Source organism: Urtica dioica, chromosome 11 (genome assembly GCF_054948205.1).
Source record: "Urtica dioica subsp. dioica isolate 48M chromosome 11, U.dioica_male_clone48M_v1_H2, whole genome shotgun sequence".
Classification (NCBI taxonomy): Eukaryota; Viridiplantae; Streptophyta; class Magnoliopsida; order Rosales; family Urticaceae; genus Urtica; species Urtica dioica.
This window is the reverse complement of record NC_142766.1, coordinates 695,810-767,898: the sequence shown is the minus strand read 5'-3', so window position 1 is coordinate 767,898 and position 72,089 is coordinate 695,810. Positions and strand designations below refer to the sequence as shown.

The window sequence follows — 72,089 nt, the reverse complement described above, 5'->3', positions numbered from 1 at the left end:
AAGCTCGGGGGGCTGCGCCCGACTCCGACCCAAACGCCATTGTTTGGGTTCACTGGGGAAAAGGTTATGACCGAGGGCATCATCGACCTGCCGGTCACCTTTGGGACCCCTGCAGGAATTGAGGCCGTTCACATGGTCTCATTTCTAGTGGTCGATCAGGAGTCGCCCTATAACTTAATCATCGGGCGACCCACTTTGAACCGGCTAAGGGCAATCACTTCCACGTACCACCTACTGGTGAAATTCTCCACCGAAGAGGGAATTGGCATTATGGCCGGAGACCAATCCCAAGCCAGATTATGCTACGTGCAAGGAGTTGATGGTAAATCCGCGGGAAAAACAGTCAACACAATCTTCCAGCTGGAAGACGATTACCCATGCGACCCAAGGGACGCAAGGAAGTTCGGAGAACTTGACCCCCGGGATGAAGTCGAAATACTCAACGTGGAAACCTCCGATGATCTTGTGCCAATTGTCCTTGACGAATCTAAGCCTGATCAGGTTGTAAAGGTCGGCACCCGGCTTCCACTCGCCATCAAAACTCAGCTTACTGCCTTCCTCAGGAAGTTCAAGGATGTTTTTGCATTGACTCAAGCGGACATGCCCGGAATTGATCCCGAGGTAATAGTGCACAGATTGAACGATGACCCAAAGGTCGCCGAAAAAGTGCAGGCTAGACGAACGTTCAACCCAGAACGATACCTGGCCATAAATGAAGAGGTCGAGAAACTCCTCACCGCAAACTTCATTCTAGAGGCTAAGTACCCCAAATGGGTCGCCAACGTGGTAATGGTGAAAAAGCCTAACGGGAAGTGGCGAATTTGTATAGACTACAAAGATCTTAACAAAGCCTGCCCTAAGGACTGCTTCCCACTCCCGCGTATCGAACAACTAGTGGACGCCACGGCTGGCCATGAGCTTCTCAGCTTCATGGCGCCTATTCGGGCTATAACCAAATTCGAATGCACGAGCCCGATCAAATTAAGACAACCTTTGTCACAGATCGAGGTCTCTATTGTTATAAGGTCATGCCTTTCGGCCTTAAGAACGCGGGAGCGACATACCAGCGCTTGGTGAATCGGATCTTCGCCGATCAAATCGGCAAGACAATGGAAGTGTACGTGGACGACATGCTCGTTAAAAGCCTACTGGCAACCAATCACCTTGGTTTGGCAGATTTACAAAGGCAATGAAGGATCAGCAATACACACAAGCCCACAGTGATCATACCATGTTCTACAAACACTCTCTAAATGGTAAACTCGCCATATTGATTGTTTATGTGGATGACATTGTGATGACAGGTGATGATGAGGCTGAACTCAGCAAGTTGACAAGGTTCCTAGCTCAGCAATTTGAGGTGAAAGATCTAGGAAGCCTTAAATACTTCCTAGGTATGGAAGTTGCCAGATCATCAAAGGGGATAGCAATCTCACAAAGAAAGTATGTGCTTGATCTACTCAAGGAGACAGGTCTACTCGGCTGCAAACCTGCCTCTACTCCAATCGATCCAAACCATAAACTCTCAAAGTCAGATGGTGAGGATCCGGCAGAGAAAGCAAGGTACCAAAGGTTGGTTGGAAAGCTCATTTACTTAGCTCACACTCGGCCTGACATTGCCTACTCAGTGAGTCTTGTAAGTCAGCATATGCACAGCCCCTCCAATGATCATCTAGAGGCAGTGTATCGCATTCTTCACTACCTCAAAGGAAGCCCGGGAAAAGGAGTTCTCTTCAAAAAGAGTGAGGGGAGGCAGATTGAAGTATTCACAGATGCTGATTATGCCGGGTGCTTAGATGACCGGCGATCAACCTCAACATATTGTACCTTTGTGTGGGGTAATCTTGTAACATGGAGAAGTAAGAAACAGGCTGTTGTGTCTTGGAGTAGTGCAGAGGCTGAGTTCCGAGCTATGGCCCAAGGTATTTGTGAAATCCTCTGGATCAGAGGCATCTTGAATGAGCTACAAATCAAGTTCACAACTCCTATGAAGCTATTCTGTGATAATAAGTCTGCCATCAGCATTGCCAACAATTCGGTTCAACACGATAGGACCAAGCATGTGGAGATAGATCGTCACTTCATCAAAGAGAAGCTAGAAAGGGGAGAAATCTGCATGCCATTCGTCCCAACATCAGAACAACTAGCAGATGTTCTCACCAAAGGGCTCTACAAGCTGAAGTTTGAAGACTTTATAAGCAAGTTGGGCATGATAGATATCTTTGCACCAACTTGAGGGGGAGTGTTAAATCATGTAATGTACATTGTTTGATTGTGTAATTTCGTTCCTCTCTTGCTTATTAACGTGTATTATCATTAAATAGCCCAATAGGCTGATTGTTAGATGGGCTTTATTGTTCCCTGGTTAGTTAGAGTCTGATTAGGTTTTCCTGATTGTATGTGTATAAATACCCCTTTATTTGTTAATGAGAATTATTCATTCCGCATATTCTAAGATCATATCTATGACATTCTTCCCATCAATCTCAGATCCTAGGATGTCCATTTTATTCAGATAACTAATGATCAGTATCATAAAGTTTCCAATAGGAGTCCTAGCCTTCATGTGACAGTTCATAAACCGTCGGACTGCTTGTTGCCTTGCTTGACGCCTTTGCCCTTCAAACATCTCAGGGAGATTATAGAGCATGTTGGCGGCAGTCTCGATGTCACGATGTTGCCTTTTCAGCATATTGTTCATAGATGCTAAGATATAGCACCTCACAATCTCATCGGATCGAAGCCAGGCCGCTAAGGCGTCTTTGTCCTCTTGAGTCGAATCATTATTCGTTTGAGGAGGACACGGGGTGGTGAGTACTCATTTGTGCTTGTTAATGGTAACTATTATGTCGAGGTTATGTTTCGAATCTACGTAGTTTTTGTTTGAGTTCGTTCGAGGAAAGGATGAACGAGAGAAGGTTGAGAGACATATTGCCTATATAAGTTGAAACAAATTTATGATTAGTCTTTGGTTTAGGATTTAAGTTTTATTTAAGACTTTGATAAAATCCAAAGGTGTTATAAACCAAATGATAATTTACTCCCTCAAGAGAAGGCCGCAAAAAATCTCCATTTATAAGTAAATGACACATCATTAATGCTTAGCCAAGATGTCAATACATCAATTTTGACTAGCCACCTTTTAAAATAGTTTGATCACTCACATCCTTTCGCAGAGCCTCAAGGGAGGATTACTAGGGATTGAGCCTAAGTGTGCAACCAAGCACTTAGTAAACAAGGTCAACTTTGAAAAACAATCCCCTAAGGGGAGGCCTTGCCATCATCGTCTCACTCTCGGACGTAGCTCATTGAGCAATGATCGAAGCAAAAACGCCTTCGAGTACTCCCATTTAAGAGAGGGTCGCAAGAGCGGCTCTTAGTCCCACGTTAATTTCTTCTTTCATTAGTGTTAGGGATCGTGGGTTACAAACAACAATTATAACCCTCCCACTTAGTTTTTGGAGTTGGTTCATCGACTCTTATAAGTTCGGAAACGGTTTTCCTAGTTATAGAGCGGACAACTAGAAGAGAATCCTAGATATTCATGTTCAGAGCAGTATTAGTGCATAAAGGCACAAGGTACATACTCGATCTTTTCCTATTTTCTATTTCGGGAAAGTGCATGAGGAAAGTGCGAACTTCAACTCACTCGAACACATGAAAGTTTGAGATTACACATCTTTTTATTTTTCGGCTTGTCTACAAAGAGACCTCCCACTCAAAATTTCAAGAGCATATAGATTTTGAACATATGTGATATAGATATAGTTTTGAAAACATTTTGAAAACATATTTTCTATTTCGGGAAAGTGCATGAGGGAAGTGCGAACTTCAACTCACTCGAACACATGAAAGTTTGAGATTACACATCTTTTTATTTTCCGGCTTGTCTACAAAGAGACCTCCCACTCAAAATTTCAAGAGCATATAGATTTTGAACATATGTGATATATATATAGTTTTGAAAACATTTTGAAAACTTATTTGATTTGGATGACAAAATATTTTCAAGTTTGAAAACGAAAACGGTTTTTCAAAATTCAAACTAGTTTTGTAAAAATTCAATTTCAATTAAACTTTCAGAATCAAAACATTTTAATCTTACACATCATGTTTATAATCTTATAAAAAAAAACATTTTTGCTCAAGAAATTTTTCTCATTAGAGTTCTATAACTCATGGTAGTGGGGCTGAAAATCCGGAATTCTAAAAAACTGGAGTTTCGGAACAGCCGCGCACCTCGGAGAGTAAAATCGCCATAACTGGCGGCTCCGATGTCCTTTTGACCTGAAACTGGTGGCATTGGACAGTGGACAGAGGACAGACAAAGATTTAATTTGATTCAAGAATCATTAAATTTAGATTTCTGAGCAGAGAGTTATGCCACTCTTACTCGGGTTTTACTCCAGCTCGAAGAAAAAGAAATAATTAAAGCTTGGTCCTTTTTAGGTGCGAAAAAGAATCGAGTGTAACGGGACGTTTTAGGATGTTGTTAAAGATTTTATTTGTGTTTTATTAGCAAGTTAATAACATGATATAAAAGAAATAACAACAAGCATAAAACGATTCAAGTAAAAATAAGAAACTAGTAAGACAAGAAAACTAGTCACAAAGTTTTACTCGAAATTTCTCAAACCTTTAAAACACGTTTTTCAATATAAAAAATTAAAAACTTTTAGAACTGATTCTAATGTGTTTTAAAAACATCCCAAACTCATAGAAAAACAACACGATTTTTAATTTAAAGGCAAGAGCAATAAATTAAAAAAAAGTCTAAGAAAAAAATTCTAACTTGTCACAAAATTAGTAAACTTTCGAAAACGATTTTCAAGCTCATATTTTTATATACATGTACATGCTAATCTTTTACCATAGCTCTGATACCATTTGTTGGAATTGATCTAGGGTTTAAGAAAAAGTTTAACGCTTCGCAAAGCGGCGGAATTTTAAAAATTTTCTTTTCAAGTAAAAACAGTTTTTACTAACCTAGACAAAGAGCAAGTACATATAAATAAAACTAATATGAGCTAGAAGTTTACTAACCTTTCTTGAAGCTTGAACTTTGAGAAGCTTTTGGAAATTTGCAACGCTCGTCTCCCTCGCAGCACGTCTCTCTTTCTTTCCTCGGCGACTCGAGCAACCACGAAATTTTCTATCACTAAATGACTCGAAATAAAAGGAATCAGTGAGTGGGCACTTTTAAACACTACGACTTAAGAACGAGTCTTGAAGTCGCAGAGCTAAACTCTAGGTCAAATGAGGACCTAGGTGCCAAAACAATAAAACGAAATTGAGGAGAGAGGGAGAGAGAGGATCGGCCACGTCTAGAGAGAGAAGCTCTCAATCTCTAAATTTTAGAATGAGAAAACAATGAGAATGAGGGCCCTATTTATAGGAGAAGGGTTAGCCTTAGAAATGGGAGTTTCCTCTTTTTTCCAAGCATTCATGAGCAATCTCTTATTGCCCTTTTCTCCATATGCGCCCAACATCTCATTCCCTTAAGGGATTTGTTTCCTAATTTGTCCCTTCTCTAGGCTGGCCGAAATTTCCCTTTCCATGTAGGGGAAATTTGTTTCCTCTTTTTCTTTTGGCAAGTATCTTGATACATTTATGCACAAAATATTCTCTCCTATTTTTCTATAGGGTAGACGCCCAAATGGTCTCTAGAAGGAGCTTCTAGAAGCTTCTTCATTTGTTCATGACAACATGAGAGATGCCCATTAAGAATTTTCAATAAAATTCTTATGAAATGAAATTAATCCACAAAACCCAATGTTCAAGTCATGGCCGAGTATTATCAAGTCATCAAATGACCTTGTCAAAAAATTTATTGACATTAATTTATGCTATGTCTCAAAAGACAAAAATACCCTTTTGACAATTTTCGTTCTTGTTTTGACTTAGCTTCCACTTTAACTATTCCTAATCGATGTGATTCGTGATAGTGACCTCATGTATCCAAATGAACAAAGCTTGAGCTAAAATACTTGGACTCAAAAGTTCACAAACCTTTTCCAACTTTAGCTTAATGTCAACTGACTCCACTAAAGAGTTTAGCTTCATGAATATCATCAGCTAGTCGGGATTTACAAAATTACCATTTTACCCTTCTAACTGTTATTTCCTCAACTCCTTTGTCGCTTGTGAATAAGTTAGAAACAATGTATTGACGATGAGCTAACAAGTCACATTGTTTCATCCAAAAGAGTCAAGACTCAATTTGGACACTGGCCAGTTCATTTATTCACACTCCAAGGAACAAAGCATGAGGTGATATACATTGCATTTCAGCAATCTTGTACATAAATTCCATATCTATGAGAACTTCACAAAGTTACTCATGACATTCTCACAACTTAGTACTTCACCAATAGGCCTTGTTCGGAATCACATAGTGAGTCCGAACTCTGACTTTCTCAAATGAGAATACTAAGGTGTGAAATGACATGTCTCATTTCAGGATTAAGGTAAGCACGATGCAATTCATACGTAGTGACTTCGAGACATAAGAGGTTAAATGGTTTGTTCTTATCTTATCTCTAGAAGTGCACTGGTCAATTCAGTACCTTCGGAAGATACCTATAAGAACTATAGAGTCTCCAATTCTCAATGGCCCATAACCAGACATCATAGATTCTCCTAACAATCGTACTGAGGTCAATAGCCCTTTGACCCTTAGATTGCGAATATATCGTTTTAAGCAAACTACGAAGAGTTTGTTCATGCAAATCTACATTTGTCTCTTCGTAAGTTGTTAAGTTTGTTTATGGACTAAAAGACTAAGGTTTTATCATAAAGCTTCAGACAAGGAAGATTGAATGAACGTTTCAACTTTTATTAAAAAATAAGCAGTTACAAGCAAGAGTCTTCGTAAGACTATATGACATCAAATGTTCATAAATACACACTGCAACTCTTCTTGTGGGCACCATTGACAACATGGGTCATCTGTGCGGACGAGGAACGAGGCGAACTCTTCGAACAAGCGACCGTCGTCGTCGGTCTCTCTCAGCTCGCCCTTCTGTCAGAAGAGCGCTCACACATTGGTGGCAAAAGACGGCATGGACTCGATGCTTCTAGCAGAAGCGACGAAGCTGAGGGGTCAGTGTTCCCAATGAATCCGCGAAGCCCCTTTGAGGGACTTCAAGGGTCTCCTAACGACGAGCGATATCGAATACTTCCAGAAAAGGATCAGCGACGCTCGGAAGGTATGATTCGTTATTTGATTTGTGTATAGTCGTCATACTTATCATGATTACGCATGTGCCACCCATTCTTGCAGATGCTTGCACGTCAAGAGCGAGGCGACCGCATTCTTCTGGACTTGTTGCGGCGGATGTAGATCATGAAGACAGACATGGAGAGCGCGGGGGCCGACCATGCCGCCGCCCTGGCGGGGGGGTCCGCACTGCCAAGGAGTTTCAAGCACTTGAGGAGGTGTCGAAGCGGGCCCGCGAGGAGGTGTCTCGTCTAGGCGCGGAGCTGGCCGCCGAGAGGTCATTGCGGGTGGCCGAGCAGGCATCTCGGGAGAAGGCGGAATAGTCGGCTGACACCTTCCTGGGGGAGACGAGGAAACTCTAAGTGCTACTCTCAGGCTGAGATTAGCAGCTAAAGATCATCCACGCTCGACTGTCGGCGAGCGAGATCTCTCGTGTCAAGGAGGAGAGGGAGCGGGACTCCCTGCTGGTGGAGATGCAAGCCATCATTGAAGAGAAGGACGACGCCGTGCGGGCCAAGGCGGACTTGGAGGATGACTGGGACATTGCTTTAGAGGAGGCTCGTTACACGGCGGCCGTGCGAGTTCACGACGCAACTACGAAGGAGAACGTATCTGGTAGAACCACCTTCTCTTTCTTCGACGGCATGTTTCCCCCCTTGGACGACGTAGCACAGGCAGACGACCCTTGTCCCCAGGTTCCTGCGGAGGCTACTCAGCCTACTAACTGCCCGCCTGACGAAGAAGCCACTGACGGGTCGGGCGCCCTTCCACCCGAGATTGATGAGGAGCAGGTCGATTTTGGTTTCGAGTAGTTGGTCTTGTTTTGGTTTCCCGCGCACTTGTTTAGCGCTTGTCTTTGTTGCTTTCCTTTAGGATATTTGTTGCATTCTTTTTCCTTTTGTTGGGTTGTTTCCGCAACATTGATCATTTTTATTAAAGCTCTTCTAGTTTAATATGCGTCTTATTTTCTCGATTTACTATGCTTAGCATAATCGATTCACGCAATCCGGCTAGTGCGTGTCTCACGACCCTCGGTTTACTATGTCTAGCATAACCGATCTGCACGGCTTAGTGCCATACTTAGTGGCGAGGTTTCCCGTGGACGCTGGCTAGAACAGTTTCGTCCGGCGGGTGCGAGCCTTTGACATCCAATAGTGACTCGCTGCCTCTTGGCGCACGAGCTGGATGGCTAGCGTGCATCTTTCCTGGCGTGTATGATACCTATCGGCGTGCGTGTTATGCGCCAGGACAGGCTTGAAGTGCGTGTTATGCGTTTTGGGTTTTGACTGCTGCCTTAGGGTCAGCGGTCCGGTGCGCGGATACGACCCGTTGATGTCACGCTACCTTTCGGCGTGCGAGGCGTTGAATCGTGCGAGAGCGTCGCACGAAAGACGTATACCTGTTAGCCCCCCGAGTTTCTTGTGTACTCGTAGAGGAGACTAGAAATTATAACAATGCATAGCAAAGCTTTTAAGGTGAAATATAATCCCATTATCGTGTCAAATAAATTAAAATTACACACCTTGGCCATTGGCCTTATTCGAACTCAAAATTGTCACTTAACAAAATTGAAAATAAAACGAAAAAGCATAAAGAGTCGAGAGCGGGCTTTTATTGGTAGTATTGCCTCAGATGCTCGGCGTTCCATGGGTAAGTGAAGACGAGCCCTTCCAGGTTCTCGAGCTCGTACGTGCCACTGTGTACGGCTCGGGGCACACGATACGGGCCTTCCCAGGTGGGTCCTAAGACTCCCGGCCTTTGCACCTTGGTGTTTTGGAACACCCTTCTGAGGACGAGGCTTCCGTCGGCGAACTTCCGAAGGTTGACCTTGGAGTAGTAATACTTCTCGACCTTCCTCTTTTGTGGGGCGAGGTGGGTAAGCGCGTTTGCCCTCTTCTCGTCTATGAGGTCCAGCTCGAGCCTCATTGCTTCGTTATTGGCGGTTTCTTCGAATTCTTCGATGCGGAAAGTTGGTAGTTTGGTCTCGACGGGTACCACGGCCTCGATGCCGAATGCGAGTACGAACGGGGTTTCACCGGTTGCGTTCCGCGCGGTCGTCCGGTACGCCCACAAGACCATGGGGAGCTCCTCGGCCCATGCCCCTTTTCTTTCTTCTAGCTTCTTCTTTAGGTTCTCCTTGATTGTTTTGTTGACCGCTTCGACTTGGCCGTTGGCCTGAGGATGACGGGGGGAGGAGAAGGTCTTGCTGATGCCCAACTGCTCGCATATGTCGCGGACACGCGCATTGTCGAATTGCTTTCCATTGTCAGTCACGATCGATGCGGGGATCCCGAAGCGGCAGACGATGTTCTTCCAGATGAAACTAGTCGTGTTCGCCTCCGTGATCTTTGCCAATGGTTCTGCCTCCACCCATTTCGTGAAATAATTGATAGCTACGATTGCGTGCTTGTATTGTCGCGGGGCCGTAGGCAGCTCACCTATGAGGTCGATTCCCCACTTCGCAAAGGGTCGAGGTACAACGATTGGGCATAGTGGCGCCGATGCCTGGCGCGAGACGTGGGCGAATATTTGGCATTTGTCACACCTTTAGGCCCACTCGTGGGAGTCCTTTTTCAAGGTTGGCAAAAAGTATCCAAGCCTTAGCAGTTTAAGAGCCAAAGACTGTCCGGCGGCATGGTTCCTACACAGCCCCTCATGTACCTCGCGGAGTGCATTCTTTGCTTCGACCTCTCTTAAGCATCGGAGGAGGTGCATCGAGTACCCTCTCTTGAATAGGTTATCCCCCCTCAACGTGTATTTCGACGCCCAGCTTTTCAGCTTTCTTGCTTCCTCCTTGCTTTCGAGGACGACTCATCGCTTGAGGTACTCCACGATCGACGTCATCCATGAGGTCGACACTTCTATTGGGACATTACCTTCTCCTTCTTCGTCTATCTCTGTGGTGTCAATGGTGCCCACAAGAAGAGTTGTAGTCTTTATTTTGTACATTTGATGTAATAAAGTCTCATGAAGACTTTTGCTTGTAATTGCTTATTCATTAATAAAAAGTTGAAACGTTCATTCATTCCTCCTTGTCTGTTTGAAGCTTTATGATAAAACATTAATCTTTAGTCCATAAACAAATTAAACAACTTACGAAAAGACAAATGTAGATTTGCATGAACAAATTCTTCGTAGTTTGCTTAAAACGATATATTCGCAATCTAAGGGTCAAAGGACTATTGACCTCAGTACGATTGTTAGGAGAATCTATGATGTCTGGTTATGGGGAATTGAGAGTTAGAGACTCTATAGTTCTTCTAGGTATCTTCCGAAGGTACTGAATTGACCAGTGCACTTCTAGAGACAAAATAAGAACAAACCATTTAACATCTTATGTCTCGAAGTCACTATGTATGAATTGCATCATGCTTACCTTAATCCTGAAATGAGACATGCCATTTCACAACTTACGTATTCTCATTTGAGAAAGTCACAGTTCGGACTCACTATGTGATTCCCAACAGGGCCTATTGGTGAAGTACTAAGTTGTGAGAATGTCGTGAGTAACTTTGTGAAGTTCTCATAGATATGGAATTCATGTACAAGATTGTTGAAATGCAATGTATATCACCTCATGCTTTGTTCCTTCGAGTGTGAATAAATGAACTGGCCAGTGTCCAAATTGAGTCTTGACTCTTTTGGATGAAACAATGTGACTTGTTAGCTCCTCGTCAATACATTGTTTCTAACTTATTCACAAGCGACAAAGGAGTTGAGGAAATAACAGCTAGAAGGGTAAAATGGTAATTTCGTAAATCCCGACTAGCTGATGATATTCATGAAGGGTAAACACTGATAATATTCTGTGGATCCACTCATTACAATTAGGTTGAATTCTTGAGTAGAAAATAAATTCATTTGAACCGAGAGATTTTCAGTGTCAACTCTTTAGTGGAGTCAATTGACATTAAGCTAAACTTGGAAAAGGTTTGTAAACTTTTGAGTCCAAGTGTTTAGCTCAAGCTTTGTTCATTTGGATCCATGAGGTCACAGTCACGAATCACATCGAATAGGAATAGTTAAACTACAAGCTAAGTCAAAACAAGAACGAGACAAGTTTTACGAAAATTGTCAAAAGGGTATTTTTTTTTCTTTTGAGACATAGGATGAAATGAATGTCAATAAATTTTTTGACATGGTCATTTGATGACATGCATCACTCGGCCAACATTAGATTTATTGGGCCTTGTGGATTAATTTCATTTCATAAGAATTTTATTGAAAATTCATAATGGGCCTTTTTCATGTTGTCATGAATAAATGGAAAAGCTTCTAGAAACCTTTTCTAGATGGTTTAGGCGCCCACTACCCAAGAGAAAGAGAGAATATTTTGTGCATAAATGTATCAAGATACTTGCCAAAAGAAAAAGAGGAAACAAATTTCCTATGCATGGCATAAGGGAAATTCGGCCAAGACAAGTCAAAGGAGAAGAAAACATAAAAGGAAACAAATCCAAGGGCTTTCTAGAAGCTCCTTGGCCGTGTGACTCTATGGGCTAATTGGCAAATTTGGCTCATGAATATGTGATATTCTATAGAAGAGGAAACTACCTTATTGAAGGTAATCCCTCCCCTATAAATAGAGGCCTTATTCTTCTCATTTCATTCATCCAAGTTTTAGAGATTTGAGAGCTTCTCTCTCTAGCTTGGCCGACTCCTCACTCTCTCTCTCTCTATTCAATTACGTTTTTGGTTTTGGCACCTAGGTCCTCATTTGACCTAGTGTTATAGCTCTTCGAGTCTAAGACTTGTTCTTGAGTCGTCGTGTTTAAAAGTGCCCACACACTAATTCCTTTTTCTCTCGAGTGATTTAGTGATAGAAACTTTCGTGGTTGCTCGAGTTGGCGAGGAAAGAAAGAGAGACGTGCTGCGAAGGGGGAGACGAACGTTGCAACTTTCCAAAAGCTTCTCAACGTTCAAGCTTCTGAAAAGGTTAGTAATCTTTTATGCTCATAATAGTTTTTATTTACATGTGCTTGCTCTTTGTCTAGGTTAGTAAAAACGTTTTACTTGAAGTTTTTATTTACAGTTCTAAAAGTTTTTAATTTTTTTTTTTATTAAAAATCGTGTTTTAAAAGTTTGAGAAAATTTCGAGTAATTTTGTGACTAGTTATATTGTCTTGCTAGTTTCTTTTATTTACTTGAATCGTTTTATGTTTGTTGTTATTTCTTTTATACTATGTTGTTACCTTGCTAATAAAACACAAATAAAAGCTTTAACAACTTCCTAAAACGTTCCGTTACACTCGATTCTTTTTCGCACCTAAAAAGATCGAACTTTAATTATTTCTTTTTCTTTGAGCTGGAGTAAAACCCGCAGTAAAAGTGGCATAACTCTCTACTCAGAAATCCAAATTTAACGATTCCTAAATCAAATTAAAGGTCTATCTGTCCTCTTTCCAATGCCACCGGTTTTGGGTCAAAATGACATTGGAGCCGCCAGTTATGGCGATTTTACTCCGAGGTGCGCGGCTGTTCTGAAAGTCCAGTTTTTTAGAAATCCGGATTTTCAGCCCCACTACCATGAGTTATAGAACTCTAATAAGAAAATTTTCTTGAGCAGAATTATTTTTTATAAGATTATAAACATGATGTGTAAGATTACAATGTTTTGATTTTTGAAAGTTTAATTGAAATTGAATTTTACAAATCTAGTTTGAATTTTGAAAAACTGTTTTCATTTTCAAACTTGAAAATATTTTGTCATCCAAATCAAATAAGTTTTCAAAATGTTTTCAAAACTATATCTATATCACATATGTTCAAAATCTATATGCTCTTGAAAATTTGAGTGGGAGGTCTCTTCGTAGACATGCCGAAAAATAAAAAGATGTGTAATCTCAAACTTCCAAGTGTTCGAGTGAGTTGAAGTTCACAGTTCCCTCATGCGCTTTCCCCGAATAGAAAATAGAAAAAGATCCGAGTATGTCTCTGGTGCCTTTATGCACTAACACTGCTCTGAACATGAATTTCTAGGATTCTTTTCTAGTTTTCCGCTCTATCGCTCTATAACTAGGAAAACTGTTTCCGAACTTATAAGAGTCGATGTACCAACTCCAAAAACTAAGTGGGAGGGTCATATTCGTTGTTTGTAACCCACGATCCCCAACACTAATGAAAGAAGCAATTAACGTGGGACTAAGAGCCGCTCTTGCGACCCTCTCTTAAATGGGAGTACTCGAAGGCGTTTTTGCTTCGATCATTGCTCAATGAGCTACGTCCGAGAGTGAGACGATGATGACAAGGCCTCCCCTTGGGGGATTGTTTTTCAAAGTTGACATTTTGGACTAAGTGGTTGGTTGCACACTTAGGCTCAATCCCTAGTAATCCTCCCTTGAGGCTCTGCGAAAGGATGTGAGTGATCAAACCAATTTAAAAGGTGGCTAGTCAAAATTGGTGTATTGACATCTTGGCTAAGCATTAATGATGTGTCATTTACTTATAAATGGATATTTTTTGCGGCCTTCTCTTGAGGGAGTAAATTATCGTTTGGTTTATAACACCTTTGGATTTTATAAAGTCTTAAATCAAACTTAAATCCTAAACCAAAGACTAATCATAAACTTGTTTCAACTTTTATACAAAATGTCTCTCAACCATCTCTGAACCATTCTTTCCTCGAACAAACTCGAAAACGAAAACTACGTTAATTGGAAACATAACCTCGACATAATACCTACCTTTAACAAGCACAAATGGGTACTCACCACCCCGTGTCCTCCTCCGACGAATGATGATTCGACTCAAGAGGACAAAGACGCCTTGGCGGCCTGGCTCTGCTCCGATGAGATTGTGAGGTGCTATATCTTAGCATCAATGAACAATGTGTTGCAACAACAACATCGTGACATCGAGACTGCCGACGACATGCTCAACAATCTCCATGAGATGTTTGGAGGGCAAAGGCGTCAAGAAGGTTAACAAGCAGTCCGACAGTTTAAGAACTGTCATATGAAGGCTAGGACTCTTGTTGGAGACTTTGTGATACTGATCATTAGTTTTCTGAATAAAATGGAAATCCTAGGATCTGAGATTGATGGGAAGAGTGTCATAGATATGATCTTAGAAACTCTCCCCGCATCTCTTGATACCTCCAAGATGAACTACTCCATAAACAAGCTAGAGTACACTGTTACCAAGCTTATGAAGGAACTTCACACTGCTGTAGGTCTCACTAGGAGAAAGAGGAATCAAGGAGAGGCAAATGCTACTGAGCAAAAAGCCTCCGCCTCTGGAACTAAGAAGAGACCTCACAAGTCCGATAATAGGACCTTGTCGACTTTGTTGAGGGCAATAATTAAGAAGAATATCAAAACTTGAGAAGATTGTGTACCACATGTTGAGTTTGCTTATAACCGCGCTATTCATTCATCTACTAAGTTCTCACCCTTTGAGATTGTCTATGGTTTTAACCCACTAACGCTGTTGGATTTATCTCTTATTCCTATGTCTGAGCATGTGAATTTAGATGGTGAACAGAAAGCAAAGCTTGTTAAGCAGCTTCACGAGAGGGCACGACTCAACATTGAGCGAAGAACGGAGCAGTATGCGCAGCAAGCCAACAAGGGCCGCAAGAGAGTGATTTTCGAACCTGGTGATTGGGTCTGGTTACATATGCGCAAGGAGCATTTTCCGGAGCAACGCAAGTCCAAACTACAGCCGCGTGGCGATGGACCATTCCAAGTTATTCGCAGGATCAACGATAATGCCTACAAATTGGATCTTCCAGCTGAGTATAATGTTAGTGCTACATTCAATGTGACTGACTTATCTCCATTTGATGCAGATCATGATTTGAGGGCAAATCCTTTTCAAGACGAGGGGAATGATGAGGACATGCCCCAAAAGGAGCCGCAAGCAAAATACCAAGTGCCGGAAGGACCCGTGACGAGAGCTCGAGCAAGGAGATTCAAGGAGGAGCTTAACAATCTGATCATCAAGCTCCAAGATGAAGAAGGGAACAAGCTCGCAAAGGAGAGGATTCAAGGAAGCCAAGAAACACCAATGAAGAACGTTATTTGGGCTGAATTGAATTAGTTGGACTATTCCTATTTTTCTATTTTTCAGTTTATGTTATTTGGCCCAAGACATGTTATTTTAAACGCCCATATATGTTAGTATTGGGCTGGTCCTTTGTTTTTATGTTTATTAGTGCTTAAATAAGGCTAAATGGGCTTATTAGGTTATGGGGCCCATGGAGCTGCGAATTTGCCTTTGTAAACTCTATAAATTAAGCCTTTAGGCTGAATGGAAGGGACACAATCTAATTTCAAGTTAAACACTTTTCTGTGAGGATTTCATTCTCTCTTTGGTTCGTTTAGAACTACTCGGGTTTCTTACAAAGCGGTGCGTGTAAGAGTTCGAGACCGACTCATCAGGCGGCCATTCGCATCTGTCCGTGGCGTCATTCGATCCACCTTCGTTCCTAAATTGTAGACGATCCGTCGCTGTGCTATTGGGGTATCGGGTCTCGGAGCTTAGTCGGCCGAGGTTCGTATCGGAACTGTCCTGCCTATCTCAAAGCAAAGGAACATAGTATTATACTAGTTACCGAAGCATGCTTAGTAGCTGATAATGTATCAACATGGATTCTTGACTCCGCTGCTACTAACCATATTTGTCGTTCCTTGAATGGTTTCAAGAAAACCAAAAGCTTAGAGGAAGGCGAGTTCTGTTTCAAATGGGGTGATGGGAGCCTGGTGTCTGTGAAGGCTGTGGGATACGTGACGCTGTCTTTTGAAGACCGCACTTTAAACTTGAATAATGTTTATTTTGTTCCTACCTTTGGGAAGAACTTAATATCCGTTGCTCGTCTTCTTGAGCAAGATTATTGTTTAAAGTTCATTAAGAATGGAATTCGTATTTCGTTTCCTGATAATTCTTTAGTCACTGATGCATGTATGAAGAATGCTCTTTTTTACATTTATCCCACTCAACCTTCTCTTTTAGACACCGAAATAGATGACGATCTAATTAAGGAGCCAAAGAGTATCAAACTTTCTGAATCCTCCGATCTAACAAAATCAACATAACTTTGGGACTTAAGACTTGGTCATATCAGTCTAGATAGGATTAAGAGACTTGTGAGGGATAGTGATTAGTGCATGAAAGTGTACTATTTTTGTGCTACATTGTTAATATTTATTAAAAATAATCCAAATATTTTCTTGATTTTCATCAATTATAATTTTATTAGAGAATATTTGGTTTGGAGAAATTTAAACTTACAAATATTTTATTTGATATATTTTGTCTCGTAGGATTAGCAGTGGAATAAAAGCTAAATATGGAATTGAGATCTGCCAAATTCTTCTTCAATCAACGTGGATAACTGGAGATCCTTTCGTCAACATCATCAACATCCTCTCATTAAAGGGAAGATCGACATGTGTCCATTGTTTGTCAAGAACAAATCATATTGGGACAAGTGGCAAAGAAAGTCATGAAGAAAATAGGAAATTTCTCTAGCTAGAGAATTGTGCACGCCCACTTGCCAAAAACAAATCATTTTGGTGTGAACACTATCTCTCCCTCATGAAAGTATGTATTTCGTCACCCAATCAGCTTATGCCACTCGTCAATTCTCTTCTACATCAACAAATGAATGGACGACACATGGCGGAGATGACTACAAAGCTAAAGAATTCCCCTCTGCCAGTAGATTCTCGTGCATCAGCTCAAATAATCCCCTTTTAATTCCGAGAATCACCATTTATGCGTGTAATATTTAGTTTCCACTTTATTTTAGTTTTCTTTTATTTTGCCACCTCTAAAACATTATAAATAAGAGGCTTTGGTTTAGTTTTTGGACACCATATATTTTATTCCGAAAATTAGTTAAATAATACCCTTGTATTCTCTCATATTTTCTCTAGAATTTTGTGAGAATGAGTTGTGTTCTTGGTTAAGTTTCTAGCAAGGCTAAGGGTGATCTCAATTGTGTAAGTTTACCTAACCGATTATGGTTCCACTTGTTGTGCTTTAATGTTTAATTTATTTATGAATCAAACTCTTTTCTTCTCTCATAAAATTATACTCTTTTATTTTTCATATGAATTTAATCATGCTTGATTTATGTGATTTTTAAAGAGTATCAATTTCTTAAAACACTTATTTCGTTACTTTTCTTTTATTACAATTCTGTCGATTCGATATATTGTAAGTTTAGGGATTGCCTATGAAATTTGCGAAAAGAATATTATTGTGTTAGACTAATTCTTTACTGCGTTATAATCACTTTGATATATCGTCGTTTTGGTTTAGTCAACATTATCAACATTCACGGTTTTAATTGAAAGAGTTTGTTCTTAAATTAATACATGAGTTTTTTGGTTGATCTTAATGTTGATTTTCCGATTACTTGTTTGGGATGTGAAACTTGTAATTGAGTTATAAGTGTGGAACCGTATTGGTAATTGGTAAACGGAGCAATTGAGTAACCCGACGCCTTATGTTTTCCTCTCATTGATTTTGTAAACCTTTTAATCTCTAAAACAATCTTCTTCATTTTTATATTTCATTTACCACTTAACGTTTGGTTTTAGTTTTCATTTTCAGTTTTAGCCTCCTCGTGGATACGACTCCGCTTTCTTTGTGCTACCAACGACAGCTTGGCGATTGCACAATTTGGGCGTGATCAAATTTTGGCGCCGTTGCCGGAGAGGTGCGACAATTGAATTCTTGAATTAAACGACAAGAGGTAGGTATTTCCTTTCATTATTTTTTACTACGCTAAATAAATAAAAAATTGCCTTGCATGTTTTGTTTTTTTTTTTTTCCTTTTCAGATTTTAGCATATCACTATAGAATAGTTTGATTTCATTGCTGTTAAATTGTTCTCACGTTGATAGTTATATCTTAGGTTTATATTCTGTTTTTTTTTTCTTTCTTAATTAAAATAGTTATAGATAGTGATCTTTTCTTTTATTTCTTTTTCCCTTTTAGTTTTATTCATAGAATCTTCCTTTTATTTTTGTTAGATTTAGTTTTACTAATTTTGGTAATTTCTTTTAGACTCATTTTACTAGGTTTAAAAAAATAATAAAAAAAATTGACGGGTATATGCGTAGTGTGTGGTGGAAAATATTGAGTCTTGTTCTGCTTCTGTCTAGAAAGACTGGTTGCTAAATAAGGTTTACTTTGCAATCTCCTCCAAGCTAGCCTGGGAACCTCGGGGAGTTCTGTCTAGAAAGGCTTGGGTCTAAAGTGGGATCATAGTAACCTTTCCAGTTGGCCTGGGAACATTCTTAGTACCCATTCATACTACTACATATTTATCCTCAAACAAAAAAAAATTAAAAAAAAAACAAGTGAATGACCCAATTTAGAGACGAACTAGGTCGTTTTGCTAAGAAACCCAACGAAGACCTTGACCATATTCAAGAAACACCCAAGTCTCTGTATGTCTCGTCAACTTCCACTTCTTCTTCTTCCCATCCATCTTCTCCAATCTCATTGCCAAACAATTTCTTCAACCCAATGGCACACATAGAGGACAATCATGTCAAAACCTTTTACGAGTACTTGCATCCGGCGCGAACTGCAGTCCCATCATGCATCATCTTCAATCTTAACGCGCCAAATCACGAGTTCAAGCCTGGCATGATCCAACTTCTGCCAACCTTTCATGGGCTAGAAAACGAGAATCCATATGTGCATGTTCGAGAATTCGAGGAGGCAGTGGCAACTTTCTATAGCCGCCCAGATGTCGCTAGCATCATGAGGTTGAAATTCTTCCCATTTTCCCTCAAGGACAAAGCGAAGAGCTGGTTATACTCTCTAAGACCAAAGTCTATTGGAACCTGGGAGGAGATGACTACGTTGTTTTTCAACAAGTTTTTCCCCAACCATAAGACTAACGGTCTAAAGCGATAGATCTCAATGTTTAACCAGAAAGCCGGTGAATCACTTCGCCAGGCTTGGGATAGATTTAAAGTTCTGTTGAATATGTGCCCACACCATGGCTTTGAGAGTTGGCGCCTCGTGAGTTACTTCTATGATGGTCTTATTGGTGATGAACGCAAGTCAATCCAGTCTATGTGCAATGGACAATTCTTGAACAAAGATCCCGATGAAGCAATTGAATACCTCAACGAGCTAGCTGAAATGACTGACGCTTGGACCGAGCCAAATCCCACTGAAAGCACTAATAGGTCCCGACCAGTTGGAGTATACCAATTAAAGGAGGAGGACAACCTTAAAGCCTAAGTTGAGAATTTAACTAGGCAATTGGAGGTCCTCAAGTCCCAAAATGGTAGAGGAATCCATTCGGTCGCACAAGCTGAAGTCCAAAATGTATGCTTTGTCTGTGGATCACCAACCTCAGGATTGTGCATCATATGCTGAAATGAGAAGGGTGTACGAGGAGCAATGTAATGCCCTTGGGAATTACAATAAACCTTATTCACCCTACTCTGAATCTTACAATCCTGGATGGAGGAACCACCCAAATTTCAGTTGGAGGAACAATAACAATGCGCCATCACATGGAAACCAGCGGAAGCCCGACCAACAACAACAACAATCATCACGAGTGTACTCAGCACCTCAACAAGCGCAAGCACCACGAAGGCCCATCGAAGACACCTTGCACGCATTTATAGAGGCTCAAGGGAAAACAAACCAAAGGTTTGAGGCAATGATCACGCAAGTGATGGAAGAGAATAAGGAGATCAAAAGTCAGGTCACTAACCTGATAAATACTTTGTCTGTTTCGGAGCGTGGCAAGCTTCCTTCACAAACACAGTCAAACTCGAAGGGTATTCATTTGGCACAAACCTCGGACTCCAAGGTCAAGGAGGTGAATGCCATCACTACTCGAGCTGGTACTGTAGTCGAGCCTCAACCAACAAAATCCACTACTTCCAAAAAGGACAATGGCTCAGAAAAGGAACCCGCAATGATTCAAGTGCAAGCCCCATTTCCACAAGCTCTAAAATCTCAAGGGAAAGCACTAGAGAATCAAGGTGAGATCCTCGAACATCTACGACAAGTGAAGGTCAATCTTCCTCTGTTGGATGTGATCAAGCAAGTTCCGGCTTATGCCAAAGTACTCAAGGACCTGATGTGATCCCACATGCAAAGAAACAAAGGCGTTTCAAGGAGCCAATTCCAAATTCAAGAGTTGAAGACTTCAAAGAAGAGTTTCATGGCTTAAGCAAAGATGAATGGAAGAAATATAAAGCTAGAGCCAAAAGCGACGCAAGAAGCAAACCCAACCAGGAGGCCAAGGGCGGCGCAAATAAAGGAAAGCTTATTCATGTCATTTTAAGCAGTTTGAGTTATTTATTTGTTATTTTCGTAGTTAAAAATAATAGATGAAGTTAGAGTCTTTTTAAAGTGTTTTTGGGCTTTAGTTATGCTTAATGAAGCCCATGTGTGTTAGGTATTAAGTTAGGCTTTTAATTTTAATGTTATCAGGCCTAAATAATGTTTTGTAGGCCCATTTAAACTAGGGCAACAATGTACTCCGAATTTGCTTTGTATTTTCCTATTTAAAGGAGGTTTCAAGCTAAATGAAAGAATCCATATTTTTATAAAAAAAAATATGAGAGTGTTCTCTTGAGTTCTTATGAACTTTTATCGAACTTATCAAGACTAGTCTTGTGGCGTTCAAACCCGACTCATCAGACGGCCATTCGCATCCGTCCGTGGCGTCATTCGATCCACCTTCGTTCCTAAATTGTAGACGATCTGTCGCTGTGCTATTGGGGTATCGGGTCTCGGAGCAAGTCGATCGAGGTTCGTATCAAGACCTATGCACCGTAAAGCGGAGACACCATGTCAAGAAGACTGTGTTCCTAACAGAGCAAGTTAGTGCGGTAATTGAGCAGAAAAAACCGCCAAAGTACAAAGATCCTGGTTGTCCCACAATCTCATGCTACATTGGGACACAACTTTTTGGCCAAGCATTGCTAGACCTTGGCGCAAGCGTGAATCTCATGCCATATTCGATTTACTTGCGTCTCGGACTTGGGGATATCAAACCTACTTCTGTACTGCTCCAACTGGCTGATAGATCTGTGAAGAAGCCTCGGGGTATAATAGAGGATGTCTTGGTTCAAATTGATTAATTTTACTACCCCGTGGATTTTCTGATCTTGGATACGCATTCGGTGGTTGACGTCGAGTCAAAAATTCCAATCATCTTGGGAAGGCCTTTTCTTGCAACCGCAAATGCCCTAATCAATTGTAGAAATGGCCTCATGAAGATGACTTTTGGAAACATGACTATGGAGGTTAACATCTTCAACATTGCAAAGCAACCACATGATGAAGACGAGTCCGCCCACACCTACATGATAGACACACTCGTCGAAGAATCCAATCTTCTTCATGATTTCGAGTATTTTGATCAAGAGGAGACACCCAATGTTTCGGCGATAGTTGAAAACTCGCAAGACCGAAAAACTAAGTTTTGGCAACCACGCTTTGAAGACCTACCGAAAGAGAGAACAAAGCCAAAACCGTCAAATGAAGAGACCCCAAAACTCGAACTCGCTCAACTTCCCGAGGGTCTCAAACACGCATTTCTGGGAGTTGGTGATACCTTCCCTGTTATCATATTTTACTAAACTCAATGCTTCACAAGAGAAACATTTGATTGACACGTTACGTGAGCATAAAGAGGCGTTGGGTTGGGCGATCGCTGATATCAAAGGTATCAACCCTTTAATTTGCTCCCATCACATTCATCTCGAAGAAGGGGCTATACCAAGACGAGACCCACAACGAAGACTGAATCCCACAATGAAAGAGGTTGTCAAGAAAGAAGTCTTGAAGTTGTTGGATGCTGGTATCATATACCCAGTCTCGGATAGAAAATGGGTTAGCCCAACACAAGTAGTCCCCAAGAAATCAGGAGTCACAGTTGTTGAAAATGAAAAGGGGGCCCTTGTTCCAACAAAGGTCGTGACAGGTTGGCGTATGTGCATTGACTATCGAAAGCTTAACGCTACCACCCGCAAGGACCACTTTCCACTTCCATTCATCGATCAGATTCTAGAGCGAGTCGCAGGTCATCATTTCTATTGCTTTCTCGATGGTTATTCAGGCTACTATCAGATAGAGATTGCTTTAGAAGACCAGGATAAGACCACATTCACATGTCCTTTTGGAACATTTGCTTTTCGGCGTATGCCGTTTGGCCTCTGCAATGCCCCTGCCACATTTCAAAGGTGCATGATGAGTATGTTTAGCGACACGATCAAAAAATGTATGGAAGTATTCATGGATGATATAACCGTCTTTGGAGATTCATTCGATGCATGCATATCCAACCTACTAGCTGTTCTTCAAAGGTGCATCGAGAAAGGTCTTGTGCTCAACTAGGAAAAGTGTCATTTCATGGTTTCATCTGGCATTGTTCTGGGGCACATTGTTTCTGAACGAGGAATTGAGGTTGATCAATCCAAAATTGAGTTCATTTCAAAGTTGCTGCCCCCAAAGACTGTGAAGGACATTCGTTCTTTTCTTGGGCATGCCGGATTCTATCGGAGGTTAATACAAAATTTTTCAACTATATCTCGACCACTATGCAACCTCTTAGAAAAGGAAGCCACGTTTGATTGGACACAACAATGTGAGGACGCATTTCGTACTCTCGTCGCCAAGCTGACTTCTACCCCCATCATTCAGCCACCTGATTGGAACTTACCATTTGAGAGTATGTGTGACGCAAGTAATTTTGCATTGGGGGCCGTTCTAGGTCAAAGGAGGGACAGAAAGCCCTTTGTAGTGTACTATGCAAGCAAGACACTTAATAGTGCCCAAATGAACTACACTACCACTGAAAAGGAATTGCTTGCTGTGGTCTTCGCACTTGAAAAGTTCCGTGCTTACCTGATTGGTTCACCTATCACGATTTTCACAGATCATGCAGCCCTTAAGTACCTTCTCTCCAAAAAGGATGCTAAGGCGCGTCTTATTAGGTGGATCCTTCTGTTGCAGGAATTTGACATAACGATCAAGGACAAGAAAGGAGTTGAGAATGTTGTGGCAGACCATTTGTCTCGGCTTGAGTTTAACCACCTCCCCGAGGGTCCCGCCATTAATGACAACTTCCCTGATGAACACCTTTTCTCTGTCACCAAAATGCCATGGTATGCTCATATTGTCAACTACTTGGTGACAAATGAAATCCCATCTGATTGGAGTGCCCAAGATAAACGCAAGTTTCTGGTCGAAGTTCGGAAGTTCTACTATGATGATCCATATCTCCACAAGTATTGTCCTGACCAGATCATGAGACGATGCATTCCAGATGATGAGCTGTCCAGTGTCTTGAACTTTTGCCATAATGAAGCTTGTGGTGGTCATTTTTCTATGAAGAAGACTGCCTCGAAAGTCTTACAGTGTGGTCTTTATTAGCCTACTTTGTTCAAGGACACCGATCGTTATTGCCGTTCATGTGAGAGATGTCAGAAGTTGGGAGCCCTTTCTCGTCGTCACATGATGCCCTTGACCCCGATTCTTGTGATAGAAATATTTGATTGTTGGGGGATAGACTTCATGGGGCCATTTCCACCGTCTTCTGGCTACCTCTACATTCTACTTGCTGTTGACTACGTCTCAAAATGGGTGGAAGCCGTACCGTGTCGTACCAATGACAATGCACCAGTCATAAAGTTCTTAAAAGAGAATGTGTTATCAAGGTTTGGTACCCCTCGTGCAATCATCAGTGATCAAGGTACTCATTTTTGCAACCGATCTTTCAAGGCATTGATGCAAAAGTATGGGGTAATCCACAAGGTTTCAACGGCCTACCACCCACAGACAAACGGACAAGCTGAACTTGCTAATAAGGAGATCAAACAGATCTTGGAAAAGACGGTCAACCCGGATCGCAAAGATTGGTCTTTACGACTGACTGACGCACTCTGGGCATATCGGACCGCTTACAAATCCCCCCTCGGGATGTCTCCCTATAGGCTAGTTTATGGAAAGGCTTGTCATCTACCCGTCGAGTTGGAACACAAAGCATATTGGGCCACCAAAGCCCTAAACTTTGATATCGGTGCAGCAAGCATTAACAGAAAGCTCCAATTGGTCGAATTAGAGGAGCTACGAAACGACGCGTACGACAACTCAAAGATCTACAAGGCAAGAATGAAAGCGGCTCATGACAAGCAAATATTGAGAAAGAATTTTGAGCCGAATCAGCGAGTTCATCTTTATGACTCCCGTCTGCATCTCCACCCTGGGAAGTTGAGGTCCCGGTAGACTGGCCCATATGTAGTTCAAAGAGTATTTCCCCACGGTGCAGTTGAAATTCAAGATCCAAGTGATGGGAGAACATTCAAAGTCAATGGCCAGCGATTGAAGCACTATATTGAGCGGTTGCCCGAGCCTGAAGAGATCACTCTAGTGGCTCCGGTATACCCGTCCGAGTAGTCTTCTTGTACCTCATTGTATCCTTTTGTATTATATTTTTTTTTTTTTTTTATTATTTTCTCTTTTTTTTAGTTATCACTTTGCGCATTCTCAGATATTCACACACATGATGAGCTGTTTTTGGTATTGGTCGCTACCCAGGTGTACTCAAATCCCTACTCTTTACATTTTCCATATTTTGTGACATTGAGGACACTGTCTGATTTTGGTTGGGGGTGGTTGCTAACTCATTCATGCTTAGTCTTTTGCATTCATGCTTAGATATAGTCTCCGTTTGTGGAAATGTTTATGATTTTGCATGAATATGAGATTGATTAGGTTATTTTGCATCAACTTTTGCTATCTTCATTATTAGGAAATGACTTTCAGAGTTTGTGTGTGTGTTCGTACTAAACCCTCGTGGTACCATGGTATTTGATGCATTTTAGCCGAAATAAACCTTCGTGTTTAGGCATAATAAATAAATGAGAGTAAGTGAGATGAGAAAACAGCTTGCGAACTTTCATTGATTATTTGAATTGGTTTAGTCACTGCTTAGAGCTTCTCTACATGGTTGGTGGTTTGTTTGGATATTTTGTGAGATGATTCTTGATTGAACATGGATACTTGATTCTTAGAGCCAATTTTTCTTCGTTCTTCCTATCTCTTCTATTCTTCTTTCTCTATGTTTTTTCTCCACCCTCTACTCCGTATAAATCGTCTTCTTTTATTTTATATTTGTTTGTCTCATTAAAAAAAACAACAACAACAAAAAGAGAGAGCAAAAAAAAAAAAAAGCAAAAAAAAAAAAAAATCAAAAAAGAAAAAAAAAGCAAGAAAAAAAAAAGTGATGAATTATTTAGTCTTTCTTATTCTTCTTTGTAATATTTCTCTCTCTTCCTCTCTCTCTCTCTCTCTCTCTCTCTCTCTCTCTCTCTCTCTCTTATTTTCTTCATAATATCCAATCTTCTCATCTTCTTCATGTCATCTTCTCTTCTTCTTATATTGGCTCTTAGATCTTTTCTACATATATCCATATTTAGTCTCGAAGAAATCTCAATATTGGATTGGTGGTATGATTGGGGGAAGGCTCTTAACGGTTGATTTTCCTATCTTGTGATCAATTTTAGTTTGCATGTCTGTCCTAAAATAGCTTCTCCCATATTTTGAGTGTCATCTTTCATTTCCGACTTCACAAGAGAGAATCCTAGCCTACACATAAAACAATCAATACCCGTGAGGATTAGTGAAGTCGAGACCGACACTTGAGGGCTGTTCAAAGTTGTTTTGTATCAAGCATTGTGGTAAAATGATTGGTTTGAGACACACACATACACACACTCTGTAGTTATAGCCGAAATAATTTCGATAGTAGTTTTGATGCTTAATAAACTCCTTGATTGAAATGTTCAGGCAACGTTGTAAATATTTTCTATGACATGATTATTCTTCGCTTGAATTGCTAGAGACTAGCAATAAGCTGGTTGGATGTTGTGATAAGTGCATGAAAGTGTACTATTTTTGTGCTACATTGTTAATATTTATTAAAAATAATCCAAATATTTTCTTGATTTTCATCAATTATAATTTTATTAGAGAATATTTGGTTTGGAGAAATTTAAAGTTACAAATATTTTATTTGATATATTTTGTCTCGTAGGATTAGCAGTGGATTAAAAGCTAAATATGGAATTGAGATCTGCCAAATTCTTCTTCAATCAACGTGGATAACTGGAGATCCTTTAGTCAACATTATCAACATCCTCTCATTAAAGGGAACATCGACATGTGTCCATTGTTTGTCAAGAACAAATCATATTGGGACAAGTGGCAAAGAAAGTCATGAAGAAAATAAGAAATTTCTCTAGCTAGAGAATTGTGCACGCCCACTTGCCAAAAACAAATCATTTTGGTGTGAACACTATCTCTCCCTCATGAAAGTATGTATTTCGTCACCCAATCAGCTTATGCCACTCGTCAATTCTCTTCTACATCAACAAATGAATGCACGACACATGGCGGAGATGACTACAAAGCTAAAGAATTCCCCTCTGCCAGTAGATTCTCGTGCATCAGCTCAAATAATCCCCTTTTAATTCCGAGAATCACCATTTATGCGTGTAATATTTAGTTTCCACTTTATTTTAGTTTCCCTTTATTTTGCCACCTCTAAAACATTATAAATAAGAGGCTTTGGTTTAGTTTTTGGACACCATATATTTTATTCCGAAAACTAGTTAAATAATACCATTTTATTCTCTCATATTTTCTCTAGAATTTTGTGAGAATGAGTTGTGTTCTTGGCTAAGTTTCTAGCAAGGCTAAGGGTGATCTCAATTGTGTAAGTTTACCTAACCGATTATGGTTTCACTTGTGGTGCTTTAATGTTTAATTTATTTATGAATCAAACTCTTTTCTTCTCTCATAAAATTATACTCTTTTATTTTTCATATGAATTTAGTCATGCTTGATTTATGTGATTTTTAAAGAGTATTAATTTCTTATAACACTTATTTCGTTGCTTTTCTTTTATTACAATTCTGTCGATTCGATATATTGTAAGTTTAGGGATTGCCTATGAAATTTGCGAAAAGAATATTATTGTGTTAGACTAATTCTTTACTGCGTTATAATCACTTTGATATATAGTCGTTTTGGTTTAGTCAACGAGATTTTATTCACGGTTTTAATTAAAAGAGGTTGTTCTTAAATTAATACATGAGTTTTTTGGTTGATCTTAATGTTGATTTTCCGATTACTTGTTTGGGATGTGAAACTTGTAATTGAGTTATAAGTGTGGAACCGTATTGGTAATTGGTAAACGGAGCAATTGAGTAACCCGACGCCTTGTGTTTTCCTCTCATTGATTTTGTAAACCTTTTAATCTCTAAAACAATCTTCTTCATTTTTATATTTCATTTACCACTTCACGTCTGGTTTTAGTTTTCATTTTCAGTTTCAGCCTCCTCGTGGATACGACTCCGCTTTCTTTGTGCTACCAACGACCGCTTAGCGATTGCACAATTTGTGCGTGATCAGATGGTCCACTCCAAGCCTCTGCAATAGGGTCACTACCTACTTGTGAATCCTGCATAGAAGGAAAAATGACTAAGCGACCTTTCTCCGATAAGGGTCGAAGAGCCACTGAGTTGCTGGAACTAGTACATTCTGATGTATGTGGTCCGCTCAACCAACAGGCACATGGAGGATACGAATACTTCGTTACCTTCACCGATGATTACTCGCGATATGGTTTTGTGTATTTGCTCAAAAACAAATCCGAGACCTTTAACGTATTTAAGGTCTTTAGGGCTTTAGTGGAAAAGCAAACTGGCAAAGTGATCATAACCCTTCGATCTGATCAAGGTGGTGAGTATATGTCTGGAGAGTTCGATGACTTTCTTAAAGAAGAAGGTATCGCTTCTCAGCTTACCGCACCTGGCACACATCAACAAAACGGAGTGTCAGAGAGAAGAAACTAAACTCTTGTGGAGATGGTTAGATCAATGATGAGTTACTCATCACTCCCTCTTTCCTTTTGGGGATATGCCCTCGAAACAGCCGCTTACATTCTGAACCAAGTTCCGTCCAAAACGGTTCCTGGTACTCCTTATGAACGATGGACTGGCTGTAAAGTAAATCTTGGCCGCATAAAAATTTGGGGTTGCCCAACACACGTGCTGAGGCAAAAGACTAGCAAGTTGGCTAGTAGGTCAGAATTGTGTCTGATCGTGGGATATCCAAAGAAACCCAAAGGTTTCACATTCTATAGTCCCGAGGACGATAAGACTTTCGTTAGCACGAATGCTCATTTCCTTGAGGAGGACTTTATGAAGGATGCAAAACCTATAAGCAAAATTGTGCTTGAAGAAAAGTTGGGTGAGGAAGCTTCTACCTCATCTGTAAGAACTGTTCTTACCCCAACTGAAACACAACCTAACTCTTTAGAATCTCGTCAAGTAGTACTTCGACGTCTTGGGAGGGCTACTCAAAAGCCTGACAGGTACATGTCCTATGGAGACTCTCTCGTAGCCGTCTCCGAAATGGATGACCCTGTTTCCTATAGCCAAGCGATGGCTTGTTCTGAATCAAACCTTTGGCTTGACGCCATGAAAGTTGAAATGCACTCGATGTATGTCAACAAAGTCTGGAAACTTGTAGACCTTCCTGAAGGGATTAAACCCGTAGGGTGTAAGTGGATATACAAGAAGAAAAAGGGTCTCGATGGAAACGTCGAGACGTTCAAAGCACGACTAGTGGCTAAGGGTTATACCCAACAAGAAGGGATTGACTATGAAGAAACCTTCTCGCCAGTTGCGATGCTTAAATCCATACGCATACTTCTATCCATAGCTGCTGCTCTCGACTATGAGATCTGGCAAATGGATGTCAAGACGGCCTTCCTGAATGGCAATCTTGATGAGCGTATTTATATGGCTCAACCAGATGGTTTCGTGGAAGAAGGTCAAGAGACCAAGGTTTGTGAGTTACTTAAGTCCATTTATGGACTAAAGCAAGCTTCTAGGTCATGGAATATTATATTCGATGAAACTGTGAAAAGCTTCGGCTTTGAACAGTCAATAGATGAACCTTGTGTTTACAAGTTAATACACGAAGGCAAAGTTGTGTTTCTGGTTAGCAAAGCAATTCGACATGAAGGATCTAGGAGAAGCCACGTACATTCTGGGGATCCAAATCTTTTGAGATCGGAAAAACCGGACCCTGTCACTCTCTCAAGCATCTTACATTGATAAGGTAATGGATCGCTTCTCGATGCAAGACTCCAAGAAGGGCCAAACACCCTTTAGGCATGGAGTCTCACACTCTAAGGACTAGTCTCCCAAGACTGCACAAGAGATTGAAGACATGAGGAAAATTTCTTACGCATCTGCCGTAGGAAGCCTCATGTATGCTATGCTCTGCACTAGACCTAATATATGTTTCGACGTTGGCGTAGTTAGCCGTTTCCAATCCAACCCTGAACCCGAGCACTGGATTGCTGTTAAGCATGTTCTTAAGTATCTTCGAAGAACTAGGAACTTGATGCTTACATACTCAGGTACTGACCTGACTATGACGGGACATACCGACTTCGATTTTCAAGCGGATAAGGATTCCACGAAATCCACTTCGGGATCTGTGTTCATCCTTAATGGTGGAGCTGTTGTGTGGAGGAGTATTAAGCAATCTTGCATTGCTGACTCCACAATGGAAGCAGAATATGTGGCTGCTTGTGAAGCATCCAAAGAGGCTACATGGCTTAGAAAATTCCTTAAGTATTTGGAAGTTGTTCCAAACGTCGACGAGCCCATGACCCTTTATTGTGATAATAGTGGGGCTGTCGCTAACTCAAAGGAACCTCGAAGCCATAACCGCTCTAAACATATTGAGAGGAAATACCATTTGATTCGAGAGATCGTGCATCGCGGAGACGTGGAAGTGAAGAAGATCTCAACGGTGGACAACCTAGCAGATCCATTCACCAAGGCCCTAACGAACAAGGTCTTCGACCAACATCGAGAGGGATTAGGCATGAAGGACTACACACATCTTCTTTGAGTCAAGTGGGAGTTTGTTGTCAATGGTGCCCACAAGTAGAGTTGTAGTCTTTATTTTGTACATTTGATGTAATAAAGTCTCAGAAGACTCTTGCTTGTAATTGCTTATTCATTAATAAAAAGTTGAAACGTTTGTTATCGACCGGTCCCGGCCCGGTAAAGCGATGACGGCTGTGATAGCGGCCATCCTAGAACTCCCCCGACGCACGACCGACTCAGAGCCGGCGCTCGCCACACGGCCAACTCCGAGCCGGCCCTCGCCACACGGCCGACTCAGAGCCGGCCCTCGCCACACGGCCGACTCAGAGCCGGACCTCGCCACACGGCCGACTCAGAGCCGGCCCTCGCCACACGGCCGACTCAGAGCCGGCCCTCGCCACACGACCGACTCAGAGCCGACCCTCGCCACACGGCCGACTCAGAGCCGGCCCTCGCCACACGGCCGGCTCAGAGCCGGCCCTCGGCCAAGGGGATGCTCAAAACGCCCCTTGGTCGCCTATAAATACCGGGGTCCCTCCCCTGGTCCAGGTAATCCGAATTTGAGTACTAAAATGCTGTCGAACTCGTACCTCGCTCGTTTCTCTCAAGTCTCGGCCTCTAAACACCTAAACCCTCTACATTCTACCTCAACCCTACTAATGTTGAGCGTTGGAGAGGTAAACAGAGGCAATCCCTCTGTTTTCCCTTTGTAGTTCACGTGTTCTCTACTACTTTTCAGGTACCGAGACGAGGTGAACTTCATCCACAGCTAAGGGACGACTTTGAATACCAAGTCCGACACGCTCGAGCCGGAGTGAGACCACTTGGTCTGGCGTTGGGTCTAACCAGTTTGGGCTCCTAAATAGTTGTCCGAAAACGAGCGACAACATTTTGGCGCTAGAAGGAGGGGGCCACCGACCTTAGCACGCTCTCCCTTCCATTCCTCACTCTCCCTACACCTACGACTCTCGAAAGATGAGTCACATTCCCACTGCCTCCGCGGGCACTCGAGCGACGAGCTCGAGGTACGGTCTCCGTAGCCTCGCACACTGTCTTGAAGGGCAACCTCGTGATAACGAGAGCCAGCCCCAAGACCCGGTGAGAGACCCCGAGGCCGCGCTCCGAGAGGACACGACTCGGCGGCTCACGGAGCTCCTAGACCGTCCCGGCGTCGACGGCACACTCATCGCCAACCTCCTCGGCTACGACGTCGAGGATCGGTCCGCCTAAGACGACTCCAACCCTGACTACGTGGGGGAATCAAGGATCGATGAGGCAACTCCTAGCCTCGCCCATTCACGGCCCGAGAGGTCCAATGGTGCTTTGGCCGGGCCGTCGCACCCGGCGCGACAACAGGCACAGTCACACTCCCGGGGACTCGCCCCCTCGATTTTAAGAGGCGGCCGGACACGGCCCCTCACTGAGGAGAGAGCGACTCTGGTGGACGATGGGGCCGATAGCCGAAGCGCTCACCGGACGGTCCGACCAAGGGCGACCTCGCCCCGCCACGCGCCAAGTGTAGACCTTAGAGAGCGCTTGACGGCGCAGAGAAACTCCCGGGGGGAGGATCTCCGCCAGAGGCTCAACTCTCGGAGGGACGCGCTCCCCGCCACAACTCTCGGCCGACCTCAGGCCAATGTCGGGGACCAAGCGTCCAACGAGCGCCGACAAGCGACTCCCGTGGCCCCGGCGGTCAGCCTTGCTAACGGGCTTGACATGGTCACGATGATTCAGAGCCTCCAAAACAAAATCATCGAGATGAGGGAATCGGGGAGGCAAAGGCCGTATGGAGGGATCGAGGAGTCATACTCTCCCTTCGCCGCTCAAATCCTCGCGCAACCTTGCGTGGGGAACTTCAAACTGCCGTCCATCCCTCCCTATGACAGACATATGGACCCAAACTTCCACATTCAACACTACGAGACGTGGATGACAATGCAAGGACAGACGGACGCCACCGTCTGTCAAGCCTTCAGCCTGACCCTTACAGGGTCGGGATTTGAGTGGTTCCAGAGTTTGAGACCGGGAAGCATCCCGTCCTTCTGGGCCTTGCGAGAGGCTTTCCTGGCTCGTTTCGCCACTCTCGTGGCGCAAAAGAAGTCGAAGACTCACCTCCTCTCCATCCAACAAGGGAGAGACGAGACGTTGAGACAATACTGTTGGAATTGATCTAGGGTTTAAGAAAAAGATTAAACGCTTCGGGAAGCGGCGGAATTTTAAAAAATTTCTTTTCAAGTAAAAACAGTTTTTACTAACCTAGACAAAGAAGCAAGTACATGTAATTAACAACCAATATGAGCTAAGAGTTTACTAACCTTTCTTGAAGCTTGAACTTTGAAGAAGCTTTTGGAAAGTTTGCAACGCTCGTCTCCCCTCGCAGCACGTCTCTCTTCCTTTCCTCGGCACCTCGAGCAACCACGATAGTTTCTATCACTAAATCACTCGAAATAAAAGGAATCAGTGAGTGGGCACTTTTAAACACTACGACTTAAGAACGAGTCTTGAAGTCGCAGAGCTAAACACTAGGTCGAGTGAGGACCTAGGTGGCAAAACAAGAAAAATCGAAAATAAACTAGAAAGAGAGAGAGAGAGGAGTTCGGCTACCACAAGGTCTAGAGAGAGAAGCTCTCAATCTCTAACTTATGTGGAATGAATAAAATGAGGGGAATGAGGGTCCTATTTATAGGAGAAGGGTTGACCTTGGAAATAAGTAGTTTCCTCTTATTTTCCAAGTCTTTATGAGCAACCCTTTATTTCCCATTCCTATCCAAGTCACACGGCCACATAAGCCTTCATGACACCTTGGATTTGTTTCCTCTTTTATTTTTCTTCTCCCTTGACTTGTCTTGGCCGAAGTTGTGCTTTCCTTCTAGAGGAAATTTGTTTCCTCTTTTTCTTTTGGCAAGTATCTTCATACATTAATGCACAAAAGGAACTCTCTTTCTCTTTGGGTATTGGGCGCCTATTATACTCTAGAAAGGCCTTCTAGAAGCTTTTCCATTTGTTCATGACAACATGAAAAAGGCCCATTAAGAATTTTCAATAAAATTCTTATGAAATGAAATTAATCCACAAGGCCCAATAAGACTAGTATTGGCCGAGTGATGCATGTCATCAAATGACCTTGTCAAAAAATTTATTGACATTCATTTCATCATATGTCTCAAAAGACAAAAATACCCTTTTGACAATTTTCGTTCTTGTTTTGACTTAGCTTCCAGTTTAACTATTCCTATTGATGTGATTCGTGACAGTGACCTCATGGACCCAAATGAACAAAGCTTGAGCTAAACACTTGGACTCAAAAGTTCACAAACCTTTTCCAAGTTTAGCTTAATGCCAACTGACTCCACTAAAGAGCTGACACTGAAAATCTCTCGGTTCAAATGAATTTGTTTTCTACTCAAGACTTCGACCTAATTATAATGAGCGGATCCACTGAATATTATCTATGCTACCCTTCATGAATATCATCAGCTAGTCGGGATTTACTAAATTACCATTTTACCCTTCTAGTTGTTATTTCCTCAACTCCTTTGTCGCTTGTGAATAAGTTAGAAACAATGTATTGATGAGGAGCTAACAAGTCACATTGTTTCATCCAAAAGAGTCAGGACTCAATTTGGACACTGGCCAGTTCATTTATTCACACTCCAAGGAACAAAGCATGAGGTGACATACATTGCATTTCAGCAATCTTGTACATGAATTCCATATCTATGAGAACTTCACAAAGTTACTCATGACATACTCACAACTTAGTACTTCACCAATAGGCCCTGTTCGGAATCACATAGTGAGTCCGAACTCTGACTTTCTCAAATGAGAATACTAAGGTGTGAAATGGCATGTCTCATTTCAGGATTAAGGTAAGCATGATGCAATTCATACATAGTGACTTCGAGACATAAGAGGTTAAATGGTTTGTTCTTATCTTGTCTCTAGAAGTGCACTGGTCAATTCAGTACCTTCGGAAGATACCTAGAAGAACTATAGAGTCTCCAACTCTCAATGCCTCATAACCAGACATCATAGATTCTTCTAACAATCATACTGAGGTCAATAGTCCTTTGACCCTTAGATTGCGAATATATCGTTTTAAGCAAACTACGAAGAGTTTGTTCATGCAAATCTACATTTGTCTCTTCGTAAGTTGTTTAGTTTGTTTATGGACTAAAAGACTATGGTTTTATCATAAAGCTTCAGACAAGGAAGATTGAATGAACGTTTCAACTTTTTATTAATGAATAAGCAATTACAAGCAAGAGTCTTCGTAAGACTATATGACATCAAATGTACATAAATACACACTACAACTCTTCTTGTGGGCACCATTGACAACAAACTCCCACTTGACTCAAAGAAGATGTGAGTAGTCCTACATGCCTAATCCCTCTCGAAGTTGGTCGAAGACCATGTTCGCTAGGGCCTTGGTGAATAGATCTACCAGAGATCTACTTCACCTCCACGTCTCCGCGTTGCGCGATCTCTCGAATCAAATGGTATTTCCTCTCAATATGCTTAGAGCGCTTATGGCTTCTAGGTTCCTTTGAGTTAGCGATAGCCCCACTATTATCACAATAAAGGGTCATGGGCTCGTCGACGTTTGGAACAACTTCCAAATACTTAAGGAATTTTCTAAGCCATACAGCCTCTTTGGATGCTTCACAAGCAGCCACATATTCTGCTTCCATTGTGGAGTCAGCAATGCAAGATTGCTTAATACTTCTCCACACAACAGCTCCACCATTAAGGATGAACACAGATCCCGAAGTGGATTTCCTGGAATCCTTATCTGCTTGAAAATCGGAGTCGGTATATCCCGTCATAGTCAGGTCAGTACCTGAGTATGTAAGCATCAAGTTCCTAGTTCTTCGAAGATACTTAAGAACATGCTTAACAGCAATCCAGTGCTCGGGTCCAGGGTTGGATTGGAAACGGCTAACTACGCCAACGGCGAAACATATATCAGGTCTAGTGCAAAGCATTGCATACATGAGGCTTCCTACGGCAGAGGCGTAAGGAATCTTCCTCATGTCTTCAATCTCTTGTGCAGTCTTGGGAGACTGGTCCTTAGAGAGTGAAACTCCATGCCTAAAGGGTGTTTGACCCTTCTTGGAGTCTTGCATCGAGAAGCGATCCATCACCTTATCAATATAAAATGCTAGAGAGAGTGACAGGGTCCGGTTTTTCCTATCTCGAAAGATTTGGATCCCCAGAATGTATGCGGCTTCTCCTAGATCCTTCATATCGAATTGCTTTGCCAGCCAGACCTTAACCTCAGATAACTTACCCACGTCATTACCAATGAGTAGTATATCATCGACATATAGTACCAAAAACACAACTTTGCTTTCGTGTATTAACTTGTAAACACAAGGCTCATCTATTGACTGTTCAAGGCCCAAGCTTTTTATAGTTTCATCGAATCTAATATTCCATGACCTAGATGCTTGCTTTAATCCATAAATGGACTTAAGCAACTCACAAACCTTGGTCTCTTGACCTTTTTCCACGAAACCGTCTGGTTGAGCTATGTAAATGCGCTCGTCAAGATTGCCATTCAGAAAGGCTGTCTTGACATCCATTTGCCAGATCTCATAGTCGAGAGCTGCAGCTATGGATAGGAGTATGCGGATGGATTTAAGCATCGCGACTGGCGAGAAGGTTTCTTCATAGTCAATCCCTTCTTGTTGGGTATAACCCTTCGCCACAAGTCGTGCTTTGAACGTCTCGACGTTCCCATCAGGACCCTTTTTCTTCTTGTATATCCACTTACACCCTACGGGTTTAATCCCTTCAGGGAGGTCTACAAGTTTCCAGACATTGTTGACATACATCGAGTGCATTTCAACTTTCATGGCGTCAAGCCAAACGTTTGAGTCAGCACAAGCCATCGCTTGGCTGTAGGAAACAGGATCATCCATGTCAGAGACGGCTACAAGAGAGTCTCCATAAGACATGTACCTGTCAGGCTTTTGAGTAGCCCTCCCACTACGTCTAAGTACTACTTGACGAGATTCTGATGAGTTAGGTTGTGTTTCAGTTGGGGTAAGAACAGTTCTTACAGATGAGGTAGAAGCTTCCTCACCCAACTTTTCTTCAAGCACAATTTTGCTTCTAGGTTTTGCATCCTTCATAAAGTCCTCCTCGAGGAAACGAGCATTCGTGCTAACGAAAGTCTTATCGTCCTCGGGACTATAGAAAGTAAAACCTTTGGTTTCCTTTAGATATCCCACAAACAGGCACAATTCTGACCTACTAGCCAACTTGCTAGTCTTTTGCCTCAGCACGTGTGCAGGGCAACCCCAAATTCGGATGCGGCCAAGATTCACTTTACGGCCAGTCCATCATTCATAAGGAGTACCAGGAACCGTTTTAGACGGAACTTGGTTCAGAATGTAAGCGGCTGTTTCGAGGGCATATCCCCAAAAGGAAAGCGGGAGTGATGAGTAACTCATCATTGATCTAACCATCTCCATACGAGTTCGGTTTCTTCTCTCTAACACTCCGTTTTGTTGAGGTGTGCCAGGTGCGGTAAGCTGAGAAGCGATACCTTCTTCTTTAAGAAAGTCATCGAACTCTCCAGACATATACTCACCACCTCTATCAGATCGAAGGGTTTTGATCACTTTGCCAGTTTGCTTTTCCACTAAAGCCCTAAAGACCTTAAATACGTTAAAGGTCTCGGATTTGTGTTTAAGCAAATAGACAAACCCATATCGCGAGTAATCATCGGTGAAGATAACGAAGTATTCGTATCCTCCACGTGCCTGTTGGCTGAGCGGACCACATACATCAGAATGTATTAGTTCCAGCAACTCAGTGGCTCTTCGACCCTTATCGGAGAAAGGTCGCTTAGTCATTTTTCCTTCTATGCAGGATTCACAAGTAGGTAGTGAACCTATTGCAGAGTCTTGGAATGGACCGTCCCTCACAAGTCTCTTAATCCTATCTAGACTGATATGACCAAGTCTCAAGTGCCACAGGTATGTTGATTTTGTTAGATCGGAGGATTCAGAAAGTTTGATCCTCTTTGTCTCCCTAATTAGATCATTATCTATTTCGGTGTCTAAAAGAGAAGATTTAGTGGGATAGATGTAAAAAAGAGAATTCTTCATACATGCATCAGTGACAAAAGAATTATCAGGAAACGAAATATGAATTCCATTCTTAATGAACTTTAAACAATAATCTTGCTCAAGAAGACGAGCAACAGATATTAAGTTCTTCCCAAAGGTAGGAACAAAATAAACATTATTCAAGTTTAAAGTGCGGTCTTCAAAAGACAGCGTCACGGATCCCACAGCCTTCGCAGACACCAGGCTCCCATCACCCCATTTAAAACAGAACTCGCCTTCCTCTAAGCTTTTGGTTTTCTTAAAACCATTTAAGGAACAACAAATATGGTTAGTAGCAGCGGAGTCAAGAATCCACGTTGATACATTATCAGCTACTAAGCATGCTTCGGTAACTAGTACAATACTATGTTCCTTTGCTTTGAGATTGGTAGGACAGTTCTTTTTATCGGCCTTGTGAGGTCTCTTCTTAGTTCCAGAGGCGGAGGCTTTTTGCTCAGTAGCATATGCCTCTCCTTGATTCCTCTTTCTCTTAGTGAGACCTACAGCAGTGTGAAGTTCCTCCATAAGCTTGGTAACAGTGTACTCTAGCTTGTTAATGGAGTAGTTCATCTTGGAGGTATCAAGAGATGTAGGGGGAGTTTCTAAGATCATATCTATGACATTCTTCCCATCAATCTCAGATCCTAGGATTTCCATTTTACTCAGATGACTAATGATCAATATCATAAAGTTTCCAATAGGAGTCCTAGCCTTCATGCGACAGTTCATAAACTGTCGGACTGCTTTTTACCTTGCTTGACGCCTTTGCCCTCCAAACATCTCATGGAGATTGGTGAGCATGTCGGCGGCAGTCTCGATGTCACGATGTTGTTGTTGCAACACATTGTTCATTGATGCTAAGATATAGCACCTCACAATCTAATCGGAGCAGAGCAAGGCCGCCAAGGCGTCTTTGTCCTCTTGACTTGAATCATTATTCGTCAGAGGAGGACATGGGGTGGTGAGTACCCATTTGTGCTTGGTAAGGACTATGTCGTGGTTATGTTTCGAATCTACGTAGTTTTTGTTTTCGAGTTTGTTCGAGGAAAGGATGATCGAGGGATGTTTGAGAGACATGTCGCTTATTTAAGTTGAAACAAGTTTATGATTAGTCTTTGGTTTAGGATTTAAGTTTTATTAAGACTTTTATAAAATCCAAAGGTGTTATAAACCAAACGATAATTTACTCCCTCAAGAGAAGGCCGCAAAAAATCTCCTTTTATAAGTAAATGACACATCATTAATGCTAAGCCAAGATGACAATACATCTATTTTGACTAGCCACCTTTTAAATTGGTTTGATCACTCATATCCTTTCGCAGAGCCTCAAGGGAGGATTACTAGGGATTGAGCCTAAGTGTGCAACCAACCACTTAGTCCAAAAGATCAACTTTGAAAAACAATCCCCCAAGGGGAGGCCTTGCCATCATCGTCTCACTCTCGGACGTAGCCCATTGAGCAATGATCGAAGCAATAACGCCTTGGAGTACTCCCATTTAAGTGAGGGTCGCAAGAGCGGCTCTTAGTCCCACGTTAATTGCTTCTTTCATTAGTGTTGGGGATCGTGGGTTACAAACAACAAGTATAACCCTCCCACTTAGTTTTTGGAGTTGGTTCATCGACTCTTATAAGTTCGGAAACAAATTTCCTAGTTAGAGAGTGACAGAGCGGACAACTAGAAGAGAATCCTAGATCGACATGTTCAGAGTAGTATTAGTGCATAAAGGCACAAGGTACATACTCGATCTTTTCCTAGTTTCTATTTCGGGAAAGTGTGTGAGGGAAGTGTGAACTTCAACTCACTCGAACACTTGAAAGTTTGAGATTACACATCTTTTTATTTTTCGACTTGTCTACAAGGAGACCTCCCACTCAAATTTTCAAGAGCATATAGATTTTGAACATATGTGATATAGATATAGTTTTGAAAACATTTTGAAAACTGATTTGATTTGGGTGACAAAATATTTTCAAGTTTGAAAGTGAAAACGGTTTTTCAAAATTCAAACTAGTTTTTGAAAAAAAAAACAATTTCAATTAAACTTTCAAAAATAAAAACATTTTAATCTTACACATCATGTTTATAATCATATGAAAAACATTTTTTCTCAAGAAAATTTTCTCATTAGAGTTCTATAACTCATGGTAGTGGGGTTTGAAAATCCGGATTTCTAAAAAAAACTGGAGTTTCAGACAGCCGCGCACCTCGGAGTAAAATCGCCATATCTGGCGGCTCCGATGTCCTTTTGAGCCGAAACCGGTGGCATTGGACAGAGGACAGACAGAGCTTTAATTTGATTCAAGAATCATTAAATTTAGATTTCTTAGGAGAGAGTTATGCCACTTTTAATGCGGGTTTACTCCAGCTCGAAGAAAAAGAAATAATTAAAACTTTGGTCCTTTTTAGGTGCGAAAAAGAATCGAGTGTAACGGAACGTTTTATGAAGGTTGTTAAAGCTTTTATTTGTGTTTTATTAGCAGGGTAATAACAAGGCATAAAATAAATAACAACAAGCATAAAACGATTCAAGTAAAAATAAGAAACTAGCAAGACAATATAACTAGTCACAAAATTTTACTCGAAATTTCTCAAACCTTTAAAACACGTTTTTCAATATAAAAAATTAAAAACTTTTAGAACTGATTCTAATGTGTTTTAAAAACATCCCAAACTCATAGAAAATCAACATGCTTTTTAATTTAGAGACAAGAGCAATAAATTAAAAAAAAATCTAAGATAACAATTCTAACTTGTCACAAAATTAGTAAACTTTCGAAAACGATTTTCAAGCTCATATTTTTAAATACATGTACATGCTAATCTTTGACCATAGCTCTGATACCATTTGTTGGAATTGATCTAGGGTTTAAGAAAAAGATTAAACGCTTCGGGAAGCGGCGGAATTTTAAAAAATTTCTTTTCAAGTAAAAACAGTTTTTACTAACCTAGACAAAGAAGCAAGTACATGTAATTAAAAACCAATATGAGCTAAGAGTTTACTAACCTTTCTTGAAGCTTGAACTTTGAAGAAGCTTTTGGAAAGTTTGCAACGCTCGTCTCCCCTCGCAGCACGTCTCTCTTCCTTTCCTCGGCACCTCGAGCAACCACGATAGTTTCTATCACTAAATCACTCGAAATAAAAGGAATCAGTGAGTGGGCACTTTTAAACACTACGACTTAAGAACGAGTCTTGAAGTCGCAGAGCTAAACACTAGGTCGAGTGAGGACCTAGGTGCCAAAACAAGAAAAATCGAAAATAAACTAGAAAGAGAGAGAGAGAGGAGTTCGGCCACCACAAGGTCTAGAGAGAGAAGCTCTCAATCTCTAACTTATGTGGAATGAATAAAATGAGGGGAATGAGGGTCCTATTTATAGGAGAAGGGTTGGCCTTGGAAAGAAGTAGTTTCCTCTTATTTTCCAAGTCTTTATGAGCAACCCTTTATTTCCCATTCCTATCCAAGTCACACGGCCACATAAGCCTTCATGACACCTTGGATTTGTTTCCTCTTTTATTTTTGTTCTCCCTTGACTTGTCTTGGCCGAAGTTGTGCTTTTCTTCTAGAGGAAATTTGTTTCCTCTTTTTCTTTTGGCAAGTATCTTCATACATTAATGCACAAAAGGAACTCTCTTTCTCTTTGGGTATTGGGCGCCTATTATACTCTAGAAAGGCCTTCTAGAAGCTTTTCCATTTGTTCATGACAACATGAAAAATGCCCATTAAGAATTTTCAATAAAATTCTTATGAAATGAAATTAATCCACAAGGCCCAATAAGACTAGTATTGGCCGAGTGATGCATGTCATCAAATGACCTTGTCAAAAAATTTATTGACATTCATTTCATCATATGTCTCAAAAGACAAAAATACCCTTTTGACAATTTTCGTTCTTGTTTTGACTTAGCTTCCAGTTTAACTATTCCTATCGATGTGATTCGTGACAGTGACCTCATGGACCCAAATGAACAAAGCTTGAGCTAAACACTTGGACTCAAAAGTTCACAAACCTTTTCCAAGTTTAGCTTAATGCCAACTGACTCCACTAAAGAGCTGACACTGAAAATCTCTCGGTTCAAATGAATTTGTTTTCTACTCAAGAATTCGACCTAATTATAATGAGCGGATCCACTGAGTATTATCTATGCTACCCTTCATGAATGTCATCAGCTAGTCGGGATTTACTAAATTACCATTTTACCCTTCTAGCTGTTATTTCCTCAACTCCTTTGTCGCTTGTGAATAAGTTAGAAACAATGTATTGACAAGGAGCTAACAAGTCACATTGTTTCATCCAAAAGAGTCAGGACTCAATTTGGACACTGGCCAGTTCATTTATTCACACTCCAAGGAACAAAGCATGAGGTGACATACATTGCATTTCAGCAATCTTGTACATGAATTCCATATCTATGAGAACTTCACAAAGTTACTCATGACATACTCACAACTTAGTACTACACCAATAGGCCCTGTTCGGAATCACATAGTGAGTCCGAACTCTGACTTTCTCAAATGAGAATACTAAGGTGTGAAATGGCATGTCTCATTTCAGGATTAAGGTAAGCATGATGCAATTCATACATAGTGACTTCGAGACATAAGAGGTTAAATGGTTTGTTCTTATCTTGTCTCTAGAAGTGCACTAGTCAATTCAGTACCTTCGGAAGATACCTAGAAGAACTATAGAGTCTCCAACTCTCAATGCCTCATAACCAGACATCATAGATTCTTCTAACAATCATACTGAGGTCAATAGTCCTTTGACCCTTAGATTGCGAATATATCGTTTTAAGCAAACTACGAAGAGTTTGTTCATGCAAATCTACATTTGTCTCTTCGTAAGTTGTGTAGTTTGTTTATGGACTAAAAGACTATGGTTTTATCATAAAGCTTCAGACAAGGAAGATTGAATGAACGTTTCAAATTTTTATTAATGAATAAGCAATTACAAGCAAGAGTCTTCGTAAGACTATATGACATCAAATGTACATAAATACACACTACAACTCTTCTTGTGGGCACCATTGACAACAAATACCTCGCCCACTTCACCGGGGAATCTTACAAGGTCGAAGGGTTCGACGACAAGGACGCCATCACGACGATCACCGAGGGAGTTTGCACGAGCGACTTCCTCAAGTCTATTGTTTGAAAGGTCCCGCGAGACATGGCGGAGCTAATGTCGAGAGCCCGCACGTACATGGGAATCGAGGACTATCTCGATGGCCGAGATGGCCGAAAGTCTGGGGGACAGGGTAGTCGCTGTCGCGATGACCAGGATGGAGATCGTCCCGACCCTTGAAAGAGGAGGAACAAGGGAGGCCAGGCCCTTAACAGTCGCTCCCTCCTCGGGCCGAGACCACCGCATATCGATAGCTTCTGAAAGTTCTCGACATTTACCCCCCTGAATACTCCGCAAGAGCGGATCCTGGCTCTGCACCGTGACAAGCTAGGAAGTCCAACTCCTCTCATGAAGGATCCCGCGAAGAGGGATCGAAGAAAGTTCTGTGAATACCACCAAGATCACGGGCATCTGACGTCCGAATGTTACCAACTCAAGCGTTAGATCGAGGCCCTGATTCAAGATGGGAAGTTGAAAGAATATGTCCTGAGAACGGTCGGGACAGCCGCGGCGCACGAAGAACGTCCGCGGCAAGAAAGGAAGGGTCCGGCGACGGTGACCGTTACGGACCGAGCGGCAATTGAAGAACCGGAGAGCTCACAACTGCACATCGTGGGCTCGATCATGGGCGGCCCGGAGTTCGGAGACTCGGCCATGCAAAGGAAGAAGTACGTGCGTGAAGTTTCCAACGGGAAAATAGCGCACTACATCAACCACACGTACGAGGCTCCTCCTCCGACCCCATTCGAGTCCATGTTCTTCATTGGCCAAGAGGCAGCATGAGTCCTCCACCCACACAACGACGCGATAGTCATCTCAGCCCCGGTAGCCAACAACTTCGTCCGGAGAATCCTAATCGACAATGGAAGCCCCGCCGATATAATCTTCAAGTCGGCACTGGACAAGATGAAGCTATCCGGGATGAGACCGACCCCAATCTCGACTCCACTCTTCGGCTTCTCCGGGGAGAGGGTCACGACGGAGGGAACCATCGACCTCCCGGTAACCTTCGGGACACCGGGGGGGGGGGGGGGGCTCGAGGTCACCCACATCGTGTCGTTCCTGGTCGTGGACTAACCCTCTGCTTACAACATCATAATCGGCCGCCCGACCCTCAATCGATTGAAGGCCATTACGCCCACTTACCACCTGATGATGAAATTCCCGACTGATAAGGGAATAGCCATGATGTTGGGAGACCAATTGATGGCAAGAATGTGCTACATCCAAGGCGTGGACGGGAAAGAAAAGGGAAAGATGGTGAGCACCGTCTTCCAGCTCGGGGACAAGCTCCCATGCAAGATAGAGGAATGAGGCACCTTCGGAGAGCTGGACCAAAGGGACGATGTCGAGCGTCGAAAGGTGGAGACACCGGACGACCTCGTTCCCGTCGTGTTGGACGACGCCAAGCCTGACCAAGTAATCAAGGTAGGTTCCCAACTCCCGTCCGAGGTTCGTACCCAGCTCGCCGCCTTCCTCCGCGAGTTCAAAGATGTCTTTGCGTGGACACACGCCGACATGCCGGGGATCGACCCCGAGATAATGGTTCACCGTCTTAACGACGACAAGAGAGTGGCTAAGCGCGTTCAACCGCGATGGGCGTTCAGCAGAGAGAGGTACCAAGCCATTGGTGAAGAGGTTGACAAACTTCTCGCCGCCGACTTCATCATGGAGGCGGAGCACCCCAAGTGGGTGTCCAATATGGTGATGGTCAAGAAGCCAAACAGGAAGTGGCGGATCTGTATCGACGACAAAGATTTCAACAAAGCCTGCCCGAAAGACAGCTTCCCTCTCCCGAGGATCGAGCAACTTATGGACGCCACGGTGGGCCACGAGTTGTTGAGCTTCATGGACGCCTACTCAGGCTACAATCAGATCCGCATGCACGAGCCGGATCAGATCAAGACCACCTTTGTTACGAACCACGGACTCTACTGCTACAAGGTCATGCCCTTTGGCCTCAAAAGCGCGGGAGCAACGTATCAAAGGCTGGTGAATCGAATGTTCACCAATCAAATTGGAAAAACTATGGAGGTCTACGTGGATGATATGCTCGTCAAAAGCCTTAAGGTCTGCGACCACTTTCGAGACCTTAGGGAGATGTTCAAATTCTTACGGCGCTATAAAATGAAGCTCAATCCAAATAAGTGTGCTTTTGGGGTTGAGTCTGGAAAATTTCTGGGCTACATGGTGAGCCGCCGCTGGATTGAGGCGAATCCCGAGAAGATTAGGGCGATCTTAGAGATGAGGTCGCCACAGAAGGTGAAAGAAGTACATAGTTTGACGGTAAGGATCGCCGCCCTGACGCGATTCGTCTCCAAGGAAACCGATAAGTGCCAACCGTTTTTCAAGGCACTGAAGAAGATCGACGGATTTGTGTGGACTGAGGAGTGTGAAGAGGCGTTTCGTGAAATGAAGGCCTACTTCAGCTCCCCCCCGTTCCTCGCAAAACCGAAGGATGGCGAAACCTTGTATGTCTAACTCGCGGTTTCCGATAGGGCCGTGAGCGCAGTTCTCGTACGCGAAGAAGACAAGGTAAAATGGCCGGTCTACTACGTTAGCAAGGCGCTCCTCAACGTCGAGACCCGATACCCATAAATCGAGAGATTGTCCCTCGCCCTTGTCGTGAGTGCGAGGAAACTTCGGCCCTACTTCCAAGCGCACCCCATCGTGGTACGCACGGGACATCCCATCTAGAAGGCCCTGCAAAAAGGGACCTCCTCTCGAATGGCCATATGGTCCCATGAGCTGGGCGAGTACGGGGTCGAGTTCCAACCGAGAACCGCCATCAAGGGCCAAGCCCTCGCCGACTTCATAGCCAAATTCACAAGCGCACCCTCGACTGACGAAGGCGACAAAGGCAACGAGGACATGAAAGACAAGGAGAACGACCACAACGAGTCGTCGAAGAAGAGGACCAACAGCCCGATAGGGCCGGTTTGGGACTTGCACGTAGATGGCGCGTCAAACGCCCGGGAGGCTGGCGCCGGCGTTGTGCTCAAAAATCCCGATAGGGAAAAACTGAGATACGCCTTGTGGTTCGAGTTCAAGGCTTCCAACAACGAGGCAGAGTACGAGGCTCTGATCGTTGGCTTGGAACTGGCAAACAAGCTGGGCGTCCAAAACCTGCGCATTCACTGTGACTCGCAGTTGATTGTGAACCAGGTTAAGGGTGACTACGCCGCCAAAGAGCCAAACATGATTGCGTACTTGTCTAAGACCCAAAAGAATCTAGAGGCCTTGTCGTGGTTCGAGGTAGTCCAAGTTCCCCGAGAGGTGAACATCAACGCCGACGCCCTGGCACGCCTTGCGTCCGGGATATATGAGGAGGGAGCGGGCAACGTCCCGATAGAAGTGTTGACCCGACCCTACGTCTTAAGAGGCAACGTAGGGGTAGTTGACGGGACTCCGCCTCCCTCATGGATGACGCCGCTCGTGGAATTCCTTAAGCGAGGAGTCGTCCCCAAAGACAAAGAAGAGGCCAGAATGCTGAGAAGCTTGGCGCCGAAATACACGATGAGGGAAGACAACTTGTTCAAGAGAGGCTACTCCATGCCCCTCCTCCGTTGCTTGAACGAAGTCGAGGCGAAGAAAGCGCTCCACGAAGTGCACGAAGGGGTGTGCGGAAACCATGCCGCCGGACAATCTATGGCATTGAAGCTCCTAAGGCTCGGATATTTTTGGCCTACCTTGAAAAAGGACTCCCACGAGTGGGCCAAAAAATGCGACAAATGTCAAAGGTTCGCCCACATCCCGCGCCAAGCGCCGGCCCCATTACGCCCGATCATTGTGCCATGACCCTTCGCGAAATGGGGAATCGACCTCATCGGTGAGCTACCCATGGCCCCAAGGCAATACAAGCATGTGATCCTGGCGATCGACTATTTCACGAAGTGGGTAGAGGCCGAACCGCTGGCGAAGATCACCGAGGCGAACACGACGAGCTTCATCTAGAAGAACGTTGTCTGCCGCTTCGGGATCCCCACGTCGATTGTGACCCGCAACGGAAAGCAATTTGACAACGCGCGCCTCCGAGACATGTGCGAACAATTGGGCATTAGCAAGACTTTCTCTTCTCCCCGCCATCCGCAGGCCAACGGCCAAGTCGAGGCGTACAACAAGACGATCAAAGAGAACCTGAAGAAGAAGCTGGAAGAAAGAAAATGGGCTTGGGCCGACGAGCTTCCCATGGTCTTGTGGGCGTACCGAACCACCGCGCGAAATGCGACCGGCAAAACCCCTTTCGCTCTCGCGTTCGGCGTCGAGGCCGTGGTACCTGTCGAGACCAAGCTGCCAACCTTGCGCATCGAGGAGTATGAAGAAGCCGCCAACGACGACGCAGTCAGGCTCGAGTTGGACCTCATAGACGAGAAGAGGGCGGACGCACTCTCCCGCCTCGCCGCACAAAAGAGAAAGGTCGAGAAGTACTACAACTCCAAGATCAAGCTGTGGAAGTTCGCCGACGGAAGCCTCGTACTTAGAAGGGTGTTCCAAAACACCAAGGTGCAAGGTGTGGGAGTTCTGGGCCCCACCTGGGAAGGCCAGTACCGTGTGCGCCGAGCCATCCACAACGGCACGTACGAGCTCGAAAACCTAGAGGGACTCGTATTCACGCATCCGTGGAACGCGGAGCACCTGCGGCAATACTACCAATAGAAGCCCGTTCCCGCTTGCCCTATGTTTTGTTATTTTCATCTTATTTTCGATTTTAGCAAAAAACAATTTCAAGTTTCAAGTAAAGCCAACGGCTTGGGAATGCAATTTTTAACTATGTTGACATGATAATTGAATTACATTTCATCTCAAAACCTTTATCCTATGATGTTATAATTTCTAGTCTCATCTACGAGTACACAAGAAACTCGGGGGGCTAATAAAGGTAACAGGTACACACTTTTCGCGCAACGCACTCGCACGAGTCCACGTTTCGCACAACGAGAGGTAGCGAAATGTCGGCAAATCGGATCCGGCACTGGACCTCCGACGCCTGGCACACCGGCATTGGTTGATCACGTCCGGGCACCGGATCGCTTATCTTGGCAGCCCACCCGTAACACGATGTGCATACCGACAGGTATCACACTCGCTGGGAACCGCGCTCGCCTCAGGCCCGTTCCGGCGCACAACACGCACGCCGATAGGTAGCGTACGCGCCGACAATTGGGCGCGATAGTCGTTCAGCTCGCACACGCCGATAGACAGTGAGTCACAAATAAACGGTGAAGACTCGCATTCGCTCAAAGAAAATGGTCTAGCCAGCGTCCGCGGAAAACCTCGCCGCCAGGTGCGGCGCTAAGCCATGCAAATCGGTTACGCTAGATATAGTAAGCCGGGTTCGTAAGACACGTACTAATCAGATTGTGCGAATCGATTACGCTAAACATAGCAAGTCGAGAAAATAAGACGCATAACAGATCAAAAAAGCTTTAACCAAAGCAAACAATGTTGCACAAACAACCCAACGAGAAAATATGAGAATACGACAAATGTCAAACGAAAGAAAAACACAGCGAGTATCTTAAAGAAAACACAATACAAGCGCTAAACAGGTGCGCAAAAAACCAAGGAAAAGTTGGCTACTCTGAGCCGAAGTCGATCTGCTCGTCATCATCCTCGGGGCGAGGGGCGCCAGACCCGCCGATGGCTTCTCCGTCAAATGGGCGGTTCGTCGACTGGGCGGCCTCTACGGGGACTTGGGGACGCGGGTCGTCCTTATGCGGCTCATCATCCAAAGAGGAAACATGGCGTCAAAGAAGGAAAAGGTGGTCCCGCGAGACGCGTTCTCCTTCGCGGTCGCGTCTCGGACCCGTATGGCCGCCTCGTAACGAGCCACCTCCAACGTGAGGTCCCAGTTATCCTCCAATTCCGTCTTGGATCGCACAGCGTCGTCTTTCTCCTCGACGAGGGTCTGCACCTTCGCCCGTAAAGAATCCCTCTCCCTCTCGGTCTTGACCTGGGAGATCTCGCTCGCCAATAGTTGAGCGTGGACGATGCTCAGCTCCTCGTCACGGCTTGAAAGTGCCGCCTGGAGCTTCTTCGTCTCCCCTAAGAAGGTGTCGGCCGCCTGCTCCGCCTTCACCCGGGACGCCTGCTCGGGTACGCGAAGCGATTTCTCGGCCACCGATTCCTCGCGGGCTCGCTTCAGCTCCTCCTCGAGTGCTTGGAACTCTCGGGCGGTACGGACCCCCGCTAGAGCGGCAGCGTGGTCGGCCGCCGCACTCTCCTTGTCCTTCTCGATAATCTGCATGCGCCGCAACAGGTCCCAGAGAATGCGGTCACTTCGTTCTTGGCGTGCGAGCATCTATGGGGACAGGTGGTATACGCATAATCGGAATAAACATAAAGCTTACACATGAGACGAGCGAGCGAATCATACCTTTCGGGCGTCGCCGATCACGTGTTGGAAATGCTCAAGGTCGCTCGTCGTCAGCAGACCCTTGAAATCCCACAGAGAGGTTTCAAGGATCCCTCGGGAGCACTGGTCCCTCAGCTCCGCCGCCTCCGCTAGGAGCATCGAATCCATGCTATCCGGCACCGCCGATGTATGGGCAAGCTTGTGGCCGGAAGGTGAACCAAAGGAGGTCGACGACGACGGTCGCTTGTTGGAAGAAATCGCCTCGTTCCTCACCCACGTTGGCGATCCCCCATGACGAGCTTCAACTCGGGAGCGAGCCACGGCCGCGGCATCGACGGTAGGTCCCACCCTCGGCACTCGTGCGCGCGATCGATGTCGAACCATGGTATCTGCAAAAGAGAAAAGGCGTCAGTCGGTTAGAACACATCAATAAGCATAAGACAATAAAACATGCAATAACGCAAAAACATGTGTATGGCTAGTACCCCCCGCGTCGGGGGGAGGGGCGGACGAACCCCCCGCCTCTGATTCAGGCTCCTCCGCAACCCCCGCGTCGAGGTCGGAACACAGAGGAGCGTCTTCGCCAAGCACGAACCACCCAGTCCTCGCCATTAGGTATGGGGACTCGAAGAGCGATCCTTGCCGCCTCCACTCCGGGACCACTCTGATCACCGCGTCAAGCTCGGAGCCCTCGATATCGCCCACGGGTGAAAAGTCGGCCACGGGGCCGAAGGTGAGGGGCGCGACCCCGAAAGCCGACTCGGACACCCACACCCAATGGTATCTGTGCTTCGAAGTAACCTTGGTGATGATAGCGAGGCGCTTTCGATGCGATGCCAGGTAGGAGCCCGGCTTCCTGGGCACCCTTCGCACCATCATGAGGTCCTGAATATCGTCCGCAGTAACGGCCCTCTTCTTTGCTCGATAAAGCATCATGTGACAGGCCGCAACCGCTCGGTAAAAGGATGGGGACATCTGCGAAGCGTGTACCCCTAATCGAACCAACAACTCCTGGACAACCGGTTGGAAGGGCAATCTCAATCCTCCGTGAAGACTCGCCTCGTGAATCGCAGCGTACCCCTTTCGCGGGCGAGTCGGGAGGTCGTCGGGTAGTGGTCATAAGATTGACACAGACTACGGGATGCTGTAGCGTTTCCTCAAGCTCATGAAGCTAGTGATCGAGAGCGAACTCGGGACGTCGACGCCCGTGCTGTCAAGGTCGTCACGTATGGCTGACTCTCCGATCGGGAAGGCTGAGGCCCGCGTTTCCTCCCGCGCAGTCGAGGAAAGCGTCGCGGCGGGTGTGACGTGACGGCACGACGAATCGCTCGAGCGCTCGACGTCTTGGGCATTGCTCAGGCAAGGGGGGACCCCCTCACGGCCACCTGTCCGGCCGTGCTCCCTCCTACGCGTGCGTCCAGCCCAAGAACCCAGCCCATCGCCGGGCTGGTTGGTTCCTAAACGCGCGGGCTCAGTCCAGGAGATCCCCGGCCTTCAGCGCGCGCGTTCGGCCCGTCGGCTCGGCCCGGCCCTTGGCCAGCTGGGTCTTCGGCACGTGAGCCTTGCCCGGGCCTCCCGGCGCTCGCCCTGTGCGCCCCCAGCCCAGCGGCCAGGCCCGGCTCCTGGCCGGTTGGGCCCTCCACACAAGCGCCTGGCCCGGCTCTTGGCCGGCAGTGCCTTCGGCCCGCGGGCCTGCCCGGGCGTCCCACCGCTCGCCCCGTGCGCGCCCAACCCAGCGGCCCGGCCCGGCTCCTGGCCGGCTGGGCCCTCCACGTGCACACAGAGCCCAGTGGCCTGGTCCGGCCCTCAGCCGGTTAGGTCCTCCTCGCGCGCGCCTAGATCGATGGCCCGACCCGATTCCTGGCCGGCTGGGTCCTCGTCACACAGGCCCGACCCAACTGGGCCTAGGGTTTGCCCAGGGGTTGAGCAGGCCGCCTCCCCCTGGCTGGGCCACCTCCTGCCCAGCGTCGGCCCCTCCGTGGGCAGTGTCGTCAGGCGCCGGCGTCGGTTCCTCCAGCAGCCCGCGCCATCGCCGGCGCGGCCGGGCCTGAAGCGCTCCCTTCCTGGGCGCGATATGCAGACCCCCGACGGCCTCGCCCGGCCGAGCGAAGGCCTCCCCTGCGTCAGGACCGGCACAGAAGACGTCGACACCGGCCGGCGCGCCCTTCCCGGTGCCGGCCTCGCCGGGCGCGACCGCCTCGGGCCCGTTAGCTCCGCCCGGGCGTTCCTCCTCGCTGGCGCGCCTGGTGGCGACCCAGACGGCCCCACCCAGCCGAGTGGGGGCTTCCTCGGCGCTAGGGTCGGCCCAAGTCGCGCCGCCCCTGGCCTGGGCGTCTTCCCCGGTGTCGGCCCCCTTCGGCGCGTCTCCTCCAGCACCGGCCGCCCCAAGCGCGGCCTCCTCCGACGCGCTCGCGCCGTCCAGGCCCCCGGTGGATGGTTGGACGTCGTTCTCCGGCCTGGGTGAGTCCTCCCCGACACCTCTACCGCCGCCGGTTACCCCCTGGGCCGAGACGTCTTCTCCGGCGCGCACGTCGTCCCCGCCGCCCCCCTGCCAGCGCTGGCCGTCTCGGCACGCGTGCCCTCTCCCTCACCGGCCAACCACGCCTCCACCAAGGAGAGATCCTCTGCGGTCATCTCTATTGTGTTGATTGAATTCGACGATTGCAATGTGTCGGAGATCGTTGAAGGGGGCAAAAATTAGGCCAAAAAATGATCCAAGTCTACGTGATTGTCCCCGAATAGCTGAAGCAAATCATCTTCAATGGTCCCACACCCCGATAGGTGGTCGTTTCCTTTTTCCTCGGTCACTTTTTTGTCTCGTTATTCGCACCCATGGACCCCACCGACGTCGGAACATACCTCTTGGCGATGGGCTACTCCGATGGGCCAGAAGCGTTGGTGGGGACTTTGAGTTTACCACGCGAGTTACACTCGATGATAAACTCGGGGGGCTAATGTTACCAACCCGTCCCGGCCCGGTAAAGTGATGATGGCCGTGGTAGTGGCCATCCTAGGACTCCCCCGACGCACGGCCGGCTTAGAGCCGAGGCTCACCACACGGCCGACTCAGAGCCGGCCCTCGCCACAAGGCCAACTCAGAGCCGGCCCTCGCCAGCCGGCCGACTCAGAGCTGGCCCTCGCCACCCGGCCGACTCAGAGCCGGCCCTCGCCACATGGCCGACTCAGAGCTGGCCCTCGCCACACGGCCGACTCAGAGCCGGCCCTCGCCACACGGCTGACTCAGAGCCGGCCCTCGCTCCATGGCCGGCTCAGAGCCGGCCCTCGGCCAAGGGGATGCTCAAAACGCCCCTTGGTCGCCTATAAATACCGGGGTCCCTCCCCTGGTCCAGGTAATCCGAATTTGAGTACGTACTGAAACGCTGTCGAACTCGTACCTCGCTCGTTTCTCTCAAGTCTCGGCCTCTAAACACCTAAACCCTCCACATTCTGCCTCAACCCTACTAATGTTGAGCGTTGGAGAGCTAAACATAGGCAACCCCTCTGTTTCCCCTTTGTAGTTCATGTGTTCTCTACTACTTTTCAGGTACCGAGACGAGGTGAACTTCATCCACAGCTAAGGGACGACTTGGGATACCAAGTCCCACACGCTCGAGCCGGAGTGAGACCACTTGGTCTGGCCTTGGGTCTAACCACTTTGGGCTCCTAAATAGTTGTCCGAAAATGAGTGACAACAACGTTCATTCATTCCTCCTTGTCTGTTTGAAGCTTTATTGTAAAACATTAGTCTTTAGTCCATAAACAAACTAAACAACTTACGAAGAGACAAATGTAGATTTGCATGAACAAACTCTTCGTAGTTTGCTTAAAACGATATATTCGCAATCTGTCAAAGGACTATTGACCTCAGTACGATTGTTAGGAGAATCTATGATGTCTGGTTATGGGGCATTGAGAGTTGGAGACTCTATAGTTCTTCTAGGTATCTTCCGAAGGTACTGAATTGACCAGTGCACTTCTAGAGACAAAATAAGAACAAACAATTTCACATCTTATGTCTCGAAGTCACTACGTATGAATTGCATCATGCTTACCTTAATCCTGAAATGAGACATGCCATTTCACAACTTACATATTCTCATTTGAGAAAGTCAGAGTTTGGACTCACTATGTGATTCCGTGTTGAAGTTTAGAGAGAGAAGATAAAGAAAGAGAATCGGAGAAGAGAAAGAGTGTTCCGAGACTTTGAATATTTCTTATATTTAATATTAATTTGTATCACCTATTTATACATAAGGTGGGTACAAGAGAGAGTGTAATAAATACATGTGTAAAAACTACTTATAGGAAAAAGAGAATAATAAATATACACAGAGAGAAAGACATCGGAAATAACATGAGAAATAAATGCGACGATTTCCCATGAGGAATGAGTTCCAAGGAGAGAACTTCCGAGGCAAGCTCGACGCGGAAGGGCGAGCTGACGAGCTCGATTTCAACACTCCCCCTCAAGCTTGACTGTATATGTTGAGGAGGTCAAGCTTGCTACATAGCTCGGAAAAGGTTGCTCGCGGAAGGGCTTTGGTGAGAATGTCGGCGAGCTGATGACCTGACGGAATGTATTCCATATCGATTATTTTTTCTTCAATCTTTTCACTGATGAAGTATCGGTCGATCTCGATATGTTTTGTTCTGTCATGATGGACTGGATTTTTGGCTATGCTGAGAGCAGCTTGATTATCGTAAAAGAGCTTGATTGGACCTTCGGTGATGATCTTGAGGTCGTCGAGAACTTTCTTCAGCCAGATGCCTTCACATACTCCACTTGCTAAGGACCTGAGCTCGGCTTCAGCACTACTTCTTGAGACAACGGACTGCTTCTTGCTTCTCCAGGTAACAAGATTTCCCCAGACGTATGTGCACATGCCTGATGTTGATCGTCTGTCTGGAACATATCCGGCCCAGTCTGCATCTGTGAATACTTCGACACCTCGACTTCGTCTTTTCTTGAAGGAGAGACCAGTCCCTGGGGCAGATTTGAGGTATTGGAGAATCCTCATGACTGCGTCCATGTGAGTTTCTGAGGGATTACTCATGAATCGGCTTACCATACTCACTGCGAATCCAATATCTGGTCTCGTGTGAGTTAGGTAGATGAGTTTTCCTACGAGCTGCTGAAATCTTTCTTTGTCGGTGGCGGCCTCGTTGGTGCGAGCTAGAAGTTTCACATTGGCATCCATCGGAGTGTCAACTGGTTTGCAGCCAAGCATGCCGGTTTCTTTGAGGAGATCCAACGTGTACTTGCGCTGGGAAACAGAGATGCCCTTTTCTGATCGAGCTACCTCCATGCCGAGGAAGTATCGTAGGCTGCCAAGGTCCTGGACTTCGAACTCAGATGACAAAGTTTGCTTCAGCCTCCTGATCTCTTCCAGGTCATCTCCGGTGATGACTATATCGTCCACATACACACTAAGAATGGTGTGCTTGCCTTGTGTGGAGATTTTTGAGAAGAGTGTTGGATCAGCTTGACTCTGCTCGTAGTCACAACGTTTGAGCACGTTGGTGAATTTTCCGAACCATGCTCGAGGGGACTGTTTTAGTCCATATAGTGACTTCTTGAGTTTGCAAACTTTGTTGGCTCCTTGATCTTTGTCAAATCCTGGTGGGAGTTGCATGTAGACTTCCTCTTCTAGTTCGCCGTTTATAAAAGCATTCTTTACATCGAGCTGGATGAGAGGCCAATCTAAGTTGGCTGCTAGTGAAAAGAGGATTCTGATGGTATTGAACTTTGCAACTGGAGCGAATATTTCTTGATAGTCAATGCCATACGCCTGCGTGTACCCTTTTGTGACAAGTCGGGCTTTGTATCTCTCCACTGTCCCATCTGGATTGTGTTTGATGGTGAAGAGCCATCTACATCCAACAGTTCGCTTGCCTGGTGGTAGCTCGACGATATCCCACGTATCATTCTTTTCGAGGGCTTGGATCTCAGCATGACTTACGTCTCGCCACTCGGAACTTTGAAGGGCTTCCTCGATGGAGTTCGGCACTTTTCCTTCATCTAACTTCGCCACATAGGCTTGGTAGCTCGTAGATAAATTCCCATAGTACACGTAATCTGCCATCCTGTATTGAGCACACAACCGAGGCGGTTTTCTCAATGCAATGGGTAAGTCTGGAGATTCGATGTTATCTTGTTCAATAGTGTCGTGGTTCAGGTTCGGAGAGACATCTTGGTCGCGAGCTTGTACCGGACTCTGGGTGATATTCAGTTCGCATGGAGAGGGTTCAGAGGCTTGCGAGCTGGGAATTTCTTGAACAGGTGAGGTCGGCGAGCTAGGAATTTCTGGAACATTTGAGGTCGGATTTTGAGGCGAGCTGGGCGAGCAGGGAATTTCTGGAACAGGTGAGGTCAGATTTTGAGGCGAGCTGACTTCTGGGTTTATGATGAGCCAATATGGGAAGTCATTTTCGTCATTCTCCCCCTGACGAGCTGAATTGGCGAAGTAAGGACTGAACTCATGAAAAGATACATCCATTGAGACTATGAATTTTTGTGATCGGGGTTCATAGCATTTGTAGCCTTTCTGGGTTGCTGAATAGCCAAGGAAGATGCATTTGAGCGATTTTGGTTCAAGTTTACCTTGGCCATAAGAATGGGTGAAGACTGAACAGCCGAACACTTTCGTAGGTAGGGTTGAGATGAGTCGACAGTGAGGGTATGTCTCTAGAAGGACTTGAGATGGGATTTTATAGCCAAGGACACGAGATGGCATTCTGTTTATGAGGTAGGTGGCTGTGAGGACAGCTTCTTCCAAAAAATGAGATGAGACGTTTAAGGAGAACATGATGGCTCGGGCGACCTCGAGAATGTGTCGATTTTTCCGCTCGGCTACCCCATTTTGTTGCGGGGTATGAAAGCACGAGCTGGAGTGAATTATGCCATGTGTTTTGAACAAATCGCCGAGCTCAAAATTAAAGTAATCTCGAGCATTGTCAGTGTGGATAATTTGAATGGATGTGTCGAACTGTGTTTGGATCATTTTGTGAAAGGTTTTGAATAGATTGGATGTTTCAGATTTTTGTTTCATCATGTATATCCAACTGAGTCTAGTGTGGTCGTCAACAAATAGAAGGAACCATCGAACTCCAGTGATATTGGGAACTTTTGAGGGCCCCCATATATCACTGTGAATTGTGGCAAAAGGACGAGATGATTTGTACGAGGTGGGGTGATATGAGCTTCGAGAATGTTTGGCAAACTCACACATGTCACATTGAATGGAATTGATATTTTTATTGATAAACAAAGAAGGAAACATTCTTTTGAGATACATGAAATTTGGATGCCCTAGTCTAAGGTGATTGAGCATGATCTCTTTGTACTGGGGTGAATGTTGGGCGAGCTGACACATGGCGGGCTGATCTGGCTTGATGACATAGAGTCCGGTACTCAGCTCGGCATTACCAATCTGTCTCCCCGTGACCTGTTCCTGAAACACACATGAACTTCCATAAAAAATAGTTCGGCACTTAGAGTCTTGGTTGATCTTATGCACAGATAAGAGATTGCATTGTAGTTGAGGCACAAAGAACACCGAGTCTAGCCTCATGGACTTCGTCAAGACAACGTTGCCAATACCAGTGACTTGAGTTTTGGCTCCGTTGGCGATGGTGACTGATATGCTTTTATTGCAAGCGGAGTAAGTTGTGAACAGATTTCGATTACCAGTCATGTGATCAGTGGCACCGGAGTCGAAAATCCATGTTGTGGGATTCTCTGAGCTTACATTGAGGGCTCTAGGAGAGTTACCTAGGGGACCAATGCCCGAGTGTTCTCCACTGAGTTGGACTTGTTGAAGAAGCTTCTGGAGAATAGCGAGCTGGTCGTTGCTGAAGGGGGATGAGTCTGAGGTCGAGGTCGAGGCAGCGGACGAGATGGATACTAAGTTTCTGACTGAATTAGGATCCTTAGTATCTTGGGTTGACTTCGAGCTCGGTGGTTTCCCATGCAGCTTCCAGCAGGTTTCTCGGAGGTGTCCAGGTCGTCTGGAATGATCGCAGTAGGGGCGAGGTTTGCGAGGTTTCTCTGTTGAGACGCGGGCTGCAAGAACTTCGTCTCCATGTGTGGTGAGGGTGGACGAGTCTGAGGATGAACCCGTAAGTGAGCTCGGTTTGATAACTCCCAGCATGAGTTTCCTCCTGCTTTCCTCGTGTCTGACCGCGGAGAAGGCTTCACGGAGAGATGGTAGTGGTTTTGTACTAAGTATCTGACCTCTGACCTCATCAAGGTCTTGGTTGACGCCGGATAGTAGTTTAAACACACGTTTGGTCTCCACTATCCTGCGGTAGATTTTTGAGTCTTCGGAGCTGGTCCACTGGTGCTGTTCGTAGAGGTCGATCTTCTGCCATAGATGTGTGAGCGAGCTGAAGAACTGAGTAATAGACATCTCTCCTTGACGTAGGTCGTGGAGAGTGTTCTCAGTTTCAAACAGCTCGGACATATCTTCTGAGTTGGAGAAGATTTCTCTAGGTGCTTGCCAGATTTCTGCTGCCGTTCGGTAAAGGAGGAAGGTTTCTCCGATTTCGGGGAGCATAGAGTTTATGAGCCAGGACATCACCATGCTGTTTTCGGCCTTCCAACTCTTGAACGTCGGATCTTCGATCATAGGAGATGTGGCCACACCTGTGAGGTAGTCATCTTTACCTCGTCCCGATATGAACATGAGCACAGATTGGGACCACTGTAGGAAGTTGTGGCCATTGAGTTTGTGGCTCGTGATATGTTGGGAGAAGGATTCAGATTGCGACTGAGTGGGCGTGGTCTGCGTGGTGTTCATGATGGTTGATTTTCCCTGCTCTGATACCATGTTGAAGTTTAGAGAGAGAAGATAAAGAAAGAGAATCGGAGAAGAGAGAGAGTGTTCCGAGACTTTGAATATTTCTTATATTTAATATTAATTTGTATCACCTATTTATACATAAGGTGGGTACTAGAGAGAGTGTAATAAATACATGTGTAAAAACTACTTCTAGGAAAAAGAGAATAATAAATATACACAGAGAGCAAGACATCGGAAATAACATGAGAAATAAATGCGACGATTTCCCATGAGGAATGAGTTCTAAGGAGAGGACTTCCGAGGCAAGCTCGACGCGGAAGGGCGAGCTGACGAGCTCGACGCGGAAGGGCGAGCTGACGAGTTCGACGCGGAAGGGCGAGCTGACGAGCTCGATTTCAACATTCCGAACTAGGCCTATTGGTGAAGTACTAAGTTGTGAGAATGTCATGAGTAACTTTGTGAAGTTCTCATAGATATGGAATTCATGTACAAGATTGCTGAAATGCAATGTATATCACCTCATGCTTTGTTCCTTGGAGTGTGAATAAATGAACTGGCCAGTGTCCAAATTGAGTCTTGACTCTTTTGGATGAAACAATATGACTTGTTAGCTCCTCGTCAATACATTGTTTCTAACTTATTCTCAAGCAACAAAGGAGTTGAGGAAATAACAGCTAGAAGGGTAAAATGGTAATTTCGTAAATCCCGACTAGCATATGATATTCATGAAGGGTAAACATAGATAATATTCAGTGGATACGCTCATCATAATTTGGTTGAATTCTTGAGTAGAAAATAAATTCATTTGAACCGAGAGATTTTCATTGTCAACTCTTTAGTGCAGTCAGTTGACATTAAGCTAAACTTGGAAAAGGTTTGTGAACTTTTGAGTCCAAGTGTTTAGCTCAAGCTTTGTTCATTTGGATCCATGAGGTTATTGTCATGAATCACATCGAGTAGGAATAGTTAAACTAGAAGCTAAGTCAAAACAAGAACGAGACAAGTTTTACGAAAATTGTCAAAATGGTATTTTTGTCTTTTGAGACATAGGATGAAATGAATGTCAATAAGGACATGGTCATTTAATGACATGCATCACTCGGCCAAAATTAGATTCATTGGGCCTTGTGGATTAATTTCATTTCATAAGAATTTTATTGAAAATTCTTAATAGGCCTTTTTCATGTTGTCATGGACAAATGGAAAAGCTTCTAGAAACCTTTTCTAGATGGTTTAGGCGCCCACTACCCAAGAGAAAGAGAGAATATTTTGTGGATAAATGTATCAAGATACTTGCCAAAAGAAAAAGAGGAAACAAATTTCCTACGCATGGCATAAGGGAAATTCGGCCAAGACAAGTCAAAGGAGAAGAAAACATATAAGGAAACAAATCCAAGGGCTTTCTAGAAGCTCCTTGGCCGTGTGACTCTATGGGCTAATTGGCAAATTTGGCTCATGAATATGTGATATTCTATAGAAGAGGAAACTACCTTATTGAAGGTAATCCCTCCCCTATAAATAAAGGCCTTATTCTTCTCATTTCATTTATCCAAGTTTTGGAGATTTGAGAGCTTCTATCTCTAGTAAAAACGTTTTACTTGAAATAGAACATTTTTAAAATTCCGCCGCTTACCGAAGCGTTAATTTTTTTCTTAAACCCTAGATCGATTCCAACACCCTGATGCAAGGCGCGCCAAGGCATCAGCCTCAATGTTCACCTCGCGGGGAACTTGGACTATCTCGAACCATGACAGGGATTCCAGGTTCTTCTGAGTCTTGGAAAGATACGCGATCATGCTCGGCTCCTTGGCTGCATAGTCGCCCTTCACCTGGTTCACAATTAGTTGTGAGTCGCAATGGATGTGCAGGTTCCGGATTTCTAGCTGGTTTGCCAACTCCCAGCCAACAATCAGAGCGTACCTCAATTTTCCCTATCGGGGTTCGTGAGTACGATGCCAGCTCCAGCCCCCCGGGCATTTGATGCACCATCCACGTGCAAGTCCCAGACCGGCCCTATCGGGTCAGTGGTCCTTTTCTTCGACGACCCATCGTGGTCGTTCTCCTTGTCTTCTTTGTCTTTATCTGTTGAAGGTGTGCCGACGAATTCTGCCACAAAGTCGGCGAAGGCTTGACCCTTGATAGCGGTTCTCGGTTGAAACAACCCCGTACTCTCCCATCTCTTGGGACCATATGGCCATTCGTGATGAGGTCCCTTTTTGCAGAGCTTTTTCGATGGGGTGTCCCATGTGCACCACGACTGGATGTGCTTAAAAGTAAGGGCGCAGTTTCCTCGCGTTCATGACGAGGGCGAGGGACAATCTTTCGATTTCTAGGTATCGAGTTTCGGCGTCGAGGAGCTCCTTGCTAACGTAGTAAACCGGCCACTGAACCTGGTCCTCCTCGCGTATCAGGACCGCGCTCAGGGCCCTGTCGGAAACCGTGAGATAGACGTACAGGTCTCACCGTCCTTCGATTTTGGGAGAAACGGAGGGGAGCTGAAGTAGGCCTTCATCTCGTGGAACGCCTCCTCGTACTCCCCCGTCCATACGAATTCGTCAGTCTTTTTCAACGCCTTGAAGAATGGTTGGCACCTGTCGGTGGCCTTGGAAACAAATCGCGTTAGTGCGGCGATTCTTCCCGTCAAACTTTGCACTTCCTTAACCTTTTGCAGGGACCTCATTTCCAAGATCGCTTGATTTTTTCGGGATTAGCCTCGATCCCACGGCGGCTCACCATGTAGCCCAGGAATTTTCCGGACACAACCCCGAAAACGCACATGTTGGGATTGAGCTTCATTTTGTAGCGCTGCAGGATTGTGAACATCTCTCTTGGTCATGGGCTTTGAGGCTTTTGACTAACATGTTGTCCACGTAGACCTCCATTGTCTTGCCAATCTGGTTGGCGAACATTCGATTTACCAACCTTTGGTACGTCGCACCCGCATTTTTAAGGCCAAAAGGCATGAACTTGTAGTAGTAGAGTCCGCGGTTCGTAACGCAGGTGGTCTTGATTTGATCCGGCTCGTGCATGCGGATCTGATTGTATCCCGAGCAGGCGTCCATGAAGCTTAGCAGTTCATGGCCCGCCGTGGCATCCACAAGTTGCTCAATTCTTGGGAGAGGAAAGATGTCCTTCGGGCAAGCCATGTTGAGATCTTTGTAATCGATGTAGATCTGCCACTTTCCGTTTGGCTTTTTCACCATGACGACCTTGGACACCCACTTGGGGTGTTCCGCCTCCCTAATGAAGTTGGCGGCGAGAAGCTTGTCAACTTCTTCACCAATGGCCTGGTATCTCTCTCAACTGAACGCGTTCGGTCACGCTTTTGTCGTCATTGAGGCGGTGGACAATTATTTCGGGGTCAATCCCCGGCATGTCGGCGTGTGTCCACGCGAAGAAGTCTTTGAACTCGTGGAGGAAGGCCGCAAGTCGGAGTTGGATCTCGGTCGGGAGCTTGGCACCTACCTTGACTACTTAGTCAGGTTTGGCGTCGTCCATCACAATGGGAACGAGGTCATCCGGTGTCTCCACCTTCCGACGCTCGACATCGTCCCTTTGGTCCAGTTCCCCGAAGTGCCTCCTTCCTCGATCTTGCATGGGAATTTGTCTCGAAGTTGGAAGACGGTGCTCACCATCTTTCCCTTCATCTTTCCATCCACCCCCTGGATGTAGCACATTCTCGCCATTGACCGGTCTCCCAACATTATGGCGATTCCCTTCTCAGCTGGGAATTTCATCCTCTGATGGTAGGTGGAAGTTATGGCCTTCAACCGATTGAGAGTCGGGCGACCTATGATGATGTTGTATACAGACGGTTGATCCACAACCAGGAAGGACACAATGTGGGTGACCTCGATCCCCCCGGTAGTCCTGAAGGTAACCGGGAGGTCGATGATGCCCTCAATCATGACCCTCTCCCCAGAGAAGCCGAAGAGTGGGGTCGAGATCGGGGTCGGTCTCAGCCCGGTTAGCTTCATCCTGTCCAGAGCTGATTTGAAGATGATGTCGGCCGAACTGCTGTTGTCAATCAGGATCCTTCGGACAAGGTTGTTAGCGACCGGGGCCGAGACAACTATCGCGTCATTGTGCGGGTGGAGCACTCGCACTGCCTCCTGGTTGGTGAAGAACATGGACTCGAAAGGGGTCGGAGGTGGAGCCTCGTATGTGTGGTTGATATGGTGTGCTATTTTCCCTTGGGAGACTTCCCACACGTACTTCTTTCTTTGCGTGGTTGAGTCCCCAAACTCTGGTCCTCCCTTATTTCTCCTCTTTCGAGGGTCGGGGCGATCCCCGTCTTGATCGTTGCGATGGCGACCGCCTTGTCCCCCAGCTTTCCGACTGTCTCGGCCATCGAGGTAGTCTTCGATCCCCATGTAAGTGCGGGCTCTCGACATCAGCTCCGCCATGTCCCGCGAGACCTTTTCAACAACAGACTTGAGGAAGTAGCTTGTGCGAGCTCCCTCCGTGATCGCCGTGATGGCGTCCTTGTCATCGAATCCTTCGACCTTGTAGGATTCTTCAGTGAAGTGAGCTCGATACTACCTCAAGGTCTCGTCTCTCCCATGTCGGATGGACAGGAGGTACGTCTTCGCCATCTTCTACGCCACCAGGGTGGCAAACCGAGCAAGGAAGGCCTCTTGCAAGGCCCGGAAGGACGAGATGTTCCCCGGCCTTAGGCTTCGGAACCACTCAAACCCTGACCCGGTGAGGGTCAGGCTGAATGCTTGGCACATGGTGGCGTCCGACTGTCCTTGCATTGACATCCACGTCTCGTAATTCTGGATGTGGAAGTTGTTGTCAATGGTGCCCACAAGAAGAGTTGTAGTCTTTACTTTTGTACATTTGATGTAATAAAGTCTCACAAAGACTTTTGCTAGTAATTGCTTATTTATTAATAAAAAGTTGAAACGTTCTTTCATTCTTCCTTGTCTGTTTGAAGCTTTATGATGAAACATTAGTCTTTAGTCGATAAACAAACTTAACAACTTACGAAGAGACAAATGTAGATTTGCATGAACAAACTCTTCGTATTTTGCTTAAAACGGTATATTCGCAATCTAAGGGTCAAAGGACTATTGACCTCAGTATGATTGTTAGGAGAATCTATGATGTCTGGTTATGGGGCATTGAGAGTTGGAGACTCTATAGTTCTTCTAGGTATCTTCTGAATGTACTGAATTGACCAGTGCACTTCTAGAGACAAAATAAGAACAAACCATTTAACCTCTTATGTCTCGCAGTCACTACGTATGAATTGCATCGTGCTTACCTTAATCTTGAAATGAGACATGCCATTTCACAACTTACATATTCTCATTTGAGAAAGTCAGAGTTCGGACTCACTATGTGATTTTGAACAAGACCTATTGGTGAAGTACTAAGTTGTGAAGATGTCATGAGTAACTTTGTGAAGTTGTCATAGATATGGAATTCATGTACAAGATTCCTAAAATGCAATGTATATCACCTCATGCTTTGTTCTTTTGAATGTGAATAAATGAACTAGCTAGTGTCCAAATTGAGTCTTGACTCTTTTGGATGAAACAATGTGACTTATTAGCTCCTCGTCAATACATTGTTTCTAACTTATTCACGAGCGACAAAGGAGTTGACGAAATAACAACTAGAAGGGTAAAATGGTAATTTTTTAAATCCCGACTAGCTGATGATATTCATGAAGGGTAAACATAGATAATATTCAATGGATCCACTCATCACAATTAGGTTGAATTCTCGAGTAGAAAATAAATTCATTTGAACCTAGAGATTCTCAGTGTCAACTCTTTAGTGGAGTCAGATGACATTAAGCTAAACTTGGAAAATGTTTGTGAACTTTTGAGTCCAAGTATTTATGTCGCACGAAAATGAACAACGATTAAATACCTCGGGCGGTTCGATCCAAGGCCTGACCAAGTGATCGCGCCCGGGCCAAAAATGTGAACTCGTAGACCGAGTTGCACCGTCCAGACCTTGAGGTGTGTTTTGGGGGGTCTGACCGTGCCAAAGGTTGGCTGCCTACGTACCCTTTAGTCGGGATCATGTCAGAAAGTAGTTCAGTTTGAATGGTGGGGGCTATCTTGGGCTCGGAGGCTTGAGAATCCAAGGCTTTAGAGTAGGACCCGGCTCGTAGCTTCTAGTGAAGACTTTGGAGGGGTCGCTTGCCTCGTAGCTCGGAGTTCTAGCTCAAGGGCCAAGAAGCGGGAGAGCAGTGTATGCACTGCAGAGACTCGGGCGGCCTGGAGCGCGGGCCCGTGCGTGAGCCAAGGTGCCGGGGCGCGAGGAGCGCACGCGGGCCAGAGGGCCGGGGCGCGGGGAGCGCACGCGGGCTGGAGCACCGGGACACGGAGAGCGCACGCGGGCCGGAGGGCCGGGGCAGGAGAAGCACACGCGGACTAGGGGCGTGAGGGTGTGCACGGCCGACTGCGCGGGGCGCAGGGCGCACGCGGCCCTGGGTACGCGGCCGACTGCGCGGGGCGCTGGGCGCGAACGGCCCGGGGCACATAGCCGGGGGCGCGAGGCGCGCACGGCCGGCGGCGCAGGGCACGCACGGTCGGCGGCCCAGTGCGTGCGCGGGCCGGCGGCGTAGGGCACGCGCAGGCCGGAGGAGAGAATGTAGTGAAATTATTCTTTAGGAAGTTCTCTTGGGAGAAAGTTGTTGTTTTTTCCCCCTCAAGTGAGGGGGGTATTTATAGGTGTGGGGAAGGCCATGGGCCAACATTCTTTGAAGCCCACAGAAAGGCAAGGCGCGGGGCGCGCATGGCCGGTAGGGCGCGAGGCGCGTGTGGCCGGCAGGGCACGGGGTGCGCGTGGCCGGCAGGGCGCGGGGCGCGCATGGCTGGCCGGCAGGGCACGGGGCGCGCATGGCCGGCAGGGCGCGTGGCGCGCATGGCCGGCAGGGTGCGGGGCGCGCATGGCCGGCAGGGCGCGGGGCACGTATGGCCGGCATGGCGCGGAGCGCGCATGTCCGACAGGGCGCGGGGCACGCATGGGCCAAGGCGGCCGGGGCCCGTTGGGTGATCCATTCGGCGATGCTCGACCGACCTCGAATTGTTTTTAGATTTCCGGTTTGCCGAAAACGACCGACAACATTAGCCCCCCAAGTTCATTGCTCGTGAGTCACGAGTCGTGATCTTTAATTTCTCAAGGGCGTTTGAGGTCTAGGCTTTCCCAAGTCGATCAAGGTTCTCACTCGGGGGCGGAACTCGAGACCTTTTTGGACCAACTTCGCGAGACAAAGGTGGAACTCCAGATTGCTCTAGATCAGGGCGATGGAGCCCAGATGTCGGTGGCCAAGATGGCGGGGGAGCTGACCAAAGAACGGCGAGCTTGCGAGGTGGCGTCACGATCGGCAGATGTTTTTCGCACCGAGGTTACTGACCTCCGGAGGCAGCTAGATACTCGGTCCGACGCCTTGGAGACGTCTCACCGTCAGCTCACGTCGAGCGAAGTGGCGTGTGTTCTGGCGGAGCGCAAGTGCGACTTTCTGGCCGAGGAGAACCCTCGCCTCTCTTCCCAACTTGCTGAGGCGGAGCGAATAGCGTTCGACTTACAAGATGACTATGACATAGGGACCGAGGAGGCCCGTCGAGCCGGAGTGGCGACCGCGACCGAGAACGAGGCCCGGGGGGTCACCTTTGACTTCTTCGACACCTTGTTTCCTCTACTAGACGAGGGTGCAGTGTGAGCCATGTGGCTTTTTTTTATAGCGCGTACGTTTAGCGCTTTGCTTTTTCCGTTTTCAGGATTTTATTTATTTTTCACGCACTTTTTATTCAGCAGGTGTTCATTGGATTCAGAGCAGTGGCTCTTTTTTATTTATGAGATATTTTGTTGCTTTCAAGTTGAATGCTTATCTCGTATTGAGCAGTTTCGCTCGTGTATGCCTTCTTTGTGAGCTAACGTGGCCCGAAGGTCTTGTGTCCTTACCAATAGTTTTGGCAGGCTTTATGTCCCTAGTTGGGATTCGACCTCCGCTCATTTAGCGTTATGACTTGTCGTCGTTTAGCATATGAGGTGGGAAGGCGTTCGCGCCTAGTCAGGCATTCGTTCAGCATTCGTTGCTAGGGGTAACTTGCTGCGATTGACCGACCCGTATTGAACGGTGACATCGGTACGTCGGGTTAGGTCGACGATTTAGTGTGCCCAATGTGGCTGTGGCCCAACAACTTTACTTCGTGCTACTTGACAATCGAGTAAGTGCACCGGGTACGTTCCCGGGTTCTGCGTCCATGCCATTAGCGACTGGACGTGTACGTTGCGCCGTTTTAGGCCGCCGGCATCTTTGGGTTCGTGCTATGGAGCGACCGAACGTGTGTTGCGCTGGGTTAGGTCGGCGTCTTTTGCGTTCGTGCCCTGGAGCGACTGAACGTGTGTTGCGCCAGGTTAGGCCGTCGTCTTTTGCGTTCGTGCCCTGGAGCGACTGAACGTGTGTTGCACCGGGTTAGGTTGGCGACTTTTGCGTTCGTGCCCTGGAGCGACTGAACATGTGTTGCGCCGGGTTAGGCCGGCGTCTTTTGCGTTCGTGCCTTGGAGCGACCGAACGTGTGTTGCGCTGGGTTAGGCCGGCGTCTTTTGGGGTTCGTGCCCTGGAGCAAGCGAACGTAGGTTGCGCCGGGTTGAGCCGGCGTCTTTTGAGTTCGTGCCCTGGAGCAAGCGAACGTAGGTTGCGCCGGGTTAGGCCGACGTTTTTTGAGTTTGTGGCTTGGAGCAAGCGAACGTAGGTTGCGCCGGGCGTTCTTTGAGTTCGTGTCCTGGAGCAAGCGACCGTAGGTTACGCCACGTTAGGCCGGCGTCTTTTGAGTTAGTGCCCTGGAGCAAGCGAACGTAGGTTGCGTCGGGTTAGGCCGGCGTCTTTTGAGTTCATGCCCTGGAGCAAGCGAACGTAGGTTGCGCCGGGCGTTCTTTGAGTTCGTGCCCTGGAGCAAGCGAACGTAGGTTGCGCCGGGTTAGGCCGACGTCTTTTGAGTTCATGCCCTTGAGCAAGCGAACGTAGATTGCGCCGGGTTAGGCCGGAGTCTTTTGAGTTCGTGCCCTGGAGCTAGCGAACGTAGGTTGCGCCGGGTTAGGCCTGCGTCTTTTGAGTTCGTGCCCTAGAGCAAGCGAACGTAGGTTGCGCCAGGTTAGGCCGGCGTCTTTTGAGTTCGTGCCCTGGAGTAAGCGAACGTAGGTTGCGCCGGGTTAGGCCGGCGTCTTTTGAGTTCGTGCCCTGGAGCAAGCGAACATAGGTTGCGCCGGGTTAGGCCGGCGTCTTTTGAGTTCTTGCCCTGGAACAAGCTAACGTAGGTTGCGCCGGGTTAGGCCGACGTCTTTTGAGTTCGTGCCCTGGAGCAAGCGAACGTAGGTTGCGCCGGGTTAGGCCGGCGTCTTTTGAGTTCGTGCCCTGGAGCTGGCGAACGTAGGTTGCACCGGGTTAGGCCGGCGTCTTTACTCAAACCCTGTGTGTTGTGCCGGGTTAGGCCGGCGTCTTTGGTGTTCGTGCCCTGGAGCTAGCGAACATATGTATGGCTCAAATTTGGCCCTTTTTAGGGTTTGAGGCAGCGCCTTTACGCGACTTACATGCGTGCCGGGGGACGTCTTTCACCTGCGCCTTTACGCGTCTTATGGCACGCCCGGAAGGCCGACGTTTTACCCAACCCCGTATATGCGCGAAGGGCCTTCGGGGTCCGAGCTTCTTAAGTCTGTATCCCCGTGGGGGACTTAATCCTGGATCAAAGTGTTCGTGCTGTTGAGCGACCGAACGTATGTGTTGCGCTAGGCTGAGCCGGCGTCTTTGAGCTCGTGCTATTGAGCGACCGAGCATATATGTTACGCTGGGCTGAGCCGGCGTCTTTGAGCTCGTGCTATTGAGCGACCGAGCATATATGTTGCGCCGGCTCGTGCTATCGGCGTTCCACGGGTGTCGGATCGGAGTTCCGTCCGTGTGTTCGATGTAATAGGTTCCGTCATGTATGACTTGTCGAACTCTATACGGTCCTTCCCAGTTCGGGCCCAGGACCCCGACGCCTTGTACTAGGGTGTTCTGGAGCATGCGCCTGAGTACGAGACTGCCGACGGCGAAGATCCGCCTTTTGACTTTGGCGTTGTAGTATCTCTCAACCTTTCGCTTTTGTGCAGCGAGCCTGGTGAAGGCCCCAGATCTTTCCTCGTCGATTAGATCAAATTCGAGGCGTATGGCCTCGTCATTTTCTTTTTCGTCGAAGGTGTCGACTCGGTAGGTGGGGACCTCCGTTTCCACGGGGACCACAACCTCAATCCCAAAATCTAGGGAAAATGGGGTCTCTCCGATGGCGTTTCGAACAGTCGTTCGGTAGGCCCACAAGATGAAAGGTAGCTCCTCAGCCCACGCGCCCTTTTTGGCTTCGAGCTTTTTCTTGAGGTTACTTTTTATCGTCTTGTTGACGGCTTCCACTTGGCCATTAGCCTGTGGGTGTCGCGGGGATGAGAATGTCTTGCTTATCCCTAGTTGCGCGCAGATTTCTCTAACCCTGGCATTGTTGAATTGCGCGCCATTGTCGGTCACAATTGACGCGGGGATGCCGTAGCGGCATATTATGGACTTCCAGATGAAGTTTGTGGTGTTGGCCTCGGTGATTCTGGCCATAGGCTCTGCTTCGACCCACTTAGTGAAGTAGTCGATAGCGACGATGACATATTCGTATTTTCTCGGATCTTTGGGAAGCTTGCCGATGATGTCTACGTCCCAATTCGCAAAGGGACGTGGTACGACGATGCTACCCAGGGGAGATGGCGGTTGCCGTGGAACGTTAGAGAAACGTTGACACTTGTCGCACTTTCTCGCCCAGTCGTAGGCGTCTTTTTTCATCGTCGGCCAGAAATAGCCTTGTCGGAGCGCTTTGAGCGCAAGGGACCTCCCAGCGGAGTGGTTCCCGCAGATGCCTTCGTGAATTTCGCGGAGGACCTTGGTCGACTCGACGCTATTGAGGCATCGGAGCAGCGGGGTTGAGTACCCGCGCTTGTATAAGGCTTCGCCTCTCAACACATATTTCGATGTGAGGGCTTTCAGCCTTTCGGCTTCTTTGCGGTCTTCGGGAAGTGCCCCTCTTCGCAAGAAGTTCGTAAGCGGAGTCATCCAAGTTGGATGAGCGGTGCTCTCAATCGTTCCAACCTCGTCACGTGAGACAGATGGTCGCGAGAGAAACTCGATTGGGATAGTTCCCAACCCGTCTTCGGTGATACCGGATCCGAGGTGAGCTAGAACGTCAGCCTCGGAGTTCTCTTCTCGTGGGATCTGGATGATCTCGAACAAAGAGAAGGCATCTAACTTGGCATTTGTTTTTGCCAGGTAGGCGATCATGTTAGGTTCTTTGGCGATGTAGTCGCCCTTAACCTGATTTATGATCAACTGCGAGTTACAGTGTATTCGCAAATTATGTACGTTGAGCTTTTGAGCGAGCTCTAGCCCTACGATGAGGGCTTCGTACTCGGCCTCATTGTTGGAGGCTTGGAATCCGTAGTGGAGGGCGTAGCGTAGCTTTTCCCGATCGGGATTTGTTAAAATCACGCTAGTGCCGGCTCCTTGGGCATTAGATGCTCCGTCTACGTGTAATTCCCATATGGGACCCGTAGGGTCGACCTTTCTCTTCCGAGCCGACAAGTCGTCGGTCGAGTCGTCTTCTGCTCTTCCCATGTCGGGAGTATAGGAGAATTCTTGCACGAAATCGGCTAGGGCTTGAGCCTTTATTGCCGGTCTTGGATGAAATTCGATCCCGTACTCGCTCAATTCTTGGGACCAGATCGCCATGCGAGTCGATGTTCCATTTTGAAGAGCCTTACCGATAGGGTGTCCTGTTCGGACAACAATTGGGTGAGCTTGGAAGTAGGGGCGTAGCTTTTTGGCGGCTACGAGGAGAGCGAGAGAGAGTTTCTCTATCTCTGTGTAACGCGTTTCGGCGTCGAGCAAGGCCTTGCTCACGTAGAAGATAGGCCACTGAACCTTATCCTCTTCGCGGATCAGCACGGCGCTCACGGCCCGTTCGGAGACGGCGAGGTAGACGTAGAGCGCCTCGCCTCATTTTGGCTTGGAAAGGAACAGAGGTGTCCCAAAGTAGGCCTTCATTTCTTGAAAGGCCTTCTCGCACTCGTTTGTCCATATAAAGCCGTCCGTCTTCTTTATTTCTTTGAAGAACGGTTGACACTTGTCGGTTGCTTTGGCCACAAAACGCGAGAGGGCGGCAATCCGACCGGTCAGACTTTGGACTTCCTTGACACGTCGCGGAGATTTCATGTCAAGGACCGCCTTGATTTTCTCGGGGTTTGCTTCGATTCCTCGGCGGCTAACGATGTAGCCTAGGAACTTCCCGGATGTCTGCATGTGTCCACGCAAAGACATCCTTAAACTCCCGGAGAAAGGACATGAGTTGGGTTTTGATGGCGAGAGGGAGTTGTGCACCGATCTTCACTACCTGGTCAGGTTTAGCTTCGTCGAGAATGATCGAAGTGAGATCATCGGGGGTGTCAACTTTCAACCTCTCGATTTCGTCACGGGGGTCTGGTTCCCCGAGTTGGCGTGCGTCTTTTTGATCACACGGGTAGTCGTCTTCTAGTTGGTAGATCGTGTTAACCCTTTTTTCAACGGGCTTACCGTCCACGCCATGGACGTAGCATATCCTCGCTTGGGTTTGATCGCCAGCCATGACGCCGATCCCCTCCTTGGTAGGGAATTTCACCAGTAGGTGATATGTGGATGTGATGGCCCTTAGTCTGTTCAACGTGGGTCGCCCAATGATAACATTGTAGGGCGACTCCTGGTCAACCACAAGAAAGAGAACCATGTTAACGACTTCGATACCTCCGGTAGTTCCGAAGGTGACTGGTAAATCAATGATTCCTTCAGTCATGACCTTTTCTCCCGTGAAACCAAACAGCGGCGTCTGGGTCGGGACAGGGCGAAGCCCCTCTAGCTTCATACGCTCTAGGGTGGTCTTAAAGATTATATCGGTTGCGCTGCCATTATCAATAAGAACTCTTTTAACTAGATTGTTGGCCACCTGGGCCTTAATGACTATAGCGTCATTATGCGGGTGCACAACTCGCTTGGCCTCTTCATTGGTGAATTGTATCATCTCGTGTGGTACGGACGGAGGTTTCTCATAGGTGAGGTTAACCTGCCCGGCAAGGCCTTCTTGAGAGGCAGCCCTGAGGAGCTTTTTTCTTTGCCGGGCTGAATCCCCGTCTTGCAACCCACCTTGTATGGTGGTGACGACGTGGAGTTGCGCATTGGCCGTAGCCGCGACCACGGTGCGGTCGTTGTTAGCGTTGGACCCTCCACCTTTTCTCAGGCTGTGGCCTATTGTTGGCGGGGACCGCATTATCTACCATGCGAAGGACAAACTCTTTGAGCTCGCCTTTTTGGATTAATGTCTCAATTTGCCTCCTAATATGGAAGCATTGAGCGGTCGTGTGACCGTAATCCCGGCGAAACTCGCAATAACGGGACCGGTCGCGAGACGCGGGGCCACCTTTCATTGGAGTTGGAGCGGTGAACTTGTCACGCGCCACAACGTAGATCTGCTCTACCGGGGCATTCAAAGGGGTGTAATTTGGGTAGTCTCTGAAATTGCTCCCAAGACGCGGCTTTTGAGACATAGGGGGTCGGCTATCGGAAGCTTGACCTCCCTTATTCACTCCTTTGCGGGGGTTGCCTGGCTCGTTGCCGGACTCATCCGGGCGGCGGAAGCTTTAGTTGCTGCTCCTGTGGCCGTCGAGGTAATCGTCCACCCCCATGAAGGTTTTGGCTCGGTTCATTAACTCGGCCATTGAAGAAGGGATTCTGCCGACGACGGACTTTAGGAAGTCCCAAGTGCGCAAGCCCTCAATGATGGCTGTAATTGCGTCACTGTCGTCAAAGCCGTCAACCTTATTTGATTATGCGGTGAATCGGGTGAGACACTGTCTCAAGGACTCGTTATTCTCTTGCCTGATTGACCATAAGTACATTTTGGTCTTCTTTTGGACCATCGATGTAGCAAATCGTGATAGGAACATGTCCTTCAGGTCTTTGAACGATTGGACGCTCCCTGGTCTTAAATTCTTAAACCACTCAAAACCGGGTCCGGTGAGGGTACGACTAATATCCTGGCATAGAGCCCCAGGTGAAACGCCCTGCACCGTCATCCAAGTTTCGTAATGTTGGATGTGATATGTGGGATCGGTTTTACCATTGTAGGGAGGGAGATTCGGGAGTTTGAAGTTTCCCATGCACACCTCAGCAAAGATTTGGGCAGTGAAGGGAGAGGAATGTTGTTCTACGACCACGTATGTATCACCGGCCAAGCCGCCCTCACGTAGATCACGTACTTCGTTTCGAAGGTTGTGAATCATGGTGACGACATCCAGGCCAGTGTTGGGGTCATTCCTTGTTCAGGAGGAGTCGCCTGGCGCCTTTCATTTGACCCTTGAGCCGTGCGAGGGTCTCATTAATGGGGGCCACAGGGTTGTGACCCTTGCGAGCACTAAGCCTCTCTCGGAGGTCCTTGCCACGGTCGTTCCGTTGGGCGGTATGGCGATCTCTAAGATCCGGCCCGGTGGTATGGAGGCGTGAG

The 72,089-nt window shown here is 46.1% G+C and overlaps 1 non-coding gene and 1 pseudogene across 1 annotated transcript; one reads left to right on the top strand and one right to left on the bottom strand.

Annotated features, from left to right (window-relative positions):
- Positions 1–19,081: 19,081 nt before the first annotated feature.
- On the bottom strand, positions 19,082–19,188 carry LOC149380609 (small nucleolar RNA R71). The gene has a single exon (XR_016294000.1). It is a non-coding gene; the product is annotated as a small nucleolar RNA R71 (small nucleolar RNA).
- Positions 19,189–19,472: 284 nt separating this feature from the next.
- LOC149380608 (uncharacterized) lies at positions 19,473–48,700 on the top strand (annotated as a pseudogene).
- The last annotated feature ends 23,389 nt before the right edge of the window (positions 48,701–72,089 follow it).